The sequence below is a fragment of the Prunus mume genome, linkage group LG2 (assembly GCF_029339155.1).
Source record: "Prunus mume cultivar Tortuosa linkage group LG2, ASM2933915v1, whole genome shotgun sequence".
NCBI lineage: Eukaryota > Viridiplantae > Streptophyta > Magnoliopsida > Rosales > Rosaceae > Prunus > Prunus mume.
The window spans coordinates 32702640-32774728 of record NC_142699.1 but is presented as its reverse complement, the minus strand read 5'-3'; the positions used below and the strand labels follow the sequence as shown (position 1 = coordinate 32774728).

At 36.1% G+C, this 72089-nt stretch overlaps 3 protein-coding genes, 1 long non-coding RNA gene and 3 pseudogenes across 8 annotated transcripts; 3 read left to right on the top strand and 4 right to left on the bottom strand.

Moving 5' to 3' along the window:
• Positions 1–21077: 21077 nt before the first annotated feature.
• On the bottom strand, positions 21078–22752 carry COL5 (CONSTANS-like 5). Its single transcript, XM_008225311.3, has 2 exons — positions 21881–22752; positions 21078–21791 (listed from the first exon to the last, which is right to left on the bottom strand). Exons 1-2 carry the CDS (start codon positions 22634–22636, stop codon positions 21405–21407), a joined length of 1143 nt encoding a protein of 380 aa, XP_008223533.2. The 5' UTR covers positions 22637–22752; the 3' UTR covers positions 21078–21404.
• Positions 22753–30574: 7822 nt separating this feature from the next.
• On the top strand, positions 30575–33167 carry LOC103323405 ((R)-mandelonitrile lyase 2-like; annotated as a pseudogene).
• Positions 33168–35696: 2529 nt separating this feature from the next.
• On the bottom strand, positions 35697–37024 carry LOC148920083 (uncharacterized). Its single transcript, XR_016124684.1, has 3 exons — positions 36328–37024; positions 36133–36213; positions 35697–35920 (listed from the first exon to the last, which is right to left on the bottom strand). It is a non-coding gene; the product is annotated as an uncharacterized LOC148920083 (long non-coding RNA).
• Positions 37025–40638: 3614 nt separating this feature from the next.
• On the bottom strand, positions 40639–44068 carry LOC103323322 (uncharacterized). Of its 4 annotated transcripts, none has more exons than XM_016792398.2 (7): positions 43371–44068; positions 43080–43214; positions 42942–43004; positions 42748–42810; positions 41354–42638; positions 40977–41193; positions 40639–40895 (listed from the first exon to the last, which is right to left on the bottom strand). In XM_016792398.2, exons 1-5 carry the CDS (start codon positions 43572–43574, stop codon positions 42108–42110), a joined length of 996 nt encoding a protein of 331 aa, XP_016647884.2. In that variant the 5' UTR covers positions 43575–44068; the 3' UTR covers positions 40639–40895; positions 40977–41193; positions 41354–42107. The 4 variants fall into 4 exon arrangements, with proteins under 4 accessions (XP_016647884.2, XP_088902777.1, XP_088902778.1 ...); XM_089046651.1 differs by having other exon boundaries at positions 40977–41562; positions 41798–42638; XM_089046652.1 differs by having other exon boundaries at positions 41798–42638.
• LOC148920082 (uncharacterized) lies at positions 43672–46791 on the bottom strand (annotated as a pseudogene). Its single transcript, XR_016124362.1, has 4 exons — positions 46605–46791; positions 46341–46462; positions 45576–45676; positions 43672–44287 (listed from the first exon to the last, which is right to left on the bottom strand). The product of XR_016124362.1 is annotated as an uncharacterized LOC148920082 (transcript).
• Positions 46792–51986: 5195 nt separating this feature from the next.
• Positions 51987–55393, top strand: LOC103323320 ((R)-mandelonitrile lyase 1-like). The gene is made up of 5 exons (XM_089047450.1): positions 51987–52144; positions 52770–52886; positions 53284–53943; positions 54101–54944; positions 55101–55393. Exons 2-5 carry the CDS (start codon positions 52787–52789, stop codon positions 55132–55134), a joined length of 1638 nt encoding a protein of 545 aa, XP_088903576.1. The 5' UTR covers positions 51987–52144; positions 52770–52786; the 3' UTR covers positions 55135–55393.
• A 5079-nt stretch (positions 55394–60472) lies between these two features.
• On the top strand, positions 60473–67862 carry LOC103323404 ((R)-mandelonitrile lyase 3-like; annotated as a pseudogene).
• Positions 67863–72089: the final 4227 nt, after the last annotated feature.

Below are 72089 nucleotides of genomic sequence, written 5' to 3'. Positions count from 1 at the left end.
TGCCATTTATTTGTTCCTTTCTAGATTTAGGGGTAAATACTTTTTGGGTTTTACACGAAAATAAAATTTGGTCATTGAGAATTTTTTTAGTGAAATTGGACACTGTACATGTGTTTCCCAAAGTTTACAATTTATAGACATTCCGTTATCTTTCATTAAATGTAGTTTTTATGTTTATTTTTTTAGAAATCACCTTTTGTCTTCTACCTCTAATTCAACAAGTTATCGTATATTGTGATATTAGAGTTTAGCAAATTGAGGGAAATCTTGGGTTGAAATCGAAATTGTGAGGTATAAGGAAAATCAAAAAGCCAAACCAAATTAAAATGAAATCAACAACTTACCAATATAATTTCGTGCTCTATTACCTTGATTACGTCTTCTTGTCAACCAAAGTCACAATACAATTCTCACTCAATTGATTCAGACTTCAATATAACAACCAATTCGTGACCTTATATCTCATCATTTCGATTTCAACCCAAGATTTCCCCCCATTTTTAGAACCTTATACTACAATAACCTAACTCGTTGAGTTAGAGGAAGAAAACTTGAATGTGCTTCCTGAAAATATAAAAATAAAAACTGCACTTCATGAAAGTTAATGGAAGATAACGAAATGTCTATAAATTGTAAACTTTTGGAAACACAGTGACCAATTTGACTAAATTTTTTTCTTAGTGACCAAATTGAATTTTTGTGTAAAACTCAGTGACTAAAAAGGTATTTAACCCCTAGATTTAATATGTGGTATATAATTAATATGGGTAGTAAATGAAACATTTGATAGATTATTGTGCAGTTGATTGAACAACTTAGTGCCTATTTGATAACAATTTCAATTGGAGCTTTCTGGTCAACAAATCGAAGGGTATTTTGACCTTATCGACAGGGTAGGTGAAAAATATCCTTCCTTTTACTGGAGCTGAGGATGTTCCAACGAAGAACAATCCAATTGGTCCAACCACAGAAGGGCGATGCACCGATCTAGTTGTCCTGCTTATCGACCCGATTGTTCTTGTTGTCAAGCCATCCGAGAAGGTAGCCGAGGTGGTCGTGGCACTAGATGCAGCTGAAGGTTGAGCCAATTTTGCTGTTGTTTTCGACCCTCCTATATTTCTTTTACCCTGTTTTTGTAATATGGTATACTTTGGAACAAGAAGATAGCGGCCATTTGGTCGGATCGTTGTATTATTTTGCCATGTGAAGAACATTGTTGATTTTGTTGATGTTATTTAATGTTTATGGATGATTTACTTCAATGTTTATGGGTGATTTTATTTTTTAACATTTTTTATAAGTATTGAGTTATGTTTGGTGTGTGGTGGTTGTGTAAGTGGAGCCAACCAAAGGCTTTATAGGAAAAAACAAAATGCGTGACAAAAGATAGGCATTTTATTGATCAGAAAATAAGTAGGGTATAAGGATTTCGAGCCGAGCACAGCATTGAGTCGGATAGTTCATTACCATGTGCAAGAGCTTGGAGGGAAAACATAGTATATGGTATACAAAAAATAGTGATGCCATTGGGTGAAGTCCCGTGGTGTGCCTAAGGATAATACTTCCTTAGGTTTCGGCGTTCCATGGGTGGGGCAATTTCTTGCAATTTTATTGCGTGAGCCGATATGTGCCAGGTCAGGCAATATCAGCAACTTGGTATGGCCTTTCCTAGTTGGCCTTCAAGGTACCCGCAACCTGATCCTGAGTGCCGAGTAATACTTTACGGAGGACCAAGACCCATGGGTGGAAACTATGTTCTTGAACATGATGGTTGTAGTACTGAGTCGTTCGCTACTTATATGTGGTGAGGTAGAGGGTAGCATGGAGTCTATGTTCTTCTAGTAGGTCCATGTTGAGAGTGAGTTGTTCGACATTTGTTTCAAGTGTGTAATGGTCTACCTAGTGTGTGGGAACACCTATTTCTACAAGGATGACAACCTCGACCCTAAAAGCGAGATAGTAGGGGGTTTCCCTTATCGACATGCATTCAGTACAATGATAGGCCCATATGACCTCTGGTAGAAGTTCCGACCAATCCCCTTTCTTGGCTCCTAACTTCTTCTTAAGTATGCGCTTGAAAAGCTTGTTAATAACTTCCACCTGGCCATTTGCTTGAGGGTGGGCTAGGGACAGAAGCAGAGATTGATCTTGGACCCGGCGAAGTCTCGAATCTTTTGCAGTCAAACTATTTCCCATTCCTAGTTATGATAGTGTGGGAGATGCAGAATCGGTACATGATATTTATTTAGAAAAAACTCTGGACCTTTGCTGCTGTGATGGTTGCCAAATGGTCGGCCTCAGCCCATTTGGTGAAGTAGTCTATGGTAACAACTGCAAAGCTCATCTGACCATTCTCTTTGGGCATGTGCCCGATCAAGTCGAGCCTCTATTGTGCAAATGATCAAGGGATGGTCATCGTGGTGTGTCGTTTGGGTGGCTAGTAAGGTACGTTTGTGAAGAGCTAGCATGGGTAGCAAAATCTGGCCAGATGCTTATAGAACTTTTCATTTAAGATGACATAGCGAGTGACTCTCATCTTGAATTGCCAGGCATGGGCCTTTCCTTGGTGTAGCGTGTCGTCGATAAGAAATTCATGTATAGGGGTCATCCTGTTTAGAATGTCGTGTAAGGCCATAATCGGGCATTCTGCCTTGTTATTGCTTTTTTTTTTTGCCAAGTACTCGAATGGGATTATGCGAGTGATTTTTGAGTCTAGAGTCGAGGCAAGCCGTGCCAATGAATCAGCTTGAGTGTTTTTCGCCCGTGGAATCTGGGTGATTGTATACAATTGGAAGGACGAGAAGATGTCTTTGATTATTTGGACATAAGTGCTCATGTTCTGCAACTCATTGGTGATCTGGTTGACGACAAGTTATGAATAGTTGCTGATGTTGATATGTTCAACACCCAGTTCCTTTTATAGGCGGAGTCCTGCTATGAAGGCTTCATATTCTGCCAAGGCCTAGAACCGAAATCGAAGAGCATATTCCACCTCGACCCCACTAAGGGAGATCATGACCAATCTTGCTATGCACCCCTACAAATTAGATGCACCGTCCACATACAAAGTCCATCGTGGATGTATTGGGTTGGTGGGGTTGATGTTCGGCGTTGTCGGTGCTAGGGCGGCGGTTGGCCTCGCTCTAAGAAATTGTGGTACTACAACAAATGCTGATTGTGTAAACTCTGAAATGAGATCGGCGATGGCCTCTGCTTCCATGGCAGTACACGTCTGATAGTTGATATCGAATTATCCGCTCAATTGACCACTTGATTAGCCGGCCTGACATTTCAAGCTTGGATGTGCCTGGAAATATGGTATTAGTTTCTGAGCCGAGACGATAAGGGCTAGGGCAAGCTTTTCGATTTCCGAGTAATGAGTTTTTGTATCAAGTAAAGCTTTGGTTACGTAATACATCGGGGTCCTGTACTTTGTCAAGGTCTTGGATGAGTACCGAGCTAACCACTGAGGGTGATACAAATAGGTATAGCGATAGTTTGTCCCCAACCTCAAGTTTGGACAAAATGGAAGCCCGTCCTATATGTGTTCTCAACCTCACGAATGCCAAGACGCACCCTGGCATCCAATCCACCATTTTCTTATTACACTTGAAAGGCTTAAAGAACAAGAGGCATTAGTCGGTTACCTTGGACATGAAGTAATATAGTACCGCTACTCGTCCTATTAAGCTCTGTACTTCATTCCTAGTCTTCAATTGAGCCATTCCCACAAGGGCTTGGATTTTCTCCGAGTTAGCCTTAATCCCTATGTGGCTAACCATGAAGCCTAAATTTACCCAAGCTGACCTTATTGCCTATCTGTTCGATGAACATTTGATTCACCAACAGTTGGTAGATGGCCCCTGCATTTTTTAACCCAAAAGGCATGACATGGTAGCAGCATGTACCACGATTGGTGATAAACAAAGTGCTTTTTTGGTCACCTGGGTGTATGCGGATCTAATTATAATTGGAGTAGGCAACCATGAAACTCAGTAATTCGTTCCTTGTTGTGTCGTCCATCAGCTAGTTAATTCTTTGCTAGAGGAAACTCTCTTTGGGGCACACCTTATTGAGGTTTGTGAAGTCGAAGCACATTCACCAGTTTCTTTTGGTCTTCCGAACCATGACCGTATTTGACAACCATCTAGGGTAGTCTACCTAATGGATGAAATCGTTCATTTTCAGTTTGTCTACTTATTCCTTTATGACGGCCTATTTGGTGGCATCGTATGTTCGACATTTTTGCTGGACCGGTCAGTACTGTGAGTCAATTTCGAGGCGATGAGTTATTACATCAAGGCTTATTCCCTTCATATCATCATGAGACCATGCGAATACCTTGCCATTCTTCTTTAAAAACTTCGCAAGTTCCTGGCAAACCTCTGGCTTTATCTACTAGCCAATCTTTAAAAATCGATCCGGGTGACTAGAAAAAAGTGCTATTTGTTCCAAGTCTTCCATTAGCTATGGATTTACAGGGCTGATTTTTCCTCGGGGATCGACGATCTTCGCTTGGTTGGGCGATTATTATTGTCCTCGGTATCCAAACAAAAGTTTTGTAGTTTACCTGGTTTTTAACTCAGCGAGGAGGCGTACAGGACCAAGCGACTCTGATCCCTTCTACATTGCCAACCCCATGGGGTGTAGGGAACTTGATTACCAGTGCTCGAATATTGAGTGATAGGTCGAGGTCGCCAATTGCCCGTCGGCCTAGGATGACATTGTATGATGAGAGACATTTAGCCAATATGAAGTATGTCATGATACTAGTTTGCCTAGAATGAAGACCTATTAACAAGGTCAAGGGCATGTGTCTGAAGGGCTAGATGTGTCCTCCGCCAAAAGTAACTAAAGCAGGACACCGGCAGTCAAGTAGACTTTCACTAACTCCGAGTTGCCTGAAGACATTGAGAAAAATGATATTGACCAAGCTACCTCATTCTAGGAACACCCGAGCCACTTCGCAATGAGTTATCTCGGCCGTAATAACCAAGAGGTCTTGGTTGTAGAAAAGTGATACCCACGACATCACTCTCTGTAAATGTGACCAGCTCGTACTCCAACTTGTGGGATTTGGGGGGATGCTCGATTGACCCTATAAACATGACCTCGGTTATCCCTCGTCGATAGACGCAGGGCATAACTTTTGACTGCTTGATTTGAGTTCCCAGCTAGGGTTTGCCTCCCTGAGATGATTGATATGAATACTCAAGATGTTCCCAGTTTGTCGTCGATGTCCATTTGTGTGTGGTCATTGGTATGGGTGGCTTGTCCTGTTACATACTCCTTCAACAGCTATCACCTAATCAAGGCTTCAATCTTTTCTTTGAGCTGATAGCAGTCGTCCGTATGATGGCCGTAGTCAATGTGATATTTGCAGTACTTGATGCCATCTCTCCTTTCTTGGTATATGAGCCTTATTTTCTTGGGGCTAGGAAGCTCATTGGCTATCATCGTAAAGATCTCTCCCTTGGGTTTATTTAGGGGGTGTAGTTGGTGTACTAATTATGTTTTTCGGGTCGGACCTCGCGACCTAGGAAAGGTATGGCTCTGGTGCTTCCAAATTTGGCCTTGTAGTTGCCTTCCTTACCAAGTTCAGCTGCTCAACTTGTGAATAGCTAGTAGCCTCACAAAGGAGATCCTTGTATGTCTCGGAGGGGTTCCTGGTGAGGGAAAAGAAAAAGTCCTCACCTTGAAGTCCTTCCATTAGGGCATTATGTGATGTTGTATCGTCGCAACCTTTATATCGTACATTCTCATTGTTGAATTTGGTGATGTAATCCTAGAATTTCTCATCGTGTCGTTGTCTGGTCGTTGATAAGTCATTCGCGCTATATAGCCGATCAGAAATGATCATATATCTTTCCAGAAAAACCTTTCTTAGTTCGGCAAAAAAACTAAATAATTCTGGAGCGAGTCGCTTGAACGAGCTTGTGATAGGGCCCTTGAGCGTTGCTAGGAATATGCAACATTTGGTTGCTTGGTTTGCCCAACGTCCTTTCATGGCATAGTTGAAATTATCCAAGTGGACTTATGGGTTGGTCATTCCATCGTATAAGGGGATTTTTGGGGCCGTGGAATCTCTCATCACCCTAGTCTCCAATAAGTAATAGGTATAAGGCAACAAGATTTCCTCCTTGGTGAACTCCGGCCCTCTGGGCATTTCGATTTCTCTACCTATCTGAGCCGATCCCATACATTACTTAGTCCGCTGGTGAGCATGGAGGTGATACCACCGACATCCTCCCTGGCTCTTCTTGTGCAGGCCCTCTAGGCATTTTCGATTTCTCCACCTGCTGAGCTGATCCCACACACTCTTTAGTCCGCTAGTGACCAGATCCTTCAACATGAGGGGTACTGGGATGGTACTAGCCAAATCTCATTTGATGCCTAAGTTAGGGGGATTGAACTAATGATGTTCTTAGGGAGTGAATAAATGGAGTTTTCGGCAGGTGGAGTTATTACCTTTGTCTCAATGTAGGTGAAAAGGAAGAAGAGGGATCATATCTTCATAAATCCAGCCTAGAAGATATCTTCACCACCTCCCATGCTAGGATGGGAAAGGCGTTAGTCACCATGCTGATTTCCTGAGACCAGCAGTGGGACAACACCTAGACTGGATTTGAAGTGCATTAAGTGCTCCCTTTCAATCTTGTCTTGACACCCAAGTGGTTTAACTTGTCTTGAGAAGCGATTTTCCCTAGATTCTCTAGTCAGCTTGATTTGCTCCTCATGGTCAATTGAGGGGGATCTTGGGAAACTTTACCCAAGTATATGGCTCGAGTGGTTCTAACCGTGAGCAGATGCCATCCAGCCTACCTTTGTCTAGCAAGGCTTGTGATCTGATCTGGTCGGTAAGTTTGCTTTTGAGGTAGTGACCTGTCATAGCGAGTCAAGTAGGTCGGCATACGGGGTGTTTACTTCACTGACCACGTGGCACCGTGCTATAAGCTAGGCAATATGGTCTATTAACAAATCTCATCCTCAAATCTCTTTTAATTCACTAACCACGTGGCACCATGCCAAAATTAATTTGAAATTTCTCTTATTCCTCTTTTACTGCTGGGAATTTTGTTTTAGTTGTAGTTTTCTTCACTTAATTTTTAACAAAATCGTACCTTTTATTCTCTGTAATGCAGCTTCATCAGGTGTAGACCTCTAAAAATATTAGAACAGTAGTGCAGAGATATTCAAGAAGTTTTTAGGTAAGTGATTAGAAGAACAAAACCGTACCTTCTTGAAGTTACTCATTAATCTATTATGTAGCTATTGTTTGATTTCTGTGGTTCATTATGTTGCTTTGTCTGCTTATTTTGTTTCTTTTGAATGTTTTATTTATGGTGGCCAACTTTCTAACTATGTCATCTCTCTCTTATTTGATCATAATATAGACATCTCTCTCTTTTCCACCTTCAAAATATCACTCTACCCTCCAAAACCATGTCGCATTTTTCTAATTTTTTTCCCTCTCTATTTTCTCTTTATTTTCTTGACTTTTTTCGTATATTTTAGTTCAAAACACTGAGCTCAAAAATCAGCTTTATATATATATATATATATAAACGTAGAGGCAGAGAGTAGTGAAACATTCAAAAACTTCGAATATCCTTTGTAAAGAAACATTTGCAAACTATAAAATTTGCATTTAAAAATGATAAAATATTAAAAATAATGTGTTAAAAGTATAGAAGTAAAAAATAAAAAGATGATATGGATCCACTTAATATAGTTATATTATGTTCTCTCATTGATATAGTGTAGTGGTTTGGAGCAATTACTATCCTAGGCAAGGTCCTAGGTTCGAGTCCCAGCATCCGTGTAGTGTGTATGAGTTTAATATATTATTACATCTCTCAATAAGAAAGATCCTAAAAAAAATACAAAATACAAAATAAAAAGATTATAAAAACTTGACATGTTACCACGGTGGTGTAGTGTTTGAAGGCTAAGTTGGAGGTCAAGGGTTTCAAAGCCCCTATCTCCAACCTTTTTTAAGGACATTTTCTATTGAGAATGACGATAATGTACTAAACTTATGGGAGCAAATATTTTCGTCTCCAATCACGGCACGCCACGTGGAAAGAAGATTATCTCTTAAATTAATTAATTGAACCAGTTTATTTGGCCAATTAATTAATAGGATATTATCTTTATTTAATAAGATAATATCATTAATTCAGATATTATCCTAATAAAGAGAAGATAATATCATTAATTTATATATTATCCTAAAAAAAGAAGATAATATCATAGAGAATAAACTCGTCATATTTTCTACGAAATCCTAGCCCCGAGTCTCCTATAAATAGACGACTTCATTCATCATTCAAGGGACATCTAAACCTACTCATAAACCCGAGCTCTCTCTCCCTCTCCACTCTCCACTCTCCATATTTTCTCCACACGGCTCCGCCCACCACACACGGCTCTCGCCGCCCAGTTCACACCATACATACAACTCCGTACCCTTTGCTTAGCTATTGTTTTCCTACAAACACTCGAACTAACTTAGGCATCGGAGGGCTTTTGGCCAACACCCTCCGGGTGTAGTCTATTTACTCCAGTCTTTTTTATAGGAATCGAGGAAGAGAGAGAAGGAAGATCGAAGGTTGAAGGATCTAGAAGCGAATATTCTCCCACGGGATTATTTGCATAAACAAAACTCACACACACTACACAAATACTAAGACTCGAATCCAGGACCTTTCTTGGGGAGAGCATTTGCTCCAAACCACTACACTAGTAGGTCCTTTGCAACTTTTAAATATATTAGCATTTACGCAAACCACCAATCTGACCTTCAACACTAAAAATAAAAAAATAAAAAAAAAAGCATCATCATTTCGGTTCTTCGTGTTTTATCTTTTCTTCCCCTTTTCCCTTAGGCCCAGTTTGGGATTGCTGTCACTTTTAAAAAAAGTTGCTTCTGCTGTGCTTTGAAAATAATTAGCTGTAAAGTAAAGCAGCTTCATGTTTGGTAAACAATATTTTTGAAGTGTTGTTAGTACAAAAAGCAATGTCAAAACCGTTTAGTAAATTTTAATATAAAATTGTTGTAACTGTGAATAATGACTAAAATAGATATGATGTTAAAAGTGTTATGTACTAATCATGTGGTGATAATGGTAGTGGTAGTGGTAGTGGTAGTGATGGAGTGGAGGTAGTGGTGGTGATGAAGGTGGAGTTGGTGGTTGTGGTAGTGGTGGTGGTGGGGATGGCGATTGTGGTGGTGGTGGTGGTAGTGGCAACATGGTGGTTGTTGTGGTGTTGGTTGTGGAGGTGGTAGTGGATGTAGAGGTTTTGGAGGAGGAAGTGGTTGTGGTGGTGGTGGTGGTGGTGGTGAAGGTGGAGGTGGAGGAGGTGGTGCTGAAGGTGGTGGAGGAGGTGGTGGTTGTGGTGGTGGTGGCAGAGGATGAAGAGGAAAAGGATGTGGTGGTGGTGGTAGTGAATGTGGTGGTTTAAGTGGTGGAGTTGGATAAGAAAGCGGAGGTGGTGTCATTTTTTAAAATGAATGATGGTATTTTGGGAATTAAAAAAATTCATTAAAAGTTCATCTCTGCTTCTTTTGAAATCAGCTTTGAAAAACAACCCAAAACCTGCTTTTAAAAGCTGCTGTCAAAATGCCACTACTTTTAAAATAATCCGGATATTTTATTTTTACCAAACACCTTAAACTACTTAACTTTAAAGTGAAACAGGTTTTTGACGAAAAAAAACAATCCCAAACGGGGCCTTAGTTTGGTTATTGTTTATGAATTTTGAATTTTCCATTTGTTTTTCTATCTATGGTTTGATTCTAGACAATGCGGTTTGGAATATTTCATTTTTCTAGTTCTTCTAAAATTTAATTTGTTGCTATGTTTCAATAAGGTTGGAATTCGATGGTAATAAATATATTGACCATTGGTGATCTTTGTTCTTTGGGTTCAGGTTGTTGCGGGCTCAGCTTCATGAGTTTCCTACAATTGTATTTCATGCTGTTCTCATCAAAATACATTACTACATTCTAAGAAAAGCCCACAAGTTTTGGGCATTGTTGAATTTTCATATATAATTTAAATTTAAATTTGCATTTCTCTTCATTTATTTTCTTCGGTCCTCAATTTATATGAAGGAGAAATAGGGTATGAAATCTGCTGTGAAATGAATCTTTCTCTCTTTCTCAAGTGTTATTTGGTACATCCTTGAGGCCAATGGTGTGATGGGTTTATTCAATTTGGAGAAACTCACATTTTTTTTATTTTAATTCGTCTAATATGATTTTGGATTTCATACTCTTAGGTCTTGTTTGTTGAGGATTGGACTAGACTAGACTAGCAAAAAGTGGCTGCACTTCATGTGCAATCTAGGTAGGGGTGGTTGCGGTTTGGTGATTTTTGAAACCGCAAGTTCTCAAGCATTCACAAAAATATAAATTCACAACCTACATAAATATATACACAATCTCAATTTCTCAAGCATATATAAATTCACAATCTCCTCAACTTCTCAAGCATTCACAACCTAAGAAAATTAAAGTTACAATTCCAAGTATTCCAATTAAAGTTAAACTTCTCAAGCATTCCAATTCCAAATTCTTTAAAATTACAAACCAAAAGGAAAATGCAAAGCAAAATGAATTAAAGTTGCAACCAAAAAGAAAAATCCAATTCAAAGTTAATTAAAGTTACAAACTAAAAGGAAAATGCAATGCACCAATGTTACAAACTAAAGTTACAAACTCAAGTGTTGGTGGTGAGTGGATTTGAAGAACCCCGTTGTATTGTTTGAGCACCAGTGTTATCTACAAATAAAACAACATAGTTTAGTACATTTTATTATAAGAAGAAGCATAAATAACATTAGCATAAATAAACTAATTACTTACAAGTTGTCATATGTTTCATTTCCTTGTAGAATTCAATCTCATCATCCGTGCGGCTATACTTTGCGGTTTGCGGTTTGCGGTAACCGCAAGTTTTGAAAATCAAATACCGCAACTGCAACCGCAAATGCGGTTCGGTTCTTAATACCGCAAATGCGGTTCGATTTACCGCGATTGCGGTTTCATTGCAGTAAATTGTCGGTTGATTTTTGCGGTTTTTCGGTTTTTTGGTTTAAAATGCCACCCCTAAATCTAGGCATTAAATGGAGTCTAACTTGGAGGATGAAGGCATATATAATACGGCTACATTTTATAAGCAATCAAAGCATGGTATTTTAGTAGGTTGATGAATAAAACTTATCCCTCATACGTTTAGGAGAAATCTCCACCCCCCTTACATTTAGGACGCACGTTGCAGTTGGAACTCTTCCAACTTAATCTTTTGTTCATGTCTTCCATCTTCTTCCACAAAATAGAAAGCAATGAATTCCTTCACCTTTGTTGCAGATCTCTTTTTTTGCTAGGGTAATACGAAGAAGAAAAAGAAGAAAGGGAACACTTCGTAATATCATGTACAAGGTATTCCTGTCTCTAAGAACGGGATTGATGTGTAGTGCTGCCCACATTGTTAATTTCTTTGTGTTAGATGTTTCAGTCTCAAATCTCTGCACATTGCCCCAAATTAATTATTTGTTTGTCTTTGCTTAATTTTGCATCTCTTGATTGTTTTTTTTATTTTATTTATAAAATTGAGCATGTTCGTATTCTTATCAAGGTAGATACTATAGAGTTGTATGCAAGGACAATTAATCATTTTATCAAAAATTCAAAACATGTGACCTCAATAAAAACCTTTTAAAATGATCATTTAGAAAAATACAATTGCAAATATATATATATATATATATATAATAAGTCGCGTATAGGGCATGATTGAAAAAAGGCCTCGCGCATGCACCACATGTACAGAAAGACTAGTTTAAACTAAAATATTCATTTTTAATAGACAAGCGATATTGTGGGAAGGGGATTTGAACACAAAAGCTCGGGTGCAGAGTAACTGCTCTTAACCACTTGAGCTACAAACCACTTGCATCCAACTTCTGTTTCCGATTTTGGACTTATCGTGGAATTTTTATCTTTTCTTTTCTTTACATTTTATCGCATGTGATTCCATTCAAATTTTTGGTTATTTGCTTTAGGTGGCAATCGTTCAAAAGGAAAAGAAATAGTTCTCTATCTCGTCCAAGGTGAGTTTTGACTATCTTATGTAACTTATTTGTGTGTGAAATATCAGAGGGAAGACAATGGGATTGCGCCTTCATTACATTTTGGAATTTTCAGTTTATGAAGTTTTTTGTTATTGTCTTCCAAAGATAAAATTAAAGAAATAGGACCTTACATAGGAACCGTATATAAGGCCCTCACTATAGAATGACTCTGGCAACTTGACAGTTGGGTCCTTGGCCCTTTAACATTGTAGTAGGTATTGAGAATTATTTTGGGAAATGTTATGCTCCCAAACATCTCATATGCACTCATGTGAACACTGACAGAATATTATATGCACACTCACATAGAAACCTACAAATTGGGAATCGAATTCATGTGCAAGTGAGCAGAGGCATTGTATTAGCCAACTAACCTAACTTACATCTGCATTTTGAAATTTTATTTGGCAAAGTGGGTTTCGGTTGGTCCTTTTCTTTTGGTTTTTTGGTTGATAGCTTTCTTCTTTCTTAAATATTTAAGCTCTGTGAGTTGACGCCACTGACAAGGCCTAAATACAAGAGTTCAACTAAATTGTAGATATAGCTACTAATTCCCATGTGGCCCAATCTCTTCTCTGGGTCAAGGCCCAAATGTTTCATGTCATAAGAGGCAGAACCCCACTTAGGACTTAGGAACGCACATTAGATCAAAACATAACAAGGGTTGGGCCGGATTGTACACAAGTCATTATGTCAATTAATTTTTAAAAGAGAATGAAAATTATTTTTAAGATATGGACTTAGTCAACTTAACTAGAGCAGATGAGCTTCTCATTCTGCACCAAGTTCGAATCTCCCTCCTCATAAATTAAAATAAAATATCATTTGTATAAAAACAAAAACAAAAAATTCAAATTAAAAAAACTATTCAGCTTTCTTTATTATTATTTTATTTATTTAAACAAGTGATAGTTTAAATTATAAGAAAAATAGAAGTTTCTCACACACATGCATAAACTACTGTCAGCCATTGCTGCATTATGGGAGCCACAGTCGTTAACAACGAACAAGCATCCATAAACAATTGTCTTTACCATTTATCCCTAAACATTTTGGCTATCTAATTTATTCTACAACCATAAAAGATAATGTAGTATTGAAATAAGCGAATTAAGTACCAACTAGCTCTTGATCTAATGGTACTTTTGTTTCCAATATTAAAAACGCAAATTACGTTATACCTATGAATTTCATTGGACCCAGAAATGATACATTGGAAGAATCTTTTGGGTCTTCCAATATCAATAGGTTGATTGTTTCGCTCCTGTATCTTCCAAAAGGAAAAAAGATCTCTGAGAGCTGTTTCCTGGATCCAAAAGAGAGTACTTGGGTTCTCCCAATAACTAAAAAGTGTATCATGCCTGAATCTAACTGGGGTTCGTGGTGGTGGAGGAACTGGATCGGAAAAAAGAGGGCTTCTTTCGTTTCTCAAATAATAAAAAAAACAATTAAACAAAAATTATAAAATGACCATCCGAACCACGAGGCATCTGAGTTCCAAATATCCGTATGAAGAATCTATGTATTTAATTATACATCGAATATAAATAGATAGAACATAGAATGAATCTCAATCTTCTTCCGCCATAAACCTTGAAGAAAAATGTGCTTACCCGACGCGAAGAGTCAGCAACTTTAGGCATAGGACCGACGAATTTGGTTGACCCGGATCAAGACCGTTGACTATGAAGTCATTATAGAGGGGCTTGTATAGTGAACCAAAGAGATATTGGATGTGATTGATGAAGTGGAATGGTCCACACTTTTTTTTATAGTGGTGCAAGACAGGTGGGAGCCCACGGGAGATGGCGCGGGCCGGTGGTGCACGTGATGAGGACGAGACTGAGCCCACTGCATAATCCAGAGTGGACTCACTTTGATAGCTACAGCACGTGCACATGGAAAACAAGCACTACGTCCAAACATTGTGTGACCCATGACCTTTTGTAGCAATTAAATGTTTAGGTCAAACCATATTTATGGGCAATGTTCCCTCCATTTTTTTGATGGGACAGGCTTTTGACCCCTTCATCAAAAGTGGAACTAAAGGAGAAAACACAAAGTGTAATTTGGATGATGGAGTTGATGGTTTGGACGTCTTCTGTCACCAGAATTTTGTAGGGGTATGTTTGCTGAGTTTTGAATTCAAAAGCGCAAATCATGACTCACTGATTTTCTTATCCAATATAAATTGAATTGGTTTTGCAATTCAATTCAATCTTTTTAGAAGCTCGGATTCAATCCAATCCAATTTATATTGGAATCGGTAGTCTATTTTTAATCCAATTTAATCACACGGTTTAAGAGCTGTAAATGTATTAGGTGAAATTTCATTCTAAACCTAACGTGAACAGTATAACCCAAAAACTTTTGTTGGAATAGAGGAAAAGTATATCATGATAATAATCATAATTATGGTGATGGTAATGGTGATGATGATTAGGTAAGTTGAACATAATTGCTAGTTAGTCTATATTTGAGTATAAATTTTTTTCTAAGCACTAACATTATTCGTAGCATTCATCGTAATTTATTTTTTAAATCACGGAGAGGAGAGATTCGAACTTGAGATCTCTTCCAACATTGAGAAGAAAAGTATCACCAAACCAAGAGCTACTTAGAGCATCTCCAAGGGAGATGTCAAATGCAAAATGTTAAATTTGAAGATTTATGTGGTAATTTGACACTTTGAAACAAATTTAACTCCACATGAAATGCCAAATATCATATTATTGTACTACATTAAGCAAATATGGCTCATATGATGCATAAAATTTTAAAATAGAGTAAATGATAGCGGGGTTCATGACTAAAAAAATATTAAAATAATAGTTGACATCAAGCATTTTTATATGTTATTTTTGACATATCTCTTCTAGCGTTCAAATTCATATAGGATTTGACTATTTGGTTGGAGCAATTTTAACCTATAATTTTTGTCACTTCATATCAATGTGGCAATTTGACATATCGATAGCATTTATCGTATTCACAAACAAAAAGAAATTTGGAAAACCACGCAACAAAAATTGCTTCCTATTTGAGCTTGAAAGCCTAATGTGGTAAAACAAATTTTTTGTTCAATGTACCTTGACAGGAAGAAAATATTTCAATTCCAAAATAGAGAGCAGAGGCAAGAAAGTGTTGTTAATTTCTTCTGAAAAAAAGGAAAGCAAGACCAGAAAAGGCCAAAAAAAAAAGTGTCGAAACCTCAAAGGAAAGTTGGGAAGCTAATCTAGAAACTTCTTTCATTCTGGTTACCAAACCTGCAAATCTGTAACAAGCCAGATGCCAGATGGGGTTCATCCACATCCACAAGACAGAAAGCTCACCGAAAACTTGTCCAACCAGAATTTAAAATATCAAACCATCTGCTGCTTTATTGTTATCATATTATGTCCGCAGAAATTCAACCTACAAAGGAAAGGATGATTTTGGCCATGGATCAGTGGACGTGATCTTACTTTCCTTGAAAAGACAAAGGCCAACCTGTCAAACCTCAACTGTTAGGACTCTCTCCATTGGTCTCGGAAAGGTCCAGTAAAAAAATATTTCTTCTAGTATATTCCATTGCACACGACATTGATATTTTATCCAAACCAGCTCACTGCTGACATTTTTTATATTTTGCAGTTTCAAGGCAAGTGAAGGGAGAAAGTCTCATATAAAAGCCCCATGGGGCACCACATCACCTAATTCATTTTTAACTTGTAGGAGGGCCATCAGTTGTAACGATTAGGAAGGTTTCCTAATCTTTCAATGTGGGACTAGAAGATTTTAACTCAAACGACAATATCCAACATCACATGCAAGGGTCTGTACAAGAATTAACAAATATCCAACATAACATGAATTCAAGTTGGGCAACCAATGTTTATCTAGTTCACATATGTAATTTTGAATTGTCAAGTTGTAGGAACAATAACTTTCTACCAATATATGTTAAGTGAAATCTACTTATCACATAAATTATTATGACTAGTTGGTTTTGCATTATTTACAAAATAATGTGATACGCTAATGTTGTTTAGGAACTTAATTCTCTTAGGTTTCGTGTTAAGAATTAGATATTACGATTGATAACATTTTAGGTAGATATGTATTTAGTAGCAGACACGAGCCCAACTTAAATTTTAAGATATCTTTTAATATGTAGGTAGCCCAGCTCTTCTGACAAAAGAAGGTGGCCCAAATTTGAAGTGCCGAATTTCATAGAACTCTATCAAACTTTTAGATTTCACATAGACTTGAGAAGAATTCTATATAATTTTATTATAAGATTTGTATGGCTCTTTTATTCCAGATTTTCATAATTTCTTAAATGCTAACTTTGGCATCCTTACCCAAACAATCAAAAAGCCAAGGAGAGATGTTTGCTTTCCGTCGAGCAGTAAGTGGTGCTCTATTTCTTTAGGACATTTGTTTTTGATTGCTCTCTCATTTGACACTTTGTATAAAAAGTATGATGCAATAGCTATATGATTTCAGAAAAAACTTCGGATCTTTCTTTTTCTGTTTTTTTTTTTCTTGTGGTTACTAAAGACTTCAAATACATAAACTTTCTCCCCTAGTGATTTCTGACCAGATAGTTTGGTCAAACATAGTAATGATGAATGATTAACAAAAAGCAAAATTCATAAGAAATTCACATCATTAACCGATAACGATGAAGATGAAGAAGATTTGTTCTCCAATTCAACAGAAAATTCTTCATATCTACACTCCATTCATTAGTAAAAGTTCTTGCATCAGTATCATCACTCAATCCTAATGAGTTTCTTCCAATAGCAGTTGCATTCTTAATTACAATTTGCATATCCACATAGTCCTCACAAGTTTTTGTTTGAATACTTGTGTCTTTTGGGTGGGACTATAACAAAAATAATAAAATAATTATTATTTAATAGAATTATGTATTCGAGTTACCATACATAATTATTTAAAGAAAATTTAATAACCTAACATTTAAGTAGTCTTTCCAAAATTCTTCAGGAGCAATGAATTTCTTTGTGGTTGAATCCCACCCAAACCTAGAGTTGTGACGGATAAGCTGTGAATATTTTTAGTATTCTCTTTTAAAGTATTTCAAGCGACTCTGGTATTGAGAAAAGGTTTTGTGACACCTAAGTTTTTCATTAATCTTGGGGAGTATTTTGGTTTCTACAGTTGCCTTGCTTAGCATTCCATTAGCATCACCCCATCCACGAGATGCAGTATCAACCATGAGTTCCAACGACATTCTACTCTCTTCCACACTCTAAGCGTTATAATCTTGTTTGCTCTTCCTTTTTCCATTTACTTGTTGTGTATTTTCAGACTCCGTTTGAGTGGGGCAGCTATGAATTTTATCATATCAATCACAAATAAAGCATTAAAAAATATATAAAACCCATAAAACACTACAAACGTTGAAAGATAATTATCAAAACAATGCCAAGTTTCCTTTTCTTATCAAAGAAAAAAGTTTGCTTTGAGTTTTGGAAAGATAATTATATTTGTTCAATTAACATTTTACCCATTAACTATTCACTATTAGATGCCTTAATTAGTTGAACGGAAAGTAAAATCTATAACTAATGTACTAAAAAATGTACATCAGCAACCATAGATCCCAACAGACACATCTTATGTTGGCTTACGTTGTAGCATCCAATAGCATTCCACTGCAAAGTTTTTTCTAATGTATTTAACTATTCATTATCGGATATCTTTATATTTGTCTCAGTTTTTCCCCCACACAATTGAATACACACATGAATGGTGTATTACAAATGACTTAATGGATTGAAGAAGAATTGGAGCGAAGAATGGAAAAAGGATGCAATAGGAATTTACAGATTTGGCGTCCGAGCTCCAATCGGTTCACATGATACCTTTGCCGTGATATAAGGTGGATTTTGGGCTTTTGAGCTCGTTTGGGCTTCCAAAAGAGCATTTAAAATTGTAGTTAATTTTTGACTTTTCGTTTATTTAATGTTTATTTTCAATAACTCCCCAAGGTAGTCCAATGGGTGAGATTGATATATTTAGACAGCCTTCGTGTATGGTTGTTCTCAATAGATCTTTTATCAAATAATACAAATAGTGAGAATTTTCTCGCGGATTCCAGGTTTATGTTCTTTCCTAGGTTAACCTATTTGCTTGTGTTGCGTCAATGAATATCACCAATAGCATTCGACTGCATACGCTCACAAACAAATTTAGAAGAAAAACTATATTGTCTTAGTTTGTCTCAGTTTTTTTGTTCGATTATAGAAAGGTTGTCAGTTACTATATTTCAGTTTCCTATCCAATGATTCAACAAACAATTCTTATAAAGTTGTATATAGATATTTGAGAAGAAAAACAAGCATAAATCCTAACCCCAAGCTAAACCCTAATAACAAGTAAAATCTATAACCCTAAACTATGCCCTAATAACAAGAAAAATCATGGAAAAAGAAAACCCAACGAGGTTTTGATCAAAGAAAAGATAGGGAGCGTACCTTCACAGATGGAGGAAACTGTTCGTCTTATACAAAGAGAAAACTAGGGCATATGCAGAGAGCATTTGATGAAATCTTTTTTTGGGGGGAGGGGAATGTTGGATTTATTATGGTCTTTGTTATATATACCTCTCACCTGAAAACCTACCAAAATTTATCGCTCAATGAAATCCTTCCAAATATATGAAATTTTTTAATACACATAACTTTTTTTATAATTCTAATTGAATACACCCATATTTGTATGGACTTTTTAAAAGTTAATACAAGTCTGAATTAAATACACCTAGACTTGTAGAAATTCTTTTAAAGTTCATATAAATCCAAATTAAATACACCTGAATTTTAAAAATCTTTTTAAACTCTCTAAAATCCTAATTGAATTCAACCCCTAAAGATTCTCTCATCTCTCAGTCTGTGAAATTCTCCCTCTACTCCCTCTCCTCCACTCCACATGTGAGTCGCCTACACCTTTTTTCTTTCTTTTTTTCTTATTCTACTACTCTTCCTTTTATTGTAATTTATTTCAAAGATTGTCTATTTTTTATTTGATTTAGGGATTTAGAAATTAAGGGCTTTTTTTTTTTTCCAATTAATCTGTAATCTAGAGAATTATGGGCTTATTTTTTTATTTTTTTTGGTGTGTGTAGAGGTTATGTTATTAAATTATTAGTAGCTAATTTTATGGTCGATAGCTGGTTGTGATTTGTTTGAGTACATGTTGGGACTTCGTGTGTATTAATATCTAGTAAATAATATAAGTGTTTAACAAGTTTATATACAACTTTGGAAATTTCATAAAACAAATTATTTTAAAAGTTAGCCCAAATTATTTTTGAATCCTAGATTCATGCATGCTTAGTAGTATTTTTGTCTCCGTTGTTGGAAGATGTCTAAACTCATATTGCTACTCACCAAAAAAAGAAGAAATTGCAATTGATGTAATCATCAACTACATTTGGCTAATTTTGTAAGAAATACAATCTACTTGACATTCTTCTTTCGAAGTTTTGGGTAACTTATGATACTTATAGAACTCATTTCCATTTTTCCTACTTATAGTGACGGTCTGGACAGGGGCATGCAATATGATTGCCCTGTGCCCACTATCCAGGGGGCCCAAATTTTTTTTTATTATATAGAGGTATATTATATTTATTATATATTAGACCCTTGGCACATTCTCACGCATGTGCCAATTGGTTTTATTTTTTATTTTCCTGTTTTATTTTTAAAATTAAGAAAAGATAACATGGGTAATTATGTTCCATAAAAGTATGACATATTATCTGATTTTATTTTTAATTTTAATTTTCTCTGCCTTTTGCTTTATATATATAGATTATTTTTATATTTTAAAAAAAGTAGTGGGCCCAGGGCAATCGTATTGATTGCAAATTTGGAAGTTTTAAGTTTGCTATTGTGGAGGGGGATTTCTCAAATTCCAAATTATGTTGTTCTTTGTTTATTATATGAAGTATTAAATTTCATTGGATTTCCTTGTACTATTTATAATTTTAAGTAGAAATGATTTCTGAAAAAATAACAATCTAGAAGTCAAAAAAGAAAAAGAAATGATTAAATTGTTACAAATATTTATTTTGTTTATGCATTAGATTTGAATGTATCAAGCGTAGCCTCTTATTTTAGATTTTTATATATTGAAATTTGAATTGATACAATTTATTTGCATTGAATGTTAAATTTTTAGTTAATTCAAACAAGTTAAATCTTGATTGAAAAATGAGAGTGGGTTTAGCACTTGAGTGGAAAAAAATTTATATATATAGGGGCCTAATTTTTTACATTTGCTCCTGGCCTTGAAAAATTCAGGACTAGCCCTGCCTACTTAAAAGTAGTTCTAGCAGTTCCTTTTCTCATGGCAAAAGGTCCCCTGTGCTACCAAAACACATCCCTCCAAGAAAATCCAGCTTTGGTAGGAGGTGGGATCTACTAAGACTGGGCATGCTCGAAGGCATGATTAGCCTGAACTGACCTCAGCCAAGTAAAAATTAGAAGAAAAAAAAGAAAAATACCAAAAATTTCAGATTTTTTTATTTATTAATCTCATACATATAAATAAAATTAATCTCATATCAATAGTAATTGTCCTTTTGGGGGGAGGGGGGGTAAATACTATCAGGTGTCTCCACACCTGAATGGTGGAATTAATCTCCGCTTAGGGTTCATTACCTCTCTGCCATAAAGTCTTCCAACGTGGTTTCAAACCCTACTATTGAAACACTAAGTAGCCAACTAGAGATGACAGTTTGCCAACCGCACTATACCTTATGATTGAATAGTAATTATCCTTAAGTTGCCATAACAATATATAGAAAAACCAAAAAGAAATTTAGTAGGTCATATATTATTCATGTAAACAATAACCGCATTACTTTTTTTTTTTTTTGGTCAACAATAACCATATTACTTGCTCTTGTCAAACAATCAGAATTCAGAAACAGATCCATGATCTTTTTTATTTTCATTTTATTTTCACTTTTCTTTTGGTGAAAAAGAAAGAAGGGTTTACTTGCATGAAAAGAGACTTCTAAAAAGCCCCTGTGAAATTTAAAAGATAACGAAAAGGTAAACGGGCTTTTGGGTGCTGAGCGGGTAATATTCAGTTGCAAAAGCGCAGCATCATGCTCATGCAAATTCAACGGCTCATAAGCCACCGATCAAAATTATCGGATAGACACTGATTTACAATTGACATCACCAACTAATCACTGCTAGACCGTAGAAATTAAATTATGCCGATCGAGCAGAGGATCATTATCAGAACGTCGGAACGACGCCGTATGTCTCGGCAATAAAGGCCCCCTGAGCCGAGCCGTAGATGTTATCGACGGCCTCGATTTCGGTTTCAGTGCGTTTCGCGAACCGGCCTTTGATTCTCGGGCGAGTTTCGGCATACGCTTTCCGCGAAGCGTACCGGATGGTTTTCTGGAACTTTCGGTTCTTCCTCTTCTCTCTGTACCTCAAAACCCTAGCCTCCCGATCGAGTCCGCTGAGCTGTGTGGCCACTTGGTTCGCGGTGCTCGCCGAGAACTGTGCGCTGGGATCCGAAACGGTATGGCTCGCGTTTCGGCCGAAAGGATACGATATATCGGAGATGGAGTTTCCATCAGGAACAACTCCAACTTCCATGGACGACGAGGAAACCTGGAAACAACAAAGAAAAAGCCCAAAAAATCAGTACAAATCTCCGAAATTTCGGAAATTGATATATTTAATTTAATTTAAATACGTACGCTATGGCTGAGCGACTGAGTTGGATAGCTGAAGGAAGAAGAAAGCTTGCTTCTGCAAAAATCAAGGTCGAAGCAATTTTGCTCGGCAGAGACGCGGTTGATGTTGAGTGAAGGGGGCGGTAACGGGTCGGGTTGAACGGGAACAACACTGTCCGTACCCGAACCCGAAATATCGTGGTGGATCGGGTTCGGGTAATCGAACTCCAGCAACGAGTCCATTTCGGGGAGGAACAACTCGGAGGACTTGATGATATCCGGAGCAATATCCATCTGGAGCTTCGAGTTGAAATTCAAGTTCGGGATAAGCCAGGTCGACGCCGCGTCATTTTCATCGTCTTTAGTGTGAGACGGAACGGCGCCGTTTGGGAGTAGGAAATTGAGGGAGTCGACAGAGGAGGCGGACTTGACGATGATAGACTCGGCCGAGTCGAAGAACGGCTCGACCGGAACCCGGTCGTGGCGGCGGGCGAGGGGGTTGGCGGAGTGGATGTCCGCGTCGCACGTGACGCAGAGGGCTGCGGCGTCGGCCTTGCACGTGACTGACGCCGGAGCCTGCTCGCAGACCTCACACATCCAGACGCGCTCGTGGCGCGTGGCCAGCTTGTTGGCTGCGTGGATCTTGGAGTCGCAGGTCAAGCAGAGGAAAGCCGAGTCGGCTCGGCAGAACAGCGCCGCGGCGGAGTTCTTGCACGAGTCGCACGGCTTCGCGACTAGGCCGCCAGCCATTGCCCTCCAACCACCGGTTTGGATTCCCATGGATGTCCTCAAAACGACGTCGGGGCACGCAGCTTGGTTAGTTGCTGTGGAAATGCTGTGGACTTGTGTAAGAGAGAAGACTCTGGTGTCTGTGTAGGCTGAGGCCTAATGCAAGTGGTGATGTTATTAGGCTTGCTATCTTCTATCTAAAGGGAAAATCTGGGTGTTGACCAGTAAAAGAAGCACACGTGGACGACTCTCAGCCACGCACAATTTTGATAGACAAATTTGGTATTTTGATATTTGTTATAAGGAAATTACATCATACAAATACAATAATAATTGTATATTTTGTGTAAAATAATTAGTAGTTGTCATGTGTCTGTGCCGACCAGGGAGAGCTGGGACCCGGAGTGGATGAAGAAATGGGGTACTCGGGAGAGGGGAGTAAATTTCATTCCATGAAAGTATCAAATTTGAACAAGCTATACTTGGAAATGGCTTTGATTTGTAGACTAATAATTTCATATTTCAAACGATAAAAAGTCATTGCCTACATTGTGAAAAATTATGAGACTCTAACACCAAATCATAAGTAAACGGATTTATTAATTATTTTATTGAAAAAAAGTACAAAATTAACAATATATCACATAAATTAGTGGAGAAAACTCTGGACGCTCTCTCATTCTGTGAGTCCCAAAGAAAAACTCCATATAGGGAGGAAGAGAAAGAAGCGTCATTGCCCCTCCTCCCCTCATTTTCTTCTCGCTTTTTTCTTTTGAGTTAGTAAATAAGTCCACTAAGCATTTTGAATAAGAAGCCTTTTATGATGATTTCTTCTAAGCCATATTTTGATTGAAGTTCCCCATCACCACTTTGAGGCATTCTCAAACAAATCATTCTCCCAAAGCCTGCTCTCTAACACTGATCATGTTCTCTAAATTTGGATCTACACGTCTTCAACGAAGGTTGATGCAAACTACCTAATAGTTCTTTGTCAAGGTAGTTGTTTTCATTTATTTGTTCGCTTTTATACGTAAGTAGATCGTTGGGAAACCATATTTTTCCCAAATATGTTACGAATACGGTGGTGAGTGTGGCTACGACGGTGCTTCTTCAGTTAGTGGTGGTAGGGTTCGTTTAGGCTCATGTGTTGCTTTAGGGTTTCGGTTATATTGGGTATGTGGACTTTGTTTAGGCTTATGGTTAATTATGGTGATGTGGGATAGTAGTTTTAGTACGGATTTTGTCAATTGTTAGTTTTGTTTTTAACATCTTAGTTTGTTTTCCTCTTGGACTTTGTCATATTAATGTCTTTGATTGTACTGTTAAAATTTATCTTTATAAAAAAAAAATAAAAATACATCATATCACGTATTTCTAGATGCTACTTTGATGAGTATTTTGGACCTTGTATATACTAATGAATAATCTGTGTGAGCATCTAGTATAATAAGTGAAGTTTACCCTTCTTCTTTTTTTTGGGTACAACGAAGGTTATTTAAGAATATTTTCAATGCACGAAAAACTCAGATTGTTCCTACTCATATATATCATTTGTAAACATAATATTAAAATTAAGTTTATATTACATTAAGTAGAATAAGATAATTAATCGATTGAATCACCTCTAATGTATATTTGATTTGTTAAGTTATGAGTTATTAGATTCAAATCATCACCGAATTATTGAATTAAGAATTTCAATTCATATCCCATTAACTGCATCATATTCAAATTAGTGTGATGCGGTTTGTTTTTAGTATTGTTATCTAATGAAGTTTCTATTTGATAAAAAAAACTGCATCATATTCAAATTAGAATCTAATTCATTGACATGTCTAAAATTATCCGTACGCATGTCTTTCCAAGTTTATACACATTTCCTTCTTTCTTATTGTTTTCCTTTTTAGATTCAATTAATTAAACACCATTTATGCCCAGATATGAATTTTAGGAAAAAACAACAAGGGATAAGAGAAATAATGATGTCCAACATTTTTTTTTTTATACAAGCGATAATGGGAAAGAGTGATTAGAACACATGACCTTTGGTGTAGGGATAATTGCTTTTAACCACTTGAGTTATAAGCTCGTTGCCAACATTACGAGAAAGAGGTAAGGGTTGTTTTTCAACATGATTTCTTTTTCTTATTTTAGTTCAATTTAAAAACCTTCCTTTTCTCATTTCGAAACACATGTTAGCTAAAAAAAAAATATGTGAAAACCTTTCTATATGAACAAAATTCAAGTTTTTCATTAGTTCAAGAGGTTTGCTACTTACAATAAACTTTGTTATGGTAAATGGAGAGACTCAAGGTAGCCTTATTTGAGCTCCTATATTGGGTATAATAGTGAATCTCCCAATTTCTTTTTTAATTAGCATACCATCTCGTTGCCTTGGTATAGTTTTTCCACGTAACCTACATGTCAGTTCAACGAGTTAAAATTGTCAACATCATCAAATAAAAACCCCGTCCAATTGGTGCATATTTGTGGGTTGTGTAAGAACCAATTATTTTACTCAATTTTTTCAAAGAATTTCTGGGTTGTGTAAGAACAATTCTAGTGATTGAATTTGTGTTTGTTTCTATGAGGACAATGGTAGTAGAAGACGAGTAAGATAGAGATGGAGAAGATAATGATGTCTCTTTAAGAGAAAGATATTGAAAAGAAAAAAAAATTGGAATAAGAGAGCGGCTACAAGATGTTAAACACACGTTAGGTTTAGGATTTATTTTTTAATTTTTTTTTTGAGGCGTTTGGGTTTTGTGTGATGTGTCAACATTATAGCCTCTTAGATGAAATTTTAACGAGATGACGTGTGTAGAAGAAAATTCAAATAAATCATGGCAGAGAATATCCAAGCAGATGAGTGATTTTAGATTACTAAGGTAGTATAGCTACATGGTAGATCTTGTACACATGATAATATAAGTGGATATTTATTGATACTATTCCCTAAAATAGGGAAAAATAAATCTTGTATCCACTATATTATAGACGTGTACAAGATGTACCATGTGGCTATACTATTATAATATTTTATAGTTTCTCAAAACAGAGGATCTGTATCCTTGCTAAAGATACATCGGTGGACACCACATGCTAAGGAAGCATAGTTAGAGCATTTCTAGTGGGGAGCCTAGTTTAGGCAAAAGGCCCCCTAGGCTCCCAAAACCCATTCCAGCGGTGAAACCTAGCCCTGCGAGGAGGTGAGGTCCACCAAGCCCAGGCGAGCCCAAAGGCAAGACTTGCCTGAGCTACTGCCTAGACAAACTGATCTTATTACCATGGCAATAAGTGGAAATGAATCAAAAAAATTACTAAAACAGACGCTATTTCTATGAACAGTAACTACCTTTGCATTTCCTTACTTTTACCTTGAAAAATAGGTGGAACTGCTTTACCCGAACCCAGATCCCCCTTAAAGACCAGCCAGAGAGTACCCAAAGCGGGCAGGCGGGAGACTAAAATTTAGGTTAAGTTTGGTTTTTAGCCTTACGTGGGGTGCGTTCGATGTTGCCCTCTTTTTGTTTTTTTTTTTTTTCAAGTAGATGGACGGAATTACCCCCCTGGAACCATTCATTGTGGATTTGTAGGTATTGGCTTGGAATTCAATGAGGTCGCTGTCAGCGTGCCAGTATGGCAGACAGGGGTCGCTGACCATTCAGATTTCTCCTATTGATTTGGCTGCCTGATTTTCTTGGATTTTTGCTTAGGGGTATATTCGAAAAAGGTTCATGTCTTGACAATTTTTAATATCTTTTGCTAAATCCATCGATATGTGAGCTTGTTGTATTACATGGAAACATATAAAACTACTGCATAATATTTGACCCAAAAAAAACCTACTGCATAATATGGCTTTTGATATTCGACCAAGAAAAATAAAATTCGCATTTGATAAGTTTTTGTGTAAAAATAATTCCGAATAATTTCAATACATATATTTTTTTGAAAACCGATCGATATTACAATATCAGATTTTTTATTTGCTAACCAAGCAAATTCAAAGGAAATTTGACAGAGAAAGTAGCCCATGTTAGTCGATTGTATTTGTGATGACATCATTGTTACCTATTCGATTGGTTTAATTGTAAGTTCTATCATGTCTTGAATCTCAAATACTAATCTTGATAAGATATTGTGAATAATGATCTTCTTTTCCTACTCGGCACTTTATCTTTATCTCTGGATGGGGTGAGTTTTTTGTTATAAGTGTGTTTTTGCCGATAGGGAAGGGACCTTATTTATAAATAGCACCACATTCTCCACCCTTTCAAGAATCCCTCATCACTCATCTCATATCCTCTCATTCCTCTTATAATCTGTAGAAAATATATTGTGTACTTTTAAACTAGCCAGAGATATGTGTCTTTGTTGTGGAGTTTTGGACCGTCTTTTTTATGCATATAGGTTTGAGTTATACAACGATTCAGTTGGGTTGTTGCACCGATTCGTGGGGTTTGCCAGACTGCAGTGGGCTTGAAACTCCTTAAAGAGAGTGAGAGTTCCCAACATGTATTGGCCGCTAAATTTGGACTAAACCTAAAAATCCTACAAACTCTTTGTATCTTGCGTTTTCATTATATGACATCAAATTCACAATTTGACCCAACACACAAATAGTTGGTATTTGAAAATTTTATTATAACAAACTATATCAAAATTTAAATTATCTCATAGGCTTGCCACCTTGAGCAAGTGTACAAGTGTTACACCCACAATCACTAACCGACTCACGTTCATGACACTAAAAATAACAAAAATTAAAAATTAAAAACAGTTACCAAATAACTTTTTAAGAATTTTCAATTTTTTTTTATTTGAAAACCGAAAACAGCTACCAGTATTTTATAACTAAAAAGTGGAAATTGAAATAGTTATGAAACAGGTCAGCTTCTAAAAAGCACATATATTTGTATTTCCTTGACTATGAAAATTTTATGATCACCTATAATACAAGCTCTAAATTTGTGAAATGAAAATAAAACATAAAGAATGCAAAGAGATGTATGAACAGTCAGTGAAGTTTTCTCATGTGATCTACTCATAGGCGAATGTAGGGAGAGAAGACAAATTACAAAATCCCAATTTTGAAAATTGAAAAATTGTTGTTTATTTAGGGAAAACTATTCGCATGGCATTAGATTCCATTAATTTAAGGGAAAACTACATCACATGAATTATATGTCTTGTTGTAATTTTTCACTTGAAAAGAAATTTAATCAATTTGCCACCTCAATTAAATTTATTAAAATTTTGTTGCAACGTACCACCTGCCACTAAATTTATCTATTTTTAGTGCAAAAAGTTATATGTGCTTCACATGAAATAAACTGAAATTTTTAAAAAAGTACTCAAATAGGTAGGGTGACTTTTTTAACCAACTATTCCATTTTCCAATCCAAAGAGAAGAAAGAGAGAAGAAAGGAACGAAAAAGAAAATAGAAGTTGCTAACTCGAAATCAAATTCTGAAAGATTTAAAGAAAGTGAATATCGATATTTTGAATGTCAAACTATCAATAAAAAGGGTCACATGCATATGGCGTGCAACTTTATATAAAAAGAGTAAGCAAAATTAGATTTTGAGTAACACATTATTATAGTGAACATTTATTGGATGGCCTTTGTGATCTACGATTTCAATTTTGGTCAGAATGTCTTGATTTTTCCTATTTTGTCACTATATTTGCTTTTGTAAGCAATTATGGTCACTGTGACAAATAATTAAATAGAATCCAAATGTTCACTTTCAGAAAAAAAAAAATGATTTGTTTGTTTTCCAGGAAAATGTTGTTTAGAATTGGAGGGCTTTCTAAGACTAATTTTAATTTTCGTGTTTACTTGATTGAGAAATTGATTCTCAAAGAATTTTCAGGGGATTTCCTTTTCTTACAATATTTAGATATGGGACTTCTGGTTGCGGCAAGCGATCCATGACTAAGGTTATAGCCACTCAACGCGTGACAATTGGCCAGTCTGAGTAAGTTTGTTGCTCGGCCAATCACGATACAAACAAGTTCATAAGTTTATTATCCTTAAATGGATATAGAAAAGAAAAGAAAACTATTGACCAAAAAAGAGAAAAGAAAATACAAGTAGAAACAAAGGGCCCGTTTTGTATTCAACTTGAATTCAATTTTAAACTCAAAACAGAATTTGAGTCTAAAACAAAGAAAACCTGTTTGGTAGTCCTATTTTTAAAAACTCAAACTCAAAAAAAAAAAAAAAACCAATTATTAAAAACAAAAGTTTTTTTCTAACAATCATAAGTTCTCAAATTTTTAAGATTTGAAAATAGTTTTCAAGTTGCATACCAAACAAGTTTTTGAATCTTAAAAATAGATTTAACAACTACTTATTGTTAAGAAAAATAAATTTTTTTAAATTCTCTATTTGAATAAGATGCCAAACACTTCCCAAAGTACTGAGAGTCGTTGGGTCACTTCCTACTTTTAGGACGGTGACATTGGGAGTAATGAACAAGTCGGAAAATGAAGGCATATGTGAGGGTAGCTGAAAAGGATATTTTCGTCTTCTTCGCAAGCATTAACACCTCTTCTTTAAAAAATCCAGGTGCCTTTCGGCAATTACGTACAAATAAGTTCTTATCCTTTTAGCCTTATAAAAAAAAAAAAAACAGTCAAGCCAACTTTATACTATATATTGATGTGGAGCACTCGATAAATGCAATTTTTTTGGGTCACCCTCAACAAATGTAATTTAGGACTACATTTTCCTTTCTAAATAACTAAATGCCTCTTTTTTAAAATGAGTGTTTTTATAAGCTAAATTAACCTTACATATAAACCTATTGAAAACTCAACGGTTCATTGATAACAGAAAAAATACACGGGAGACATAATGAGTCTTACCCCTCAAATAACACTTATATAAATTGCGCCATTCAAGTCTTCACATCATTAAAATAACTAATTATTGATTTATTATCTATATTATCAACAAATTCTCTTTCAATATGAAGTAGTATACAATTAGCAAGAAACTCATCACCTATCTTATTCCGAAGTTGATTTTTAATAAGTCTCATACATGAAAATGCTCATTTTGTTGTTGTTGTAGACACAGAAAGAGTTAGCACCAAACGAATCAATCTATCAATAAGAAGTATGTTTATGCTAATTTTATTCTTTTTATTTATTTGTTGGTCAGCCTAGTCCTAATAGGATTAGTTAATAATATTTTATTTAGGTGGTTAGCCTAGTTATAATGGGATTAATTAATAATATTTTATTTAGGTGACCTAGGCTAGAATATTAATTTAGTATATAAAAAAACAAGTTGCCTGGGCTTTAGCCCAGGTTAGCATGTTAGTAGGTACATGCCTGCTCTCAGTTCTGAAGCACAAGCTCAATCAAGGGGAGGAGGAAGAAATGTTATTGCCCCTCATTCCTCCCGTCTCCTATTGTCTTACATTTTACTTTGAGTTAGTGCATGAGACCCTTATCAATTATTTATCACTCACTTATAAAGTTGAGCATTGCAAACACTTATGTACGAACTTGAGGTGAGTGTTGGCATGAGTTGTAAATATTGAGTTGCAAATTTCGTACCTATTTTGTACAGGTGACCTATTTGAGTGTATATTTTCCTCCATAAGAAGAAGAAGATATCAGAAAGGTAACATATGCGGGTGTAATTAGGACTTGTTTTGGCAAGTTTTCTTGTAAGGCCACAGAATCAGTGATTTTGAGGTACCCTGTCTCTGATTCCATATGCGATATTTCTTAAATCACTTTAGACATGGAAGCAAAATAATAACAAAGCTTATCTACAAAGTGAGGGAATATGAAGTGGTGAGTTCGGAAAACAATAAAAACTGCATGGCCAGGCCCATAGCCTTTCCCGACAGGGTTTCCCATTTAAACTTGCATAAGATGAAATTGGGCTTGGCTTTGGGTTTAGGCCTTGGGGTCAAAGACCTACTTGAAATTAAAACTCCCAACATATAAATATTTCTGCATTTGATGTTAGATGCTGCCAATCCTTCTGATCATGGTATTATATAAGTTTATAATCCCCAGATATTAATTCTATATTTGATTGGTTGGTCAAACATATTTAAGTTTGTGCAAACATATTTAATTACCTATATGTTCAACTTATTTATCTTTTAACTTTCATGTATTAAATTGCAGACTTTAGTTACATGAAATCAGTGTACAATGCCACTGATCTGCCACCAGAATAAGAATACGACTACATAGTAGTAGGAAGGAGCGCAGCAGGCTGCCCTTTGGCTGCAATTTATCAGAAAAATACTCAGTGCTGGTCCTAGAAAGAGGCAATGTTCCTGAAGCATATCCAAATGTCTTGCATGACAAGGGCATATTTGCTAATCTATATCAAGAAGATCATGGTGACACACCAGCCCACAGGTTCACTTCAGAAGACGCTATTCCAAATGTGAGAGGCAGTGTCTTGGGAGGGACAAGCATGATCAACTCTGGCTTCTACTCTAGAGCTGAAGAGGAGATTTTTCGATAATCGGGTGTCAGATTGGGACATGGATTTGGTTGAAAAGGCATATCAGTGGGTTGAAGAAACAGGTTTTCCATTAAGATTTGGAAGCTAATTGGCAATCTCTTGTGAAAGATGCTCTGTTGGATGCTGGTCTTGGTCCAGACAACGGATTTAGTTTAGAACACATGTACTGGGAACCAAAGTCGGATGGAGCTGTGGAATCGCTTAACAAGGGAGACCCTGAGAACTTGCATGTTCCTGTTCATGCCACTGCAGAGAGAATCATCTTCTCTTCCAATGCTTCAAGTATGTTATGAATATTGCATTCACGTAATATATAGTCCTGGCTAACAAAACAATGACATCTGTCGAAATTCAGTCACTTGTTTTTACTTTTAAACACATGTCATTTTTTAATTAGACTGTTTTACAACTCAACACTACTATGTCACAACAAGAGCACTTGATTGTGGAATCTATTGGTAGATTCCACTTGTATCTCGTATCTATTAGTAATGTGGTATATAATGTGACGCATCAATACGGTCTACTTTACTCACTGCTTTACTAAAAAAATATTACCCTCTTTGATGCTACTTAAATCACATTAGTGAACACTGTTAATTAAATACTTTTCTACTAATGAACGTGGGTTTTACCATATGTTTCCTACCTCTATTAATCTTTTATCCAATGTTTCATGCCTTCAAATTCTAAATTGCTCTATTTCTCAAGGGCTTGTATACTCTGCACAGGTCTATCTGCAATTGGAGTCATATTTAGAGATTCTGAAAGAAAGTATCATAAGAGCATCTCCAACCGATGTGTCAAAAGTGCCACATAGACATTTAACGGTTAGAAATAACATCTCACATCACTCCAACCGATGTGTCAAAGCTGATATGGAATGAAGGCTGGAGGTTGAGATGTTATTTTTGACATCCCAAAAGCAAGATGTCAAATGAATATTTTATTATTTTTAAAGATAGTTGGTTGTTACTTTCATTTATTATTTTCGTTTTATATATTTTTTTCTTCTTTATCTTAAATGATTTGACTGTTACAATAATTATTTATTTGACATATCGGGTGGAGTGTAAAACTATGTAAATGTTAAATTGCCACATCAGCCATCAAATTTAAATTTGATGTTTGATATTTGACATCTCCCTTGGAGATACTCTAAGAGATTTGTACGCAATAAGGGAGAGGTTATACTAAGTGCAGGGGCAATTGGAACTCCACAACTTCTACTCAGTGGAGTTGGTCCAACTGGATCCCTTTCATCACGTCAAATCTTAATAATCCACCCCAAAACTTATGTGGGAAAATTTATGATTGATGAACACGAAACAACATCAATCTTGTGCTTCCATTTCCACTAAAACCAACATATCCACAGGTCACTGCAATTGCAAACGAGTTCTACATAGAGTCATTCTCTAACACCACACCTTTCCATTTAATTTCACTCCATCATTGATCAACTTTCTTCTCCAAACTGCTTCACCTATCGAATTAGGTGTGGCAACCATTGCTGTCAAAGTCCCTAGACCCCTATCTAATGGTTCTCTTTGGCTATCATTGTCTAAGGATGCAAGAGCCAATCCAAATGTCGCCTTCAACTACTTTGCACATTTTGCGGACATTAGCCACATACTGGCATTACTATGGCGGAAGCCTTGTGGGAAAGGTGGTAGTTTTCAAGTCATTGGGATCAATGCACTTCGCGTTGTCGATGGATCCACTTTCATTTTCTCACTGGGGACCAACCCTGAAACCACCCGTTATGATGTTAGGCTGGTATGTAATCAATTGTACTTCAAGTTTAGCCGCATAAAAGTTCTACAATGAGTTTTATACATGGTTATGCTTGTTTTGTTTGGGATGAGTACTTTTACATCCTTTCAAAAAAAAAAAAATTTCACTTCATGTTGCGGCTTTGCGTAGGTGTGTTGGCCTAAGAAACTGCAAGACAAAAACTGTAAGCACATTCAGATGAACATATAACCACAGCTTGTTGTACGACTACACTATGTAATTTATCTTTCCTGTATGACTACACTATGTAACATGTTCAGCTGGAGTAACTTTTGAGTATGAAAGTGACATTGCCACACACGTTGTTATTAATCCATCTGTTATAATATGGGTGAACGACAAAATTGATATGTTATGGACCTATATATACCAATAAATATGAGTGGAATTGTACACCACGGGGTGGTCTGTGACCCTCATGCCTGAAAATTACTCGTCTTGCTCGCCAAAAAACACAACAGTACCAAGTGTCTTGTGTGGGAGCAAATATCTATACCCAATAATACAACGTCACGTGGGTAGTAGGATGTCCACATAGAATAAATTGCCCCTGATTAGGGGTGGGAGAAAGTGGAAGACATCTTATCATGCATGATTTAGAAGCAGTTAATATCATTGCTCGGAGCTGACAGAGGTTGCTACCTCTGCCATAATATGCCATAATAATAAGAAGTGTGCGTCCACTTGATACCACTTGGTACGGGAAGGCCCAACAAGGCCTCTAACCAAGCAAGGGCTTGCAAAGAAGCTAGCCAAACAAGGGCCCATGCACCTTCCACGCCTTAGGCAAGGCCTGCAAATGGCTCAAAGGGCTAAGCCTAGCAAGACTTATCCATGGGCACGCAAATTCCAAAGATCTCATTATTAATTACGACAACAATAATTAAGGAGATCATACTCACTCACTTTGAGTAAATATTTCACATGTCCCAAGTCAAACGACTAATTAATCATGACATGTAAATCAACGTGGTCTCAACACCCTCAATCAATGCTCAACACGCAGCCTATCATGGCCGTAAATCAACCAACGTAACTTTGCCTTTTGGAGAAGGTAACTATTCATTGAGGTCAGAAACTCTATTTTTCTCTTTATTGTTATCTAATTTGGGCATTAGAGGCTCTTTGACTCACACCACACCGGTGTGTTCAAATACTTACACTATCTTCTTCTTAGTTTCAGAGTACAAAGGTCTTTCTAGATCATCAGAGAAATTCCCATATCTAATATTTGTAGTTCATATATGACAATAAGTCATGCACAATGGTGCATTTTATGCAAATGAAATAAATTTTTTTGTCAATATAAAAGGTGTTTGTCCTAAATTTTAAAGAGGGAGGGGGAAATCAAATTTCGTACGTCTCCTAACACTGAGAAAACAATATCACCAGACAAATATAAAAATTGAGTTAGGTGATGAGAATGTTGGAGGAAGTCTAGGGTAGTTATGGACAACCAACACCCAAACTTTTTGTTAAGCAATACTACTAATAAAAAAGGTTAACAGACAAAGAAACTTTCATTGGACTTTTACGGTACATTTTTCTGATGATCATTATTGGATAAAATCTAGGAGAAGAGGGAGCGGATAAAATAAATTTTGGATAATTTGAATTTGTTAAAGAATTATGGTAATTTTGGCACCGAGGAGAAAGGACTATGATACATATATTTTCTCCTAATAACCAGTTGAACCCATAAAGGATCTACTAGTATAGTGGTTTGGAGTAATTTCTCCCCATGAAAGTTCCTTGGTTCGAGTTCTAGCATCAGTGTAGTATGTTAGTTTAGTATGTTATTATCCCTCTCAATAGAAAAAGTCTTTAAAAAAAAAAAAAAAAAAAAAAAAAACCCCAGTTGAACCCACCAATATTGTCGAAAGAAAAGGAAGAAGAGACAAGTCTTAAATTTGGTAGTCTTGAGCAATCTCTTCTAAATATTGTGAAAGATCCAAATATCGTTAGAACAAAAGGCACTCAAGGAAGCCAGGTTGGAATGCGCAAGCATCAACAATGTCATTTGTGTCGTGGATATGGACACACAAAGCGTACTTGCTCTCAAAGAAACTTGCATCCAAGTAGAAGTGTAGTTGTGAATATGCCTTTAGTTAGTTAAAGCTATCAGTATAGTAATCAGAATGGGATGTCGCTGGACATTAGCTATAGTTATGCCAGTGAAATGGTTTCTTAGTCCACAACCAACTATGTGGTTGATTTGTCCGATTCTGATGCTTTTTCTACTAGGAACCCAATTGGTTCTACCCCCAACAGTGACGATGAGTTCACATTCGACAATGGTGAACCTATTTCTCTCTCTACTGGTTTAACCCAAAACAATTGTAGTTTTGGAACTTGGTTTACATGTAACAATGAACAAGAAATGTAGGTTTAATGATGGACTAGATGCTTTAATATATGGTTCATTTCTTATGTGTACTTTAATATATTATTGGGTTTTGTGGTTTTTGTTGGGAATCAGTTTGACAACTTCTACGTGGTGCTTCAATGGAAATTGTATATATTTCTATTTGCACACAGTCGGTTAGCGTTTCCATTGAAAACATGCAATTGCACGCATTCGGTCAGCGTTTGGATTTACATACTTCTATTTGAAGTGGTCAGCGTTTGCATCACAAACATGCAATTACACAACGGTGTTCTTAGACAAGAGTGTTCGTGCACAAATGAAAATAAGGCAAAATGGTACATATTTTCTTTTTAATGGCAAAATTGGACATATTTTTCAAAGAGATATACTATAAATCGTGAGGCGCATTTATCCAAAATACATAGTATCTCAAACGATAATGGGCAATTATGCGAAATACATAGTATCACATATTGTCATGTAATGCGAATAACATTCCAAAATATCTCCAATTTCCTAAACCATAATTTGGTTAACCCTAATTTCTTAAATAGCCATAATTAAGTAGTTACTTACTTTTCTTTCCCTTCGTGCTAGGTAAAGCACCCCGTTCATTAGCTTTGTGTTTATGCTCTGTGGAGTTTGGATCTTCATCTTCATTCTGTTCTTCCCACATACAGTGAAACATCGACATATATGAATAACCAATTTTATTGAATAGTCGTTTGCACACATGCGGTCATAGTTTGCATTACAAACATGCAATTGCATGATGGTGATGCAATTCCAAACCACCTGTGTGCAATTAGGAAAAAAAAGGCAAAATTTTATGTATTATAAATCGTATGGGGCAATAAGAATAAAAAAACTTACATGTACTGCATTATCATCTTGTACTTCTTCACCAATCGTTGTAGTGGCAATTGTTGTCCTTGTGGTTTTCTTCCATCTTTCCTATTACAATATTGATGTTCGTTATTGGTCTCTTATTACAATTATATTAGTCTCATATATATATATATATATATATATATAAATCAATTGGATATCGAAGCTGAATTGACTCACATTCTCTGGGCGTAGTCGCATGATCTCTATGCTTGCTTCCAAGGAAGTTGAAAATAGTAGGGTATTCAACCCAGCATTGAGCTCTAATATCTCGATTGCAAGTTCAGCAGTCACCTATACTAAGGCACATGCAATTAGCAAAATCACCATTGGAAGCCATGATTTTAGAATAAATGATGCAGTGGAAACTACTTACATGCGTTACTGTAACACCCCGACCCAAATTTAATTATCCATTTAAATTATTTAATTAATTTAAATATGAAATTACAATTTTGCCCCAGGAGTAGGGGTAATTTGGTCACTTTTTAATCTGAAAGGATTTTTGGAAAATGAGTGGCACCATTACATAGATCGTATATGAGATGAGTCCGTAGACACGTAGTAGGCTCAAATTGGAGTTGTAACAAAGAAGTTACGATCAAGAGAAGCATAGTGGCATAATCATAAATATTTCAAAAAAGGTTTTAATAAAAATCTGGGCTATTCATAGCAATGGTCCCTCAACTATACTCGAAGTTACATTTTGGTCACTCAACTCAAATATTAGTTGCAAAGGTCACTCAATTGGGTGTTGTATTGCACCATTAGTCCATACCATCAAGTCTGTGACTTTTTATGTTTAAAATGATAACGTGACAAATATCTTTTAGATTATTGATGGGCAAATGTGACTTTTCAATTAGGATTATTTGTAGAAATGATTCCTCAACTATACTCGGAGTTACATTTTGGTCACTCAACTCCAAAAAATAGTTACAGAGGTCACTTAATTAGGTGTTGTGTTGCACCATTAGTCCCTACCGTTAGAGAAACTTGACGGTATGGACTAATGGTGCAACACAACACCCAATTGAGTGACCTCTGCAACTAATATTTGAGTTAAGTGATCAAAATGTAACTCCGAGTATAGTTGAGGGATCATTGCTACAAATAATTCTCATTTTTTTCTTTCCCTCTCTCTCCCTCCCCAAGCGTCCTCATTCCCTTCTTGCGATGTAATAGCCGGCCAATTCTTTGGTTGGCAACCACCTTATCCTACCACCATTTGTAGCGGGATCGATACCAAAATGACCGGACCGCCTTCCTCTCTCTATCCCGAACCACATCCAATGAAGCCAATGGCCATGGTAGCCGGAAAATGCAGAAATAGGCCGAATTTTACATAAAACTTCCGTCATCATTTTCAATGATTCCAGCCACCAAATTTGTCGATCCATGTATGCTTTCTCATCCTTTTAATGTCTTCTAGCTACTAGTTATGTTGTTTAGGATTGATTTCTACGTTTGGTGACCGATTAAGTGATTAAAGTTTTGGCCTATTTCGGCCCTTGATTCCGACCATCTCCTGCCACTTTTTAGGGTTGGTCCAAGAACAAAAGTTGCTCCACCCAATGTCCTGATCATGTAGGTATCGGTCTTGACCGACTGTTTTGAGATTTTTCCAATCACTGGAATTTCTGTAGACACCCACGCTGCCTGCACGTGGGAACTGTTTGGGTGTCCCTCTTGGGTCTAAAATGTTCCTCATGTCTTCCTGAGCATGACGATATGCTCAGATTTGAATTTGATTGTCATATGATCATAGATCGAATATCATATATTAGGCGTTATCTTGGTTCGATATGTTCGGGCCGTTGGATCGACTTCATTTTAATATATGTTGATCTAGGCATCCCTATGATCGTGTAGGGATTTGCGGATCGTGAATCAGAGCCCCGGATGTTCCAATTCAATAACTTAAAGTTTGCGTTAAATGATATCCGTCCGATCGTGCGATTGCGAGAGATCCGACCGTTCGATTTGGATCAAACTTGCAGGACGTGTATTATAAACCTTGTTGAACCCATAGGAATTGTCGGATCGTAAATCGGAGGTCATGAGCCCCACAGGCCCGGTTGACCAAGTTTGGGCAGTTTGACCCCTCGGTTGGCCATGAGTTTTCCAAGGTAGTTTCACCCTTTGAGAAGTACTAGAACGACTTATTAACGAGTCTTTGAATGTTATTTGAGTTATGTTCACTATGTTGGGATTTTGTGATTGTTTTATATTATCGTATGAAATTCTTGGATTATTAGTTTGATAATTGAAGTTATGGAAGGGATGAGTATGTGATACTTGATCGATGGGTTATGAAAGCTAGTCTTGGGTCTCAGCTATGATTATTAGTAAATAAATGGATGTTTGCTTTTAAGTGTACTTCGTTCTTCTAATATGAAATTTCTTGCATAATGAGTTTTGAATTGAAATTGATTTAATATGGGTTAATGAGGATATGAGATCTCTAAAGGTTATTATTTATCATTAATTAATATTATTATGATTATTATTAAAGGATATGGATTGGGTGGTATTGGATTATTTACGAAAGTCTATTGTTTTAATTATGAAAATATAGTATTTTATGGAAGTTAAGTGTAAACAAGTTTTGATTACTATTTGAATTATTTTTGGGGTCTTTTTAGAATATTTGCTTGAGAGTTTATTTTCGATATTGTGAATAAATATTTGGGAAAAATTGAATTAAGGATTGGAATATTATTTTTATAATATATATAAATATATATATATGAGGTTATGAAAAACGGGCTATCGGTTCGGTCTTGGCTTTTATCTTGCAACAGGAGACTTTCCATTTATATTTTGTTATTATTAATATTATTATGGTTACTATTATTATAAGTGCCATTAATATTGTTTATAAAGGATTATGGTGACTTTGCATAAGATACGGTGTTTTGGATTTTATTATCTTATCTTAGGGGATTTTCAGAGATCGTATATTCCTAGGTATATGAGTGGTGTTTTGAATATTAATAAAATCGAAATGTTTTACTCAGGTTTGGTGTTTGCTTAATTATTATTTTATTGGTTTTTAGCAAGGAAGTATGGGTAGTATTATATATATATATATATATATATATATAGGTTAGATGGAAATGATTTGTTTGGGAGTGGGTATTTCAGTATGGCTTAATTATTTTGAATATGGATTATATGTGTTGAGGAATTGTTTTTCACTCTATGATTTAATAACTAGGTAAGAGATTAATATAATATGGGGTACTTTATTGTTTGGTTATGTGAATATGGGATTACACCATGCTAAGTACCCTCCCTTAGTTATGGTACCCACACGTGGCATTGGAATATCCGGCGTGTGGGCATATATGGTTATGTTATAAGCTTATCACACATGGCGTTGGATTATTTGGCATATGATAAAGCAGTTTGCGCACATGGAACATGGTTTGGTTGGGCCACACGTAGCTTTGGATTTTCTAGCGTGTGGGTCCATTGAGACACTGGTTACTTTACCACACATGACATTGGATTTTTCCGGCATCTGGTAAATGATCCGTACACTTGGGCTACTGTTACTTGACTATGCGTGGTGTTGGACTCTCCTGCGCGTAGTAAAGTAACAGGGAGAGGAAAATGGAATTATTATACTATGTCGGGAAAAGAGAAATGTTTAGAGAGGATTATGTTTGGTATAGTGTGATTTAAATTAAAGGGAAAAGATAATTCCATAATTAACTTATTAGTAATACTAAAAATGATTTTATGTTATCTGAAACGCGATTTGTGAAATAAAAACTACGTGCTACTTGATCTCTCACCAAGGAGTACGTAGGTAGCCTGGTCTCAACTAGGTGCAGCCGCAAAATAAACTATATTTAAAAGGTTTGACCGATTCTGAGTATGTGAATGGATTTTGATGTGGTTATTGGATTTGAATCCTATTTATTATTAATGTTGGGTTCGGTTTTGATTATGTTGGTATGCCTGAAGCCCGATTTAAACTCGAGCGAGATTAAATGCTTGTTTATTTCTAAGTTATCACTTAAATGGATCTTAATAAATAGTGGATGTGGTTCTGACAGGTCTGAGATCCATTTTGAAATAAACGATTAATTTTAGGTTCAAGTATATTATATAACGGGCCCAAGGCCCTTAGAACTGCTGGTGATAGTTCATGGTTGGTAGTTGTTGCAGCTGAAAATTGGTGGAAAGTATTATATTGCCTTTCTGCAGGTTGAAGATTTGATAAGTTATTTTATGTTGATTACCGTGGTAGTCGTAAAATTATTTGAGTTCATTAATTGCATTGTTAATGTGTTGTTAGACTTAGGAGCATGGCTAGTGATTCTGCCTTGATTTATTTATAAGATGGAAGCCTATTATGTAAACTATGTATTATTGCATTGTGTGTACTGCAGTTTCTTGTTGCATTTTTTACTGCACTGCAGTTTCTTGTTTCTTTTTCCTTTTGTTGCATCCTATTCTAAGATTATATGACAGTTTAGATGTGTAACAAATCTTTTCTCATATCCCATAACTAGAAATATTTTCAAACATCTAGAAGAATTAAGATACATATTGTCTTGTGTTAACAAAAGACAAATCACTAGAGACGATTAATGAGACAGTTTCTGTGGTGTAGGAGTTTTGTGATGTATTTTGCTCAATATTCATTCATGAAATTCTTGTCTACTCTTTTTGGAATGGGCTGTCCTTGTGCTATTTAATCCATGTAGAACATGACGAACATGCCACAATCCAACCTACGAATGAATATGAGATTAGTTTTTTTATTTTGAATGATTTCAAACTATAATGAATAGTTGAGTATGAACAATTCTTACAAAGATAAACTTTGTTGAGCATATTCAATGTCATCCTCAAATGGAAACTGATATGGACTCTGCAGAATCCAATTGAGAGTAAGTTCTTCATTTGGGGACATCTCTTCGGTTACAAGTGTAGGGGGCTCTTGCCTTTGCTTCACAAGTTTTGGTATTTTTCTACTTTCTAAGAGCACTTGTGCTTTAGGTCTCATGTATTATCTTCAACAATATTAACCTGTTTAAAGAAGAAAAAAAAAAGGAAAAAAAAAGAGTAATTAGTGCATTGCATATTATAATTTTGGTCTGAAATTAGGCAGTAGGTATAATACAGAAACTGCATTGCAGTTTGTGTTTGTGTTTGTGCTAAGAAATTAAGACAAATTCATTCCACTTACAATATGATGAGCAATGTCAATGCACCTTTCTTGTTTTCTTGTTCCCAATGACTTAAGCGGATTGTAGTGTCTCCACTTTTGTTCTAGTTTGTGAAATGTGAGGATGGTAAAGTGGAACTCGGAGCTTGAAATGATCGGGAAGAAAAGCACATTGCATTTCCCGAGTTTTTCCAACAATGGTTCATACATGACCCTATGCCAAGCTGGCTCTACAAAGTTTTACATGTAAGATGCAAGCATTGAATTGCAATTTGTTAATATATATTTTTCAAAAACTGTAGTGCAATGTCTGTTTAATCAATTTTGAATTTTGAAAATAATTCTTACCCAAGTCTTGAAAATAATTCTTACCCAAGTCCATGTAAACATGTATTGTGGAATTTATGTAATTAAAAATTGTAATTCAAAAATGAAATAATTGTTCTTTTGGAAAAGGGATATTACCCAGGTTGAGTACTTAAGTAGTATTCTTGAATTTTGTCCCGGTCCTCTTTTGGAATTTTTTGCCAAACCTTCCTTTCCCCCCCATCCTAGTGCTTTCTTAGGAACATCAAGTGTTGGAGCATCTTGCTTCTTCTCTTCTTTCTTTTGTTGTTGCTTCTTCTCTTCTTCTTTTTCTTTTTGTTTCTTCTCTTCTTATTTCTTCTTTCTTTTCTTCTTCTCTATTTTCTTCTTTGTCTTCAACTGGTTGTGTTGGTTGTGTTGTAAGCAGATCCCACTCTATTTCAAAGATTGTTGGGTTCGAGAACATGCCTTAAATTTCTGCCTTGTTCTTCATTTTCTTGGCACTTGTCTCCGGCTCAATATGAGATTCCTTGCCTTCCAATTTTGTAATCCTCCTTTTCAAATTTTGTATTTCGTGAAGCAGAATTGTAGATTCCACTGCCATAGTAGCAGCCACACATTCTTCATGTGATTTCTCTTTGTGTGTTGCTAACTCTTTTTCCAGTTCGTTTGATCTTTTTTCTGTTTGGATAAATATATCCCACAATTCCATCATTTTCTTCTCACTGTCTTTATTTATTTCATCCTTCCACAGTTTTAATCTTTCTGGGCAAACGAAGCTAGGATCTTGATGTTGGCGGTAGTTGATTTCAGCTATCATGGACTTCACCAAGAGGTCTTGAATTGCAGCAGGTTCTTTTCCAATTGCAATCTCAAACCTTTTCTTTTTTCTAATCTCTTTTAATTCTGGAGTTTGATCATCATCATCAGGTTTTCCTTGTTCTGCTGCTACTTCATCTGCTTCTCCTTGTCCTCCTTTATCATCTTTGTTTTCTTTTTTCTGCAAATTGAATGGAAACAAATTAGAAACTGCATTGGATAAAACAAAAATTGCATTGTAGAAAACAGAAACTGCAATGCATAATTCACTGTTTAGAGATTCTGATTACCTTATCAACAAGGTCTCCCTCTTCTCTAGTAGTTTTTCGCTTTTTATATGTTTTCAAAATACTCTGTACAATAAGAATGATTTAGAAACTGCATTGGATAAAATGCAAATTGCATTGCAGAAACGGACATTGCATTTTATTTCGAATACAAAAAAAACGCAATGCATAAGCCACTGTGTACATATTATAATTACCTTGTCAACAGGGTCTCTCTCTTCTCTGAGAGTTTTTTGTTTTGTAGGGGTTTTGAAAATACCCTATACAATGAGAATGATTTAGCATGGATTCACATTCAAGATACATTAAAATAGAGCATGCAATAAATTGCATACCTCTATGTCGTTTAAGTCCTTTATTTGGTTGAATCTTGTGTGGAGTTCCACAAGACTCCATTTAAGAATTGCAGGAGTTTCTTTCTCCTTGTCAAGGATTGGTTGTATGATATTTGTCCTCTCACACAATAGAAACTGCAAAGTTAAAAAACAAGATATATCATAAATTAGGTTGGAAACTGCAATGCAGTTTCTGTTTATGCACTGTAGTAAATGGAAATTGCATTGCAGTAAATAGAAACTTCATTGCATAAAACTCAAAATTCATTGCATAAGCCACTGTTTACTTACTAATATTAGGACAGTGCAACCCGAAACACCTCCTATAAAGGCTTTTCCTCCCTTCTTTGCTTTTGCCTTCGTGATTAAAGAGTCATTTATATAGGTTGAGACAGCTCTTGCCCACGAAAAGTTTGAAAGTGTGTCTAGAGTCACACAGTGCTCAACAATTTTCCAATGCAAAGTGGATGAAGAGTTGGCAAAAAGGAATGTCATGCAGAGGATAATCAAGATTAGACTGACCACATCCTTGTCGTAGTCAACAACCTCCTTTTCCTCTTTGTCTTCCCCTTCTTCTTGTTCTTCTTGTTCTTCAGCTTTTTTTTTTCCCTTTCCTATGTCCGTTTTCTTCTTTTGCTTTGCCTTGGCCTTTTCTTTCTTCGATTGGTTTGCCAATGCAATTGTCTTTTGTAATTCTTTTTCTACCACGCATTTTGATGGTTTTGACTTTTCTCCAAAGTGCCTTGTTCTGAAGGTAGCAGTATATCTATCATTGCCAAGTTTGATGATTTTCCTTCGTTTGGCGATCCTAGAATATCGATCGCATTGGTGTGATCCGGAATGATTTGGTGCCGAATTTAAAGGACTTTGTATCTGGATCAAACTTCTTGAGCAGCTTTACTAAGTCGAGGTCCGACTTATTCATGTTATTCATGTCAATTCTTTGGTTGTAAAACAACTCAATCAAGTTCCAGAAAGGCGTTTTCTTGAGCAGCTTTTTCTGTCTTTCATTGAGCTTGTCTTTAACGTCTGTAATGATGTTATTGAAAGCATTGACATTGCACCGAAACTGGACATAGTCCGGGTGCTTCGCTTTCCTATCATAGTTTGGCTTTGATTTTCTCTTTTGATCCATTATTTTGATTCTCGGCTTTTGTTGGCTTTGAGCTTCATTCTTTTGTGGGGACATTTCTTGTGCCATTTGTGATCTGAAACAAGAAGGGATGAACATACTATTGGGACAAGTAGAGATAAACCACAAGGAAGAAATATAAATAGTTGAGCAGAAAATAGAAATAGAAACTGCAATACAATTTGTGGTTCATTGCATTGCATTAACAGAAACTACAATGCAGTTTCTATTTTGTGCAATGCAGTTTGTAGTTCATTGCATTGCATTAATGGAAATTGCAGAAAAAAGAAATACTTGATGCTCTTCCTCTTTTAAAAGGAGCAATCCAAAACACAAAACATCAAATATAATAGAAATATAATAGGAGCCATCCAAAACACAAAATATAATAGAAAATATACATCAACTTGACATGAAATGGAAAGATCCATAAAGTCAAAACAAGAACTACAAACTAAACAGGAAAATGTAGGGCAATTTTCGTTTTCTTCAGTGCAGAAAACAGATATATTTGATGCTTTTTCTCTTTCTTTGGTGATTTTTTGGTTTTGAAACCAAAACCAAAACCCAAAACCTAAACTACATTGTAGAATGAAGAATGAACAATATGTAAAATCTCTAAAATCCTTAATCCCTATAAACAAAGGCAAAACCTAAACCAAGAGTAGTTGTGAATCCAAAGAGTCATCCATTTTTCCAAAGAGAGCATGCATAATGAACAGTAGCTAAAATGTCTAAAATCCTTAATCCCTAAAATCGAAGGCAAATTTGTGTTAGATCGTTGATTTTCTTACGGTTTTTTTTCAAAGAGAATGAGAATCGGCTTCGATCATTGGTGTTAAATCACTGTTGGTGGTTTTTGATCGTGGTTTACCGTGGAACAATCGTCGCTGAACAGCCTCTGAGTTTTTGGGAATAGTGTGAAACTGTGGAAAGGCGGTTTCTAGAGGTGTAGGTCGCGTGAATGGGTTAGCGTTCAATTTGAGTAGATGTCATTTCGGGTTAAGTTTTTGGTGTTTTGATGTTGTTTTGCTGATCCATATATAGCTGTAAGTTTTGGTTTAAAATTAAAATTTGAAATTTGAAAATAATGGGATAATGACATATTTTGTAATTTAGATGGTCTTTAATTATATTATGGTAAAAGTAGGTACTATATTTAGTAAAATCCATTTTAATAAAATATTTAGTAACTTGTGACCCAATCCGTTGCCATCTCTCACCTTAGTGTCTGACTTTGCACTACACACTTGCCCAATTTTAAACCACTCCTTTTTCCTGTCAATCATTTTTTAAATCCAAAAATCATCCTAATATTAATCAACCCAATTTATGTTTTTTAGATACATGTATCTATAACTTACATGAAATGGAAAAACGCATCTTGGCCAACTCTTGCATGCTCTAAATTACTCTCGCCCTTGTGCTTTTCTTTCACTTGAACACTTTTTTCAGCATCCATAACCTGCACAAATCAAGTTCACAACACAATCATGCAATTATCTCTAGTGACGAGAATCTCAATACTAATCCAAATCCCAATAAACCATAAACACGACAAATTACTACACATTACTCATTTGAAATACTTTACACTCCATCACAAAATAAAAACACAACTACATACTGCAATTGCATACAGTGAGCTGGATTTGCACACGAGATATTAATAATTGCACATAGCGATATGCAATTGCATGACACTATTTCAAATGGCATGAACCCATTAATAGCTCCATTACAACCTTGCACAAATAACGTAGACAACCCGCTCATGCATTTCGCTGTGGGGACGGGAATCACAATCCTTCCAATTCCCAATCCCAATCTCAATCAATCCTAAACATTACACATTCCAAACACTTCATACTCCATCACAAAATATCCAAAATTTAATATTCAAAAACACAATCAAACCTGCCTATCACTAAATCACCTTACTTTCTTAATTAAAAAATAAATCTACATACTGCAATTGCAGCAATTGCATACAATGAGCTGGATTTTCACACAGGCATGAATGTGAGAAACCCAGTTAACCTCACGACATTTTGAAGTTACCCATGACTCGCCCCAAGTAATGACCACAATATTTCAATTAACTAAACCTAAAAATAGTTGCTACTTACCTTCAGAACAAGCGAAGACCAGAGGCTTCCACGAGAGGGTGTACGGACGGCAGACGAGGGGAGTGCCGACAAACCAGGACAGGGGGTCCAATTATCAACCCCAAATGCTAAACTCTAAGTTACTGGAAAGCGAAAATAGAGCAGCTCGTTAAGTGCATATCTTTAATTTCATTTATAGCCACATCGTTCAAAATTCACACAAAAGAAAAATAAATTCAACATAACCATCAATTACACATAATGAAAATCAACACACGAACTTACCTTAGATGGAGGAACAGCTAGAGAAACGAAGTGTGTTTGTGGGTTTCGGCTGAAATCTGCTCTTCAGATGGAGAAGACGAAGTGGGGGGAGCTTTATTTCAGGCTGTGGAAATCTGCGCAGCTGTGAAATAGAGCTGTGGCTGTGGAAAGCTGCGGAGGAGGGGATTGAGGAAAGGGAATATGGGTCTAGGTTTTGGAGGCCCTTGAATTTGTTTCCTTATTTTAACCGGTTAACCAAAACAACCGGTTTCAGTTGTTTTTTTTTCAAAAGCCCACGTGACTGGCATGTTGCAGCCGCTGCACCATTGTTGTTTAAAATACGGCTGCATTACATTCTGCAACATCCTTCTTCAAAGTCAATGCCAGCTGGCAGTTTGGCCCATAATCTTTAAAATTAAAGAAAAATAATTTCAAAGTTTCGAATCCTTGTCATCAAGTTAGTTTTATTTTTATTTTTATTTGAAGATACTGATATATAAGCACAAGATGGGTACATTGAGTGCCATGCCAAAAAAATACTGGTAAACTTTATAAAGGGCCCATTCTATAATAATTTGTAACTCTAAGGTGGATTTGTATTAATATTTTGAGAAATTTGCATAAATATTACCTGAATTTTCAATTTTTATCTTTAATTATGTAAAGGGTAATGCTAGCAACCTTCTTCTTTGACCTTTTCTCTTTTCCTTATACGTGTCATTTTCTTTACACTTAAAACAATGTCATTTATACAACAAACAACCTAGCTTTTGTTTTTCTTATTTACCCTTATTTGATGTATTGACTTTACTTTAATTTATTAATTTTTTTTTACAGCTTTCTTAATAACTTCTAACAAATTATTATATTAATTTATTAAATATTAAAATTTAAAATTTAAAAATTTAAAATTTAAAATTAAAAAAAAAAACCTATCTCAAGCCGTCCCCACCTTCTTCCTCAAAGCCCAGCACCTCCATCTTCCCCACCATCTCCTTAGCACCACCCATCTCCACCTCACCCTCTCCTCACCACCTCCCCGTACTCTCTTCCTTCTCTCTCCCTCTTTTTCTCTCTTCCCCCAATCTCTCTTCAAACAAAACCAAGCCCCTGCAAGTTTTGGCTACAGTAAGAAGACCTCAAGGCCACGGCAAGCATTGGCCATTATACTAAATTTGGGTTTGAGGACCATTACCAAGCACCAACAACAGCAGCCCAACCCAAATTTAAAAATCTCACCTTAAAGTTGCAAACTTTAATATGAGAAATAAACAAAATGATTTTGATGGATTTTGATTTTGATTTTAATTTTTTTGTGGGAGATGTCATGTTGTTTTAGGTGTGAAGGTCTAGCTCTCTCAAAATGATAATAGAGGGTTGGATTTGGGGCTGCAAGTCTGTGATTATTCGAAGAGAGAGAGAATTGGAAAAAAATTTGAATGAATTGAAGTAAACATTAAAGTCAATACAAAAATAAGGGTAAATATGGAAAACAAAAAGTAGGTTGTTTGATGTAAAGAAAATGACACATGTCATGAGGAAAATGGAGAAGGTCTAAATGAGAAGGTTAGAGAGAAGGTTGTTAGCATTCCCCTTACCTAAATTATATAAAGTGTTGCAATTCATCATATACGCCTAACTCCGTTAAAATTTATGTTAAGTTTCAGGGATTTTTCATCAATTCACTATAGAGAATAATCGTCCTCCTAAGAATCCAACCTGAATGCATCAAATTAACATATCTACAAGGAATTTCAAGTAACACTGCAGTTCCACTATTGGGATCAACAACCACACATGTCCATGCATCTCTGTGGTTGCCAAGCAGCACAAGCACATGAGGAAATGAATAAAATACATATATACTGCCCAAAAACTACAACCATTAGGCTACTCTGATCCACACTCCAAAAAATGCAGGCAAGAGACTTAGTTAAGCAAATTCTCCTGTTGTCAACACCCATAAAATGATATGCAAAATAGATACCGTCAACGGAACACATTTGGGGGTGTTAGCCAAAGGCCCTCCAATGTCTAAGTCAGTAAAATGGTCTCGGGAAGATGCATAAATAATTGAAAGGATAAAGCTTTCTCTACGGGAAGAGAGATAGTTAAAAAGTATTTGCCAAAGGTCTTCCGATCCCTAAACCTTTCACCAATAATTAAAGAGTATTTGCTTTTGGTAGGAGAAGGATCGTTCTATTTCATGAATTTCTCTAAGAGTAATTTGGGGTAGGAGAAGCGGGAAGGACACGATGAAGGAGAAGAAGACATTGAGACTTCTTTTTTATTTATTTCTATTTTAGTAAATTTAGGTTTTAGCTACAAAAAAACTTTTACTTTTAGAAAAAAGCCAAAATTTTTCCAAAAAAGACAGAAAAACCTCTCAACTTTCAAACCAAAGACATGCAAATGTAAGAGATTCCTTATGTTAACTTCTCTTAATTTCAGTTATCAAAACCTTAATTCAAGATAAGGGTATAATACGAAAGAGAAAGAACAAAAATGAACAAAAATGATTAAAAAGTATTAAAAAACAAAGGGAGGGTAAGTGGACAAAAATGAAATGGGAAAAATCAGCTCCCTTTTTTATTTATTTTTATTTATTTATATGGAAGTCATGATTCTAAAGTTTTTTTACTGTGCAATTCTAAAGTAAATTAACCAGTTGATATATTTTGTATTCAAATGTTTAACCTGAGAGGTTGTCTCCTACTTGTGGTAATATGAGCTATAATTTAGACGTGGGCCAGCAAGTTTCGATATATTTATTAAAAAGTGGTGGAAATCGACAAGACTCTCCCAGCCACCAAAGGCAAATGAGGGCTTACAAATAACAAGCTTCATTTCAGCACATACATATCATTTGCCTTGGCAATGAAAGATTTGTTGGTTTAAGCTCTGGGATAATTTGGGCTTTTTGGTTAACAAGCAAGTCCCAAGCTTTTGTTTTTGGTGGATGCGCAAGTTCACCTTATTTTACTCTCACCATTTGCTAAAATGAGTTTAACGAGTTGGCAAGATTCATGCTCTCAGTTACTCTTCTTTTCTCCTTGAAGTGTTGGTGTACTTGTGATTGAAATTGAATTAAAATTTATTTTTGGTTCATTGATCGATGTTTGGATCAAGTTAATTTGGTTATTCTAAAATCATATAGTTGAGATAAATTACTTCTTTTCGAAATCGATATGGTGAGGCTATGAAAATAAAAGAGTTCGTGGATGGTTTTGGTAGAGCTGTACGGAGTATGAGAAAACACTAATAAGTACCAAAAAAACTAATGACATGCACATTTAATTACACAGTTACAACAGGGATATAAGAAAACATTGATTGGATTGTTCGAGTAAATAGTGCAATGTTTGTATGGAAAAAAAAAAAAGTTTCACATGCAATGGTAGGTTTGAAAGTATGTCTTTGACAGTGAAAAAAGTTGCCACAAATAAACAGAGAATGTGCAATTAAATATATTCTTTGTGAACTCATTGTTTAGTCTCTTGTGCCATATCCCTCCTTGTGCTTAAACCTTTTTCTTATCTTGTTTTTTTTTTTCTTTCTAGGTTCCTGGTCAGACTTCGTTCATGAATTTTTGGTCCTTAAAATTAGTTTTGGTTGGATTCTCTTATTCCTTTTGTTTTATTTGGCATTTGGTTTGGCAAGACATTTCTATATAATGAAATTTCCCATTTGGACCAAGAATTTACACACCTGGATCATTCTTATTCATGCATACTTGTAATTTCTAGACCTTCATTCCCAATTTCTGATCTTTTGTTTTAAGGCAGGTAATGGTGGTTATAATTATTTTGTACCGTTTATACCCTCTTTTGGACATGAAGCATCACATCTTCTCTCAAACTACAGTGCAAGTATCAAATTTTCTCGAACTTCATACAATTGAGTTTGTGGGATTAGTTAAACTTAAAAGACAATTTTTAAACTTGTCATGATGTAATAGAATCATTTTGAGCAATATTAACTTAAGTATATTAGCCTAATCTTCAGTTTTGCTTCTATATATTAGTTTCTTTTGTAGAGTTAAAATGATGGGATATATGTATAATTTTTGTATAAAAATAAACATTTCAACTATGTCTGATTTGTGTCATGAAAAATAATTCAATGACGTCTTATGAACGTCGTTAAGTTCAATGACGTGTTCTCTGCATCATGTAAAGTCCTAAAAGACAACGTCAAATAAAACGTCGTACTCTTCATGACGCCTAATTGACATAATCAAAACCTCATCCATGACATCGAGCTCGCGCCATGGAAAGAAGAGGATGACATGCGATCAGCGTCATTGAAACCTCATTCCATGATGCAGAATAGATGTCATGTTTTGAAAAAGTTTACACGACACGCCATCCGTGTCGTTGAAACACCATTTCATGACGTGAAACAAACGTCGTGTTTTGAAAAAGTTTCCAAGACACTTTATGGGCGTCATTGAAACCTCATTTCATGACGCATAACAAAAAGTCGTGTTTACAAAAAGTTTCCATGACCGCCCTTTTCGACGGCGCGGGTTATGACTTCCATATAGCCATATGCATCATGTAAAGTCCTAAAAGACGACGTCAAATAAAACGTCATACTCTTCATGACGCCTAATTGACATCATCAAAACCTCATCCATGACATTGAGCTCGCGCCATGGAAAGAAGAAGATGACATGTGATCAGCGTCGTTGAAACCTCATTCCATGACGCATAATAGATGTCATGTTTTGAAAAAGTTTCCACGACACGCCATCCATGTTGTTGAAACACCATTCCATGACGCGAAACAAACATCGTGTTTTGAAAAAGTTTCCAAGACACTCTGTGTGTCATTGAAACCCCATTTCATGACGCAGAACAAAAGTTGTGTTTTTAAAAAGTTCCCATGACCCCCCTTTTCGACGATGCGGGTTATGACTTCCTCCCATATATCCATACGTCGTCAACATTCAAATGGCTCTTCATTCTACACGTCTTTACTTTTGAATTAATTTTCATCGCTTTCGTATTGAAATGTGTTATTGACTGGTCTATCATAGAAGTTAAACCAATAAAATAATAATATATATATATATATATATATATATATATATATATAAGCGATGAAGCAGAGTTGATGATGCAAGAAAAACTATGATAGACTTTGCTTCTGTAGTTCAACTTTTTGCTTCTTGATAGGTCTATCATAGGTCTATCATAGAAGTTATTGATGCAGTTTTTCTTGTTCCTTGAAAAGAAGCAAAGTTGAAATAAAGACGCAACGTTGCCAGACGACACTACCAACTGCATAGTTTCATTTTAACGTGTACAATTCATTGGACTTTTCATTGCGAGTTTTTGACTTCTTTTATCAAACCCTATCTTCAAAAATGTGCCTAATTCTGCGGCCTTGGGTAAATGAAGACTCGGGGTCCTTAATTAAAATTAAAATCAAACTCCATCTCTCTAATTTTGATCTCCTTGGCCTATATATATATGTAACAAGGCCTTGAAGATCTATGTCATTTTCCGTGGGGAGTTCGTGGCATTAGATAACCAGAAGTAATAATTTGATCTAAGGTAAATCCTAACTCACATTATATATGCATGGAGTTCTTTCAATCATCGATAGACATGGTGGTATTTTTCATTGCAAGTATTACTCATAATTTTTTTTAAATGATTGAACATTTGTAAGTTCTTCTAAACATACAAAACAAATTCTTATGTAGGAATGTGCATGCACATAAGGTTTTCTTTGTTTTTATTTTATAATTTTTTTTTGTTTCCGTATGTTTGAGACACATAAATTGAAGTACAACGGTATTTGATTATGATTTCGGTGGCTGGTGTTTCCATGTAGCTAACCTGTGTTATCGGGCTCCTGGTTCATGAAGAATTTACTTTGGCTAATTCAATTTGATTGTTGATATCATAATGTTCAATTATGGGATGGAGTGATTGAAAGGAAATGATTAATTTGGATTTTATAACAAAGTTCAAATTAAAAAAAATAAAATGTTAGACTGATGTTTTTTGTTTTTCAATTTCAAATTATTATCGCTAATTTTGAAGTGCCCCTCTGGGGTCTATAGTGTTACAATCTAGAAACTCCATGCATGGGAAGAAAAGAAGAAGAAAAGGAGGACTTTTTTTGTTAACTGCCACTTGAAAAATCTGTTGAAAATGCTTTTGAATTTTTCAGGAGAAAAAACGTCAGCCATGGAAAAGTCAAGAATTGGTGTTGTATTATTTCTTTTGTACCTGTCTGTCTTCTATCCTCAATCTAAGGTTCAATCATTCGCCACTTCATCTGATCATGGTAAGTTTTTAACGAACACTTGACTTTGATAAATACTCGTATCATACATGCACTTAAGTTTTTTTTTTTTTTTTTTCAAAATATTTTCGTTCTATGTATGCATATCAAATACTCAGAAAAATACAAATTTTTATTACGTGTATTTTTTATAATTTTTTTTAATAATACATGAAAAATTCATGTATTTCACATATTATTGAATATAAATAACATACATTAATAAATTGAAATAAATAATAAATGAAATTTTCACCGTATTTTTGAAAGTTTTTCCCGTCCGGTTATATACTAACTATTCTCAAGGGTATCACTCTAATTCTTCAAAAAAAAAAAAAACCATCATAACAAACAGTTCTCCTGAGACAATCATTTACTTCCATCTCTTCATATTTTGCAGATTTAAGCTACATGAAATTTGTCTATGATTCCACTGATCTGCCATTAGAAGAAGTGTACGACTACATTGTAGTTGGAGGGGGTACAGCAGGCTGCCCATTAGCAGCAACTTTATCAGAAAAGTACTCGGTGCTCCTGCTAGAAAAGGGCAGTGTTCCAAGTGCATATCCAAGTGTTTTGAGTCAAGATGAGATTCTTACAACTCTCATGCTAGAAGACGATGGAAAGACGCCAGCTGAAAGGTTCACATCCGAAGATGGTGTGGCCAATGTAAGAGGCAGGATTCTTGGTGGGTCAAGCATGATCAACTTTGGTTTCTACTCTAGAGCCGATAAAGATTTTTATGGAAACTCAGGAATTGAATGGGACATGGATTTGGTTCGCAAGGCCTATCAATGGGTTGAAAATACTATCATATCCCCCCCGAATGTGTCACGTTGGCAATCTGTTGTGCAGGAAGGTTTGTTAGAGGCTGGTGTTCGTCCAGACAACGGATATAATTTAAATCACATTCCAGGAACTAAGGTCTCGGGTACTTATTTCGACAATCAGGGAAGGAGACATGGAGCTGTGGAATTGCTTAATCTAGGAAACCCAAAGAACTTGCGAGTTGCAGTTCATGCCACGGTAGAGAGAATCGTATTCTCTTCCAACGCGCCAAGTATATTTCATATATTTGCATCTTTTACTTTAATTTCTTTGTTAATCGAGCAGGATATTCGAACATTGACAGGAGAAATACCATTAGATTAAGAGTTAATTGATATCTTCAGTTTTCAATAATTCGATAATAACTACAATCTGTTCTAACCATGCAGATTTGTCTGCTAGAGGAATCGTGTATAGTGATTCTAAAGGGAGGTCACATAAGGCCTTCATACGTGGTAAGGGAGAGGTTATATTGAGTGCCGGGGCAATTGGAAGCACTCAACTCCTGCTACTTAGTGGTGTTGGCCCAGAGTCCTACCTTTCATCTATCAAAATCCCAGTTGTTCACCCTGAGCCTTACATTGGACAGTTTATGAGTGATAATCCTCGTAATTACATCACAATTTTGCCTCCATTTCAACTGGAGTCCTCTAGTGTACAGATCGTTGGCATCACAAGCGATTTCTTCATAGAGACTTTCTCTGGGTTGCCATTTTCTACTCCACCCTTTAGTATTTTTCCTGATCCTTCTTTCTCCGCAAAGATAAATTCAACTTACGGGCAAATTATCTACAAAGATCCAGGACCCTTGTCCTATGGTTCGCTTAGGCTGCGGTCGTCCTATGATGTCAAAGTTGGTCCAAATGTCCGCTTCAACTACTTCTCAAATCCGCTGGATCTTGCTCGTTGTGTTAATGCCACAAGGAAGGTTGGTGATTTATTAAGCACAAATTCGTTGAAACCATTTAAGGCTCAAGATTTGCCGGGTATAGATGGTTTCAACTTTTTCGGACCACCATTACCAATGAACCTTACAGATACCGCATCCGTGGAAACATTTTGTCGAGACACAGTAGCCACATTTTGGCACTACCATGGGGGATGCCTTGTGGGAAAGGTGGTTGATGGGGATTTACGAGTCAAGGGGATCAATGCCTTACGTGTTGTTGATGGATCCACATTCAAGTTCTCACCAGGGACCAATCCTTCGGCCACCGTTATGATGTTAGGAAGGTATGTTATCCATACTTAATAATTTATTTAAGCATTTATTTGGATGGAATGATCAACTATTTATCTGAATATATCAAGATAACTCCTCCGGAACAGAAATGATGAAATCTGATAAGCTGCTATTCTTTTTCCCTTCAATTTTTGTGCTTTGGGCAGGTATATTGGCGTTAAGATGCTGAAAGAAAGATAAGCTTGCAAGGCGTGTTATTCACCATGCCCTACTGATAAGGTGGAAGATTAATAAGACCAATTGTGTAGTGTTTTCCTACTGAATAAGGTGGAAGATTAATAAAACCATACAATAATTTCACCATTATATATAGATAAGCTTGTGCAGTGTTTTCTTACTGAAAGAAAAGATAAGCTTGTGTGGTGTTTTCTTACTGAATAAGTTGATGATTTGTACCATACAATAATTTCACCATTATATATAGTTATATTTACTTGTATCATTTGCGTTATCGAATTAATTACTGGAATAAACATACAGGTACATGATTCTAAAGTTGATTAAAAAGAAAGAGAAAGAACAAAAAGGAACAAAATTGATTAAAAAGTATTTAAAAATAAAAGAGAGTTTCTAGTTTTTATTTTTATACACAAGTCATGATTCTAAAGTTTTTTTTACTGCAATTTGAGATATAGACCAACCAAGCAAGTATTTCCACATTTAACTAAAATTTCAGTCAAGTCAAAATTTCTCCCAAGATGGGGTCCCAAGATGCGCGTAGTTTATTTAACTACATTGATCAACATATATTTCCTAACCATAGCTATTTTCATGTCACAACTTAAAAGATGAAACTCAAACAAGCTCATCATCATGTTCTTGTTTTGAAATTTTATAGTAAATTAACCAATTGATATATTTTGTATGCAAGTGTTTAACCTGAGAGGTTATCTCCTAATTTTATTTTTCATCATCAAGCAACAGTTTATTTACAATAGCGTGGCCAATTTGCTTTTGGTGGATTAAATGTGTAATGGGGAACAGAAAGGTTGACAATATTTCTTGTCAATTATTCAGCAAGTTTGATATGTGAGCTATAATTTAAACATAGGCCAGGAAGTTTCGATATATTTATTAAAGGCAAATGAGGGCTTATAAATAAAAAGCTTCATTTCAGCATATACATATCATTTGCCTTGGCAATGAAAGATTTGTTCTAAAAGCTCACAGTTTCTTTTGTGCTTTCTTCGGTCAGGTACATATCCGACTTATTTTCAATATTCTTGCGCAAATTTTACTTATACTTGGATTTTCTTTACTTTTATTGTTGTTTTAGTTTTGTCTAATTTCTACGTACTTTACATAGCTTTGTACTCCTTGTGTTGTCTAGTAAAAAACTGTGAATGTTAGCTGGAAACTAAAGCTCACTTCTAGCTCTTAGTTTAGTGGCATTTTTCTTCTTTTAAAAGAGATACTCAATTTATATTCCAGCCACCTCCCTATTAATTTAACAATAATGCTATTTGTACCATATTTATTGATCATATTATTGTCCACCTCTCTAATAAGGTAAAACAACTTGGAGTCCTTGAAATAATGAAATGTCTCATAAGCAATTAAGGTAAACGCAACCCCTTTCTATGTGCTTATGATATAGAACCCAATGAAGGCCAGGTAGGAGCAAGGGTGGCCCTTAGGATGGGCAAGTGGTGCCACTGTACAAGGGAGGGGGAGACTTTGGAAAAACACAAAGGAGAGAGAAATTTTGTAAAAGAAGCCAAAATGGACAAAATTGCCCTTATTTATTTTTGGATTTCCTAAGGAATCCTTTACATTTGCATGTCTTTGATTTGAAAGTTGAGAGATTTTTCTGTCTTTTTTGAAAAAGCTTTGGCTTTTTCCAAAAGTGAAAGTTTTTTTATGGCTAAAACTTAAATTTACTTATTGGTTTTACGTGTGTATATAAATATACACAGAGACTTTCCATTGAGGGATCCCTCAAATAAGCTAATTTGAGAGACGCCCCTTGTAGGGCCAACTCCGAATTGTATTTTACTAATCTAAACCATACATTTTGTAGATACTCATTCAAAGATTTTCTTTACAAAAAATCACTTGAGTCCGATATCATTTGACTACTCAATTGAGTTATTGAAATTTTAGTACTTTTTTTGAAGCACCATGTTTATTAATTTTGTAAGACACAATTAGATGTCGAAATAGTTTCTGATTTATCTATTTTTTTGTAAGAATGATCTATGAATGGAACCTGAAAAATAGATGATTTGGACCATTGAAAGGGTACCCTAAAGGGCGTCCATCAAATAGAATTATTCGAGGAATCCCTCAATAGAAGGGGTATATATATATCCGTGGCACTACGTTTTTGACACAAATTTTGGGCCATTGGATTACTCCATTTTCAATGGTTGAGATTAAATATTACATGGCAAGTACTTTTTTTTTTTTAAAATAGACAATCATTAATTTTATTTTCTCTCTCATAAAAATAAAAGAAATTTTTTCTCTCTCCAACCTTTTTGCTGGAAGACGTAATCTCTCTTGCCTCTTTAATCTCAAATATTTATTAAGGTCTAATAAATAAAGAATCTCACCAAAAACTAAATGCTCAAACCACAATCCCACATTCTCTCTCTCTCTCTCTCTCTCTCTCCTCTCTCTAACAATTTTTGCCTTCTTCGTCGGGAAGAAAGCTTTGCTACAGTTGATACTTCAATTTTTGATTTTCTTCATCATCTTTGGTTTATTTTTATTTTATTTTTTATTGGAATTAAACTAGGACCTCTAGATTAGGAATTTAAAGAATTAATAGTTTCCAAGGGGATTAAGTGTATTTCTTAGGTATCTATGAGTAAGCTATATTCATTTCAATTTGTTTCAAATTTTTGGTAGGATTTCTTATTTTGAGGATTTGATTTAGGGATTTTAATCTTCTCATATATGAAAAATTTGACTATTACTGGTTTTTTTTTTTTTTTTTCGATTCATAGGGAGAGAATACAAAGAGAAAATTTGATGCCACACCACTTTCTTCAACCTCCTCCCTCTTTGGGGTTGGTTTTAGAAAAAGATGGATTACCTGTGGATTGATATATGGAATTACAGTTTATGAATTGTTTTTTTCTTTCTTCTAGCTGGTGTCTTTGTTGGGCTGTCCAAAATGTGTTTCTTCAAATGGCCTCAACACCCTAGGTTGTACTCTGCACAGAGAGGGAGAGAGGTGTGGGAATGTGGGATTGTAGTTTGGGCATTTAGTTTTTGGTGAGATTCTTTATTTATTAGACCTTAATAAATATTTGAGATTAAAGAGGCAAGAGAGATTACATCTTCCAGCAAAAAGGTTGGAGATAGAAAAAATTTCTTTTATTTTTATGAGAGAGAAAATAAAATTAATGATTGTCTATTTAAAAATTAAAAAATAAAACTACTTGCTATGTAATATTTAATCTCAACCATTGAAAGTTGAGTAATCTAATGACCCAAAATTTGTGTAAAAAACGTAGTGCCACGTATCCGCCCATTATATATATATATATATATATATATAGTTCCCTTCTATTGAGTGACGCCCTTTAGGGTACCCTACAATTTTTTTTCCAATGATCCAAACTATTTATTTTTTAGGTCTTCATTCATAGATCATCCTTACAAAAAATTAGACAAATCGGAAACCGTTTCTACATCCAATTGTGTCTCACAAAATCAATGAACACGGTGCTTCAAGAAAGTACTAAAATTTCAATAACTTAATTGAATGGTCAATTGATATCGGATTCAAGTGATTTTTTGTAGAGATGATCTTTGCATGTGTATCTACAAAATAGACGGTTTGGATTAATGAAATACAATCCGAAGTGGACCCTACAACAAGGGGTGTCCCTCAACGTAGTGCCACGAATCCGCCATATATATATATATATATATATATATATATATATATATATAGTTTCCATTGAGGATCCTCAAATAAGCTTATTTAAGGGACACCCCTTGTAGGCCCCACTCCGGATTGTATTTCACTAATCCAAACCGTCTATTTTGTAGATACTCATTCAAAGATCATCTCTACAAAAAATCACTTGAATCCGATATCATTTGACCACTCAATTGAGTTATTGAAATTTTAGTACTTTCTTGAAGCACCGTGTTCATTGATTTTGTAAAACACAATTGGATGTCGAAACCTTTTCTAATTTGTCTAATTTTTTGTAAGAATGATCTATGAATGAATACCTAAAAAATGGATGGTTTGGATCATTGGGAAAAAAATTGTAGAGTACCCTAATGGACGTCCCTCAAATAAAATTATTTGAGGAATCCCTCAATAGAAGGGGACTATATATATATATATATATATACACATGTAATTATGTATATACATGTAAGCGCACAACATAAGTACACGATTGTGTCCCAATTGTGTGATTTTCTTTTTACTTATTTTTTCAAAATAACAAACATTTCTTCATGAAATGGCACTAAGGAGCATTACCCATGACCAATCAAATAACTTTACCATACAATACCACTAGGCTGTGCATTATCCCATGACCAATCAAACAACTTTACCATACAATACCATTAGGCTGTGCGTGACTTTATAAAAAATAATTGTGTTCATTATTTTTATTGGTTTATGGCAATAATTTTTTTATATAGTATTCTTATGTTAGATGACGTGAGGCTCCAATTTAAATTTCGCACAGGACTCAAATTTTTAAGGCCGACCCTGAGTACGGGTCCATTACCTCACTCAACAATGTTTTACTTTTTATTTTCCTTGGTAATATTCTAATTAAGGAAAGTGTCATTACCCGCGACTGCTTTCTTGTTCTCCGTTTGTGACCCGTATATTAAAGGAAATTAACTGAATAAAACAAAACATATATTTTTAGTTAGTATTTTGCTTACTTTATAAGGGGTTTTTTTTTTGAGGGGGTGGGAGAAGGAGCTCACTCTATAAGGTTACTTCATGCAATAGCCAAATAAAAAAAGTTAGTTAATGCTCTTTCTTTGTAACAACATTTATTGCACAGAAATTTGTAATTATGTGAAGATGATTGATAAAGAATTTCTTAAAGAAAATCCAAGTCCAGCTTTATTTAAAAAATAATAATCCTGAGTTCACCATTGAATTCACTGCAGGTTGTAAAGATGGACCCAAAGTATCTTAATTTTTTTTTTCCTTTGAAATGGACTCAGATAAATTATACATCTTACCAATTAAGCAAAAGTAACAACATGTATTTCAAGATATATATATATATATATATATATATCTGTCAAGCCCTTTGTGAACCTGTCGAGCCCTTCCAGCAATGCTCAAACGCGGCTTGAGTGGTTAAAATTCTAGAAGTGATGGTTTCGAACTCCCATGATCCCTTGTTGTTTATACTATTGCTTATACTACAAAAGGAAAAAAAAGCCACTCAAACAACACAATAATGAAGACAAGTACCATATTATAACACTGATAACACCTTAAGTAGAAACTTTCATCTACAAATAGCCATGAAACTCTCTTAGTTATTCAGGGGAAAAAGTTACTTCATTTGGCCTTCAGAACATGGAGAAATCAACAATTGCTGCTATACTGCTTCTACATCTCTCTATTTTTCAGTCTCAATCAGCGGTTCATTCCTTGGCTACTCCATCTGATAATGGTAAATTAGTTTATCGTTCATTTTTATTATTAAAGGTCACTGGCCGTTGGATATAATTAAGGACGTGAAAAATAAAAAATAAAAAATATATATAAGAAACAACGTAGAAGCAGATGGATATATGCTTCTGTTGATCTTGTTGTTGGATATAATTTAGGTTTTCTTCATCTATTCGAACTTTGCAGACTTTAGCTACATGGAATTTGTGTCCAATGCCACGGATCTACCGTTGGAAGAGGAATATATATGACTACATTATCGTAGGAGGAGGACCAGCAGGCTGCCCATTGGCAGCAACATTATCAGCAAACCACTCAGTCCTTGTCGTCGAAAGGGGCAGCGTTCCGATCGAATATCCAAGTGTTTTAAGTGAAGAAGGGTTTGTGACCAATCTCATGCAAGAAGATGATGGTAAGACACCAGCTCAAAAGTTCACGTCCGACGATGGTGTTTCTAATGCAAGAGGCAGAGTCTTAGGTGGGTCAAGCATGATCAATGCCGGTTTCTACTCGAGAGCTGAAAAGGAATTCTATGCGCAATCAGGAATTGAATGGGACATGGCTTTGGTTGATAAGGCCTATAGGTGGGTGGAAGACACTATTGTGTTCCAGCCGAAATTGGAAACTTGGCAATCTGTTGTAAAAGAAGCATTGTTGGAGGCTGGCGTGGGTCCAGACAATGGATTTAGTTTGGATCACATCAAGGGAACTAAAGTTGGGGGATCAATTTTCGACGATCATGGAAGGAGACAGGGAGCTGTGGAACTGCTTAATAGAGGAGAGCCAAAGAACTTGCGAGTTGCAGTTCATGCCACAGTAGAGAGGATCATCTTCTCTTCCAATTCAATAAGGATATATGATGCACTTGTAGGGTTAGCAATAATATATATGTTCCATTCACAGTGTTTGATGTTAACTATAGGGAACTGTTATTCACACTCCAGAAAAGTCATCATGCAATACATCCTCATGGATCACTCACTCATTCTTTGAATTTGTATAAAACTAGTGCATGATGTCTTTTTGGGAGTCTGAATAACAACTCACTAATTATAAGCTACTATCTAACGCAGGTTTGTCAGCTATAGGAATCAAGTATAGTGATTCTAACGGGAAGACTCATTGGGTATATGTACATAATAAGGGAGAGGTTATATTGAGTGCTGGAGCAATCGGAAGCCCTCAACTTCTGCTACTTAGTGGTGTTGGTCCAGGGTCCGATCTTTCATCGTTGAAGATCTCAGTTATCCATCCTCAACCGAATATTGGACAGTTTGTGTATGATAATCCTCGGAATTTCATTAACATTTCGCCCCCATCTCCACTGGATCTGTCAAGTCGACAGATAGTTGGAATTACAAGTGATTTCTACCTAGAGGCCCTTTCTTATAACATGCCAGCTAACCCCAAATACTTGATTTTGGCAAACATTGCTGCAAAAGTACCCGGACCTTTGTCTATGGTTCCCTTCGCCTGCAATCATCTTTTGACGTGAAAATTGGTCCAAATGTCAGCTTCAACTATTTTACACATCCGATGGACCTTGCTTGTTGTGTTAGTGGCATGAGGAAGCTTCGTGATTTATTGAAGACAGATTCATTAGAACCATTCAAGACTAATTCTTCGTCTGGTACAGAAGGTTTCAAGTTTTATGGACCATCTTTACCAGTAAATCAGACAGATAATGCATCATTTGAAACATTTTGTCGAAGCACCGTAGCTACATTTTGGCATTACCATGGCGGATGCTTGGTGGGGAAGGTGGTTGATGGACGTTTGCGGGTCATGGGGATCAATGCATTACGTGTTGTTGATGGATCCACATTCAATTTCTCACCAGGAACCAATCCTCAGGCCACTCTAATGATGTTAGGCAGGTAAGTTATGCACACTTAAATATACAAGAAATTCTTGATAATTAGTTGGTTGCATGGCTTTGTTATAAACTATGTGACATGTGTTAGAGTAGGATTGTGACACTTGGCGTAAGATTAGAGGTTGTGATGGTTAGTTAGTTAAGATGGTTGTGTATAAGTAGTGTATTCTGAATTACCTATTCATTAAGAAAAGAAAGTTCATTTTCTGTGCTCTCTCTCTCTCTCTATTCCAGATATCTCATTATCTCTCTCTCTAGAAATCATTCTTCATAGTTCTTCTTTTGATATTGGTTAACATGGTATCAATCGCCATTACCGCTCACGCAGATTCTTCGATCCAGCTTCTTGCTTCCGCTATCTCTGTCTTCGATTTGATCTTCGGCTACCTCTGATCTCTTTGTTTCTTGCTTCTTCACGATTTCTGTGTCTTCTCGAATAATTGTAATTTCTAGGGTTTGTTGATTCGATCTCGAAGTGTGATTGCTTCTTCTTCTTCTCCTCTCTTGGCATTGTGCCGCTCAAGTGTTTGTGATAAGTTCTCAGTGAATTGCTTAGTTCTATACTGCAACAATGGTGACTGCTGCACAACTTCAGATTTTGCAATCTCCGATCACGGCTCTTATTTCTACGATTTCAACGTTTGTGAACGTGAAATTGGACGACTCGACTACCTGAATTGGCATTGTCAGATGCAATTGTTGCTGGAGAGCAATGAAATCATCGGATTTGTTGATGGCTCTCATCCTTGCCCTCCTACTATTGCCTCTGGTGAATCTGGTATAAATTCTTCTAACACTTCCTCTGCTATGTTGATATGGAAAATGCATGATCAGGCTGTTATGCAACTTCTTACTGCAACCTTGTCTCCAGTGGCTATGTCTTGTGCGATTGGTAGTAATAGCTCTAGAGATCTTTGGATTCTTTTAAGAGAACAATTTTCCACTGTGTCAAGGACTAGCATTTTCCAAATGAAGTCTAATTTGCAGAATATCCGAAAAGGATCTGATACTATCAGTCAATATCTTCTCAAAATAAAAGAGGCTAGAGATTATTTGGCAGTTGCAGGGGTATATTTTGCTGATGAGGATATTGTGATTCTAGCTTTGAATGGCCTCCCTCCTGAATATAATACATTTCAATGTATGGTTCGGGGTAGGGAAAGTGTTATTACTCTGAAAGAGTTTCGCTCTCGCCAGTTACTTGTCTGAAGAGCATATTGTGAAGAACCTCACCTGTTGCCCCATCATATCTTACTGCTATGGCTGCTACTTCCAAGCCTACTGTCTCATCTGCGCTACCTCTTCAGCAGTCTAATGGAGCTCATGGCCAGTCTTTATATGTTAATGGCGGCTATAAAACTTTTCATAGAAACAGGGGAAAGGGCAAGTTTAATCAAGGTCAGCGACCGTTTAATCTGAGACCATAGTTTTATACTCAAACCCATGTGTTGCCTATACCAACTCCAGGTGTTATTGGTCAATTTCCCACTTCTTAGTATACATCTCCATCAGCACCACTTGTTCCTACTTGTCAATTGTGCAACAATTAAGGTCACACTGCTCCATTCTGTGGGTCTAATCCTCCTGAGAGGTCCAAGTGTCATATTTGTGGTAAAACAAATCACACCACGTGGTACTGCTTTTATAATGATAACGGTTCGAACTTTATTGGTGCTGGAATTTATTCCCAGGTTCCTCGGATGCCTTCTTCCTCACTTGGATACTCTTCGACTCAGTCTCATCACTCTCAACAATCCCCAATGCAAGCTATGCATACTGTTATGCAACCATCTCAGTCATCCTCATCTCCGAGTCTCCCTCAAGTATGGCTTCCTGATTCTGGGCCCTCCAATCACATGACTGCAGACTTATCCACTTTTATCTTTGGCTACACCTTATCCCACAAATGAAACAGTTCAAACTGCTAATGGTGAAGGTTTGTCGGTATCATATGTTGGTAACTCTATTATTCCTACAAGTGTAAAGCCAATCAACTTGAATTCGGTTCTATATGTTCCAAAGTTGACTCAAAATTTGTTGTCAGTACATCGGCTTTGTTTGGACAACAACTGTTGGTTAATTTTTTATGCTTTTTGTTTTTGGATTCAGGACAAAGCCACAGGGAGGATTCTTTACAAAGGGCTGTGCAGTAATGGACTATACCCCATTCCTCTTGCATCTTCTCATTCTGTTCTCACAACCACCAAACTTCAACCTCGAGCATATCTTGGTCAGCTAGTCTTCTCTTCTACTTGGCATCATAGACTAGGTCATCCTACAAATAAAATTGTTACATTGATGTTACAAAAAGCACATACATAATGTAAACCAGTTTCTTCAGCTGTCATGTGTCATAGTTGTCTTCAGGGCAAGTTTTGTAAACTTCCCTTTTCCCACAGTGTCCACAAGTCTGTCAAACCTTTTCATATCATCCATAGTGACCTTTGGGGTCCCTCTCCTTGTATTTCCGTTGATGGATACAGGTATTATGTGATTTTTGTGGATGAATGTACACGCATTGTTAGCTTTTTCCCCTAATCAATATAAGTTACATGTATTCTGTATTTGTTACCTTCTACAAATATGTTCAAACTCAATTTCAACTTCCATTCAGATTCTTCAAAGTGATTTTTTTGGGGGAAGAGTATGTTAGCAAACAGTTTCAAGCTTTTCTTGCTGATAAGGGTATCATTCATCAAAAGTCATGTCCATACACACCTGAATAAAATGGGCTCACTGAACGAAAACATAGACATCTTATCGAAACCACCATCACCTTATTACAACATGCCACCCTACCATCTTCTTTCTGGATGTATGCTGTCCAAACTGCATCCTACTTGATTAATAGAATGCCTACATCCATCTTACATGATAAATCCCCCTTTGAAGTTTTGTTTGGAAATATTCCAGCCATTTCTCATCTACGAATATTTGGTTGTGCTTGTTATCCCTTGTTAAAACCTTATCTTACCAACAAACTTCAACCAAAAACCATTAAGTGTGTCTTTTTGGGATATGCTTCTCAGTATAAAGGATATATATGTTATGATGTGTCTGGGAAACGTATATATATCTAGACATGTTGTTTTTGATGAACATGATTTTCCATATCCAGACTTAGTGACACATTCAAAGGTATTCATTCCATCTCTTACTCTACCATGTCCATCTTCTCCTTTACCTGTTGTCACCAATAACAATATTGTTGCATTGCCTACATCTCATGACACTACTGCATCAGATACATTCATTTCACCTAGCAATACTTCTACTTCATCCTCTTCACCATCACCTCTGTCCATTACTGGTGCATCTCCATCTTTATCATCAATTCTTGTGGTACCTGAGTCCAATGTCAAGCCCTGTCAACTGACACTTTACCAGTGGCTGACTCTTTTCAACCTGAATCCATACAAGTTGTTCTTGAGGTTCCTCCTATGAATCTGCATCCCATGCAAACTCGAAGTAAAAGTGGCATTGTGAAGAAGAAGGTTTTTCTAACAACTCTACAAGAGTCTGGGGGTGTTGATTTATCCTTAATTGAGCCTGCCACTTACAAGTCGGCTTTAAAAGTGCCTATTTGGTTGACTGCTATGAAAGAGGAAGTCGATGCTCTTCATTCTCAGGGGACCTGGAGTTTGGTGCCATTACCTCCTAACAAGAATCTAGTGGGATGTAAGTGGATTTTTAAGATTAAAAAACATGCAGATGGGTCTATTGCACGACATAAGGCTCGATTAGTTGCTAAAGGGTTCACTCAAGAACCAGGTCAAGATTATGGGGAAACTTTCAGTCCTGTCGTTAAACCAATAACAGTGCGGATTGTCTTAGCTCTTGCTGCACATTTTGGTTGGCAGTTATGCCAACTCGATGTCAAGAATGCTTTTTTGCATGGAATTCTCCAAGAAGAGGCGTACATGGCTCAACCTCCTGGATTTGAGGATTCTCATCATCCAACTTTAGTTTGCAAACTTCATAAATCTTTATATGGGTTAAAACTGGCTCCCCGAGCCTGGAATGATAGGTTCACTTCCTTTTTACCTACATTGGGGTTTCAACATACATACTCTGACTCATCTCTATTTGTGAAACAAGTGGATTCTGGCATTGTCATCTTATTGGTATATGTTGATGATATCATAATTACTGGCAGTGCTATCAGTGAAATTCACAAGGTTATTCACTCTATCACCGTTGAGTTTGAGATCAAAGACTTAGGAGATTTGCATTATTTTCTGGGAATTCAAATTTCTCGTACCAACACTGGATTGTTTTTGTCACAGTCTAAGTATGTCCAAGATCTACTTGTCAAAACTGAAATGACTGAAGCCAAAGCGTGTGATACTCCTTGCCTTCCTTATCACAGATTGCTCAAAGATGATGGTCAACCTTATGTGAACCCCACCTTGTATCGAAGTATTGTCGGAGCTTTGCAGTATTTGACTTTCCCCCGACCTGATATTGCATTTTCTGTGCATCAAGTTTGTCAATTTATGCAAAATCCAATGGGGTCACATTGCACAGCCGTCAAGTGGATTCGTTGGTACTTGAAGGGTACAATGCACTTAGGCATTAGCTATAATCGAGGAAACTTGAACTTAACAGCTTTTAATGATGCTGACTGGACAGGAGATCCAAATGATCAACGGTCCACTACCGGTTTGTTGGTTCCAATCCTGTGTCTTGGTCCTTTAAGAAGCAACAAACTGTTTCCGATCTTCCACGAAGCGAATATCGTGCTTTGTCAACTACTTCTGCAGAACTTGACTGGATCAAACAATTACTGGTGTTTATGGAGGTTCCCATTGCTCAGCAACCATTGCTTTTTTGTGATAACCTATCTGCAATTGCTTTATCCTTCAATCCTGTTCAACATCAGAGGACCAAACATATTGAGATCGATGTTCATTTTGTTCCGGAACGTGTGGCCAAACAACAGCTATTTGTGCAGTTTGTGTCTTCCAGAGAACAGTTTGCAGATATCTTCACCAAAGGCTTAAGTGCTCCTCTATTCCATACTCATTATCACAATCTCATGCTTGGTTTATCCCAGCGTGAGATTGAGGGGGGATGTTAGAGTAGGATTGTGACACTTGGCGTAAGATTAGAGGTTGTGATGGTTAGTTAGTTAAGATGGTTGTGTATAAGTAGTGTATTCTGAATTACCTGTTCATTAAGAAAAGAAAGTTCATTTTCTGTGCTCTCTCTCTCTCTCTCTCTCTCTCTCTCTCTCTCTCTCTCTATTCCAGATATCTCATTCTCTCTCTCTCTAGAAATCATTCTTCATAGTTCTTCTTTTGATATTGGTTAACAACATGTTGCTAATTTTATCCCTCTAATTTTTTGTGCTATTGTAGGTATGTTGGCCTTAAGATACTGCAAGAAAGAGAAGTTTACGAGGGATGATGTTAACATTTTGTTTTCATCCTTGGGTATGTTGGTATAATATGCCTTTAAAAATAAATAAATAAATAAAGTTGGGTTAGTCCAGGCTTCTAGCTATGAACTCTTTTTGAGTGTATTGCATATTTGTAGTTTCTACTTGTATGTTCTACTTGTAAGAGTTTAACAGTTGTAGTTGTAGTTTTCAGCGTTGAGGTCTTTGTCAGGTTATTTCAGGCTTGTGACTTTTTTGCCTGATTTTTTTTGGTACTTTGTGGTTATGAGTAGAGGTACACCTAGTGCACTTACAATTGCTGGTGGAATCCTCCATATTTAGATAACTCTTTGAGGTTATTACGCTCATGTATTTGTATTAACCCAATGTGGTTATTTGTGTTTGTATAGGCCTTTGTGACTAATGGCCTCTATACCTGAATTATGAATGCAATCTATCACATTTATCTCATAACGCATGATTTGAAACATTATGTAAATATTAATTTTTTTTAATCAATATGGATCTGATACTTTTTTCAAATTCACGGTGACATATAATTACAAAGGAAAAGAAAAACAAGAACCCTTATGATGATAATGGACATTCATCTGACTAGAAGGAAAATTAGGTGAACTTAAAATAAAATGGATATGTTGATTTTGGTCCCATTAAAGAAACAACAGACACGTTATGAAAGCCTTATCTACTTTATCAAATAGTTATACAAACGACCTATGGCTTCTTTTTCCCTCTACACCCTTTGTGCTAAGGGTCATCATTTGGCTCGTGGCCCGCAAGTTGAAGTGGGTAGTTTGAGGGTGGATGGATCAAAGCTTGGCCAGGTTCAATAGTTAGGTTTGTTCTGTAACATCCCACATCGACCAACTGAGAGGGAGTGATGTGCCTTATATGTACATGCCCCCCTCCATCTAGCACAAGGTCTTTTGGGAGCTTACTGGCTTCGGAGTCATAAGAACTTCGAAGTGAAGTGAGTTAGGGCTAGAGCAATCCCAAGATGGGTGACCCACTGGGAAGTTGCTCGTGAGTTCCCAGAAACAAAACCTTGAGGGCAAAGAGAGGGGCCCGAAGCGGACAATATCGTGCTACAACGGCGCCGATCCCAGGATGTGACATGCTCGGCTCGGCTCATTCTAAAGTTGAATAGGACTTGGTTTGCGGTTTGAAACCTCCAGCCCGCACTCAGCCCAACCTGGTTGAGCTCATTTAAGCTCAGCCTAGTTGAGCCCGCTTTTTTTAAAGTAATGCAGTCCCATATTTCCTTTTAACAAAAAAATAAAAATAAAAATTAATGTAGTCCCCTGTTGTCTAAAAATTTGTAACAAAAAGACATAAAAAAAAACTTAGAAAAAGTATTAAAAAAATTAAATAAAAGGCCCGGCCCGTCTAAGCCCATCGTTGGCCTGGCCCGACCTGACCCGAAAAGTCCGTATAGGCTCGGCTCAATGGGTGGGTATGGGCCGAGTCTTTTGAAACCTCAACCCGGCCCAAGTCAGCCTAAAAAACAAAAGAGAGGGTAAATGGACAAAAAAGAAATGAGAAAAATCAGCTCCCTCTTTATTTATTTATTTATATGGAAGTCATGATTCTAAAGTTTTTTTACTGCAATTCTAAAGTAAATTAACCAATTGATATATTTTGTATTCAAGTGTTTAACCTGAGAGGTTATCTCCTAGTTTTATTTTTCATCATAAAGAATTCATCAACTTCAATTTGTCATACATTACCACAAGTAACAGTTTATTTACAATAGCGTGAGTAATTTACTTTGGGTGGATCAAATGTGTAATGGATCAGAAAGGTTGTTGACAATATTTCTTGTTCCAGTCTTATTCCCATCCCATCATCAATTATTCAGTTTGATAGATGAGCTATAATTTAGACATGGGCCAGCAAGTTTTTAAAGAAGCAAGTGGTGGAAATCGACAAGACTCTCCCAGCCACCAAAGGCAAATGAGGGCTTATAAATAACAAGCTTCATTTCAGCATATACATATCATTTGCCTTGGCAAAGAAAGATTTGTTCTAAAAGCTCACAGTTTCTTTTGTGCTTTCTTTGGTCAGGTACATATCCGACTTATTTTCAATATTCTTGCCCAAATTTTACTTATACTTGGATTTGCTTTACTTTTATTGTTGTTTTAGTTTTGTCCAATTTCTACGCACTTTACATAGCTTGTTTAGTATTCCTTGTGTTGTGTAGTGAAGAACTGTGAATGTTAGCTGGTAACAAAAGCTCACTTCTGGCTCTTAGTTTAGTGGCATTAGGGCAGGCCCTGACATTTTGGTGGCCCTAGGGCCAACATTAAGTGAGGCCCTTAGTAAACAAGAATTTTTTTTTTTGCTCATTGCCTCTCTTTTTCACTTAACTATAATAATTTCATGGAAAATGCTAACAACCTTTAATTATGAAAAAAACATTATGTATTTCCAAATTTATCCTTGGCAGAAACTAAAGAGTAAAAAATCCTTAGTTTTCCACTTTCTTGCTGCTGCACCTGCCATTTTTTGTTCATTTTAGTTTTGCACCAGCTACTTGTGGCAGCAAACACTACCCGCTGCCAAATCTCTATCTCTCTCTCTCTCATATCGGGATGGTGAGAAGTTTTTTTCTCTACTTGTCTGTCGCATATTTGTGTCTTTCGCTACCTCTATAGACCTTTTCTTTTTTGGGGTCAAAACCTCTACTGACCCTTTGGTTTCCAAATCATGAAGGGTTGAATACTTTTTATTTATTTATTTATTTTTAACAAAACCAAATAAAAAACAACGAAGTAATTTGGTGGTGAGATTTGAGAAATTTAAAAAGTAGAATTGTTCAATTTCATCGACGGGGAAAGAGAAGGAAGTGGGAAGGTGGGGTTAATATGTTGAGGGGATGAGGGAGATGTGGTTTTGGGGTAACAAGGGGGAGAGGAAGTGGGTCTCTTGTATTCTTTGAAAGTAAAACAGGCAACAAATAATAAACAAAATAAACACACCAAACTTAACCAACAAAGAAACAAATACAACCAATGAACCAAAGTAACCGATGAAAAATTAAATTTAAACAACAAATAAGGTGCATAAAACCTGTTTTATGCTTGTAAAAAAAAAAGCTCAACCTACCTTGCAGAACTTTCTTTAATTAGGCTAGCTCTGTTGCAAATAAAATTCGAAATCTGGGATTATTATTGAAGAACCTCATAGAATATTTCACAGTTTTCCTCTGCAGAAAACGTGTAGAAGAAAAAAAATCTGAAAATAAAAGTGGGATGAGAGAAAAACTGAAAATAATGAAGAGAACTTGGGAGAAGGAGAAGAGAGAAGGGTCTGATACTGACCAAAAACGTGAGAAGAATAGGGTGGAAAGCTGAAAGGTAGCTTAGGAAGCGTGCAAAAAAATTATTGGAAGAGAGGAAGCGTGCAATTTGTTCATTGGAAGAAGAAGAAGCATGCAATAATTTTATGGGAAGAAGATTTCTTCTGGCAGGAAATAGAAAGGGTGTTTTTATTTTTATTTTTATAAAGTTTGGGCTATTGGTAATATATAAATTTTTTGAGGCCCTTCTAGTTCGGAGGCCCATGGCCGTCTCCCTCACCGCCCAGGCCCAAGGCCAGCCATGAGTGGCATTTATCTTCTTTGAAAGAGATACCAAGTTTATATTCCAGCCACCTTCCCTATTAATTTAACAATAATGCTATTTGTACCATATTTACTGATCATATTGTTGACCACCTCTATAATAAGGTAAAATAACTAGGAGTCCTTGAAATAATGAAATGACACATAAGTAATTAACGTAAATGCAACCCCTTTCTATGTGCTTATGATATAGAACCTAATGAAGGCTCGGTAAGAGCAAGGGCGGCCCTCAGGTGGGCATGCCACCGCACAAGGCCCCGTATTTTTTACTTGTGTAGGGGCTTTTTCTTCAAGCAACTGTGAATGGGCTGGGCTCTGTAAATGGTAGATTGATGAAATTATCCCCATTTGTCTGAGTTCGAAAATCAAGTCCCAAAAATGCTTCAAAAGGGCAGTAGAGCCTTAGGAAGCATCTTGGTTACCTTCACCAACCAAAATAATAGCAACTTACAGATGATTTCTTAATGCTTACAGATGAGTTATTAGCTTGGCATGAGGAAATCATGGCATGGGAGCAAAATTGACTTGATTTTAGCACTAAAGAGAGAATTATGTGTTCTTGGAGAGTAGAAAGGGTGTCCAGGTAAGAGAGGAAGGGTTTTTAAGTAGG

Bases quoted from the DNA above. Each gene is read 5' to 3' on its own strand.
- COL5 (XM_008225311.3), bottom strand. From the start codon at position 22,636: ATGGGAATCCAAACCGGTGGTTGGAGGGCAATGGCTGGCGGCCTAGTC. The intron at 21,792-21,880 runs GTACGTATTTAA...TGTTGTTTCCAG, and splicing joins CTCAGTCGCTCAGCCATAGC to GTTTCCTCGTCGTCCATGGA.
- LOC103323322 (XM_089046650.1), bottom strand. From the start codon at position 43,574: ATGACATTCCTTTTTGCCAACTCTTCATCCACTTTGCATTGGAAAATT. The intron at 43,215-43,370 runs GTAAGTAAACAG...TTAACTTTGCAG, and splicing joins GTTGCACTGTCCTAATATTA to TTTCTATTGTGTGAGAGGAC. The intron at 43,005-43,079 runs GTATGCAATTTA...CTCATTGTATAG, and splicing joins AGGACTTAAACGACATAGAG to GGTATTTTCAAAACCCCTAC.
- LOC103323320 (XM_089047450.1), top strand. From the start codon at position 52,787: ATGGAAAAGTCAAGAATTGGTGTTGTATTATTTCTTTTGTACCTGTCT. The intron at 52,887-53,283 runs GTAAGTTTTTAA...CATATTTTGCAG, and splicing joins CGCCACTTCATCTGATCATG to ATTTAAGCTACATGAAATTT. The intron at 53,944-54,100 runs GTATATTTCATA...CTAACCATGCAG, and splicing joins ATTCTCTTCCAACGCGCCAA to ATTTGTCTGCTAGAGGAATC.